At 49.1% G+C, this 70,870-nt stretch overlaps 1 protein-coding gene across 1 annotated transcript; it reads left to right on the top strand.

The window, feature by feature from the left end:
- The first annotated feature begins 18,778 nt into the window (after nucleotides 1-18,778).
- On the top strand, nucleotides 18,779-49,127 carry SSUH2 (ssu-2 homolog). The gene is made up of 12 exons (XM_043589407.1): nucleotides 18,779-18,806; nucleotides 30,020-30,118; nucleotides 30,489-30,570; nucleotides 32,152-32,281; nucleotides 33,535-33,595; nucleotides 34,666-34,790; nucleotides 36,299-36,361; nucleotides 38,057-38,142; nucleotides 39,287-39,379; nucleotides 39,922-40,027; nucleotides 42,083-42,190; nucleotides 46,676-49,127. Exons 1-12 carry the CDS (start codon nucleotides 18,779-18,781, stop codon nucleotides 46,820-46,822), a joined length of 1,128 nt encoding a protein of 375 aa, XP_043445342.1. The 3' UTR covers nucleotides 46,823-49,127.
- The last annotated feature ends 21,743 nt before the right edge of the window (nucleotides 49,128-70,870 follow it).

Below are 70,870 nucleotides of genomic sequence, written 5' to 3'. Positions count from 1 at the left end.
ACCAGGTTGGGGCTCTGACTGGATACTCAGCCGTGATGTTTGTTATTAGGAGGGCAGAATGAGACCAAAAATGTGTGTGTCATATTCATTGGGTACCTGCCAGGTTCTGTTGTGGGCCAGTTCTCCATGGGCCTCTGGGGTTTCTGCATGGTTTGCCAGGAGAGGCCCTGTTTGTGCTTTATTCGGAAGTATCTTTTCCAGGATGTTTGTACAGTAGACATCCTTGAGAGACAGAGCTAGTGTCTTCCTCTGGAACAGATTACTTACTAGCCACTATAAAATATTTGGGTTTCTTAAGCATGGTGGTGCTCTCCTGTAATGCAACCCACGGCATGAATGGGGGTTACCTGGCCCTCTTTATGTGGTCCTGTAGAAATTGGAGCTCTGGGAACTGGGGCAAAAATGCTGATTGTCTGGCTACCACTATTTGTGGAAGTAATAAAGTCCTTTGTCTCTGATCCAGGAATCTTGTGTCTTCTGCCAGCAGCCATGAAAGTGGCATGCTAATTGAGGTGCCTGGGTGGCTCAGTCTGTTAAGAGTCCGACTTCTGCTCAGGTCATGATCTTGCAGTTCATGAGTTTGAACCCCAAATTGGGCTCTCTGCTGACAGCTCAGAGCCTGCAGCCTGCTTTGGATTCTGTGTCTCCCCCTGTCTCTTTTCCTCTCCTGCTTGCTCTCTCTCTCTCTCTCTCTCTCTCTTTTGAAGATTAAAAAAAACTGGTATGCTAACCTGTCAGCTTGCAGGTAGGGTATGCTTCACAGTTCTTGAGAGATTCTAGGTTCATTAGTTGGAGGAGGCAAAGATTTAGGGTTTCAAAGGTGAGTCAGCCACAGCCTCTGTCCTTAAAGAGATGGAGAGTAAAAGACACATGAGAGAATGATACGGGTCCTAGAAGGTGAACACTTTCTGAGTAGAGAAGGGAAAGACTCTTGGGGACACCGCCTGTGAGTGTGGCCTGAAGGAGGCGTGGGATTTTGACGGGTTCAGAAGCTGGGCAAGGGAGTTCCAGGCAGAGGGAACAGAAGGAGCAAAAGCACAGAGGTGTGAAGGCCAAGGGTGGGTTCAGGGGATAGCAATCATTCCAAGTGTGCTTGAGGCAGGGACGCTGGGCTGGATGCTTTGTCGGTCCCTCTGGAGTCACCTCCACCCTCTCTCCCTGGCTGTCTGCTCTGGCTGGGTTGGTCCATGGGAGGTACCAGCAGAAGATCAGCAGGTAGAAGAAATGTGAGGTCAGGGTGTGGCTCCTCTTTGCTCCCTGCCTGTGAGGTTACCTTGGGCCACTCGTGCCCATCGACAAGGTTGCTGTTCCTCTTTGGGGCCTTTACCCAAGTCTCTGCTTCTAGATTTTTACAGACTTTCCCTGTCCTCACCCTTTCAGGTCTAGTGGGTTGTGATAGCTCTGTTACCACTAGCCAGGTGACCACACGGAAACTACCTGCCTCTTTCTGTGTGCTTGTCCCTATTAAAATAAACACTTGTTGCATGATTCTGACTCAAGTGAGCCAGGCTGCCCTGTTGGAACCTGACTAATAAGTGGCTGACAGGGGCTGAGATGTGGGGTTAGCCTCTGGAAGGAGTACCGAAAACCTGTAAGATTGGTCTAATGTCACCTAATGAGCCTGCTCCATTCTTCTTGTGAGACCCAACTCAGGTGTCCCGTCCCTGGCAAGACTCCCAGGATCTCCATGCCTCCCCTTCCAGGGCACTGACTGACTAACTCTGTTTCACTTTCCTGTCTCTATCCCCTCTGACTGTGGGTATCTAACTGACTTCTGTGTCATTCATTCAGTGAATGAATAAATATGTGGGTGGATGATGCCTGGAGAGAGGGATGAATATGATCCTGTGCCATTGAAGGTTTGGGGACCGGGGAGTGATGTGAACAGCCAGAAGCACAGACATAGCCCCTGCCCTCCAACAGCTTCTAGCCCAAAAGGTGAAATACAGCATGGATGTGTGAAGTCTCTAATCTTAAAAGGCCACATCTGCAGAGGTACTCCAGGCACTCATACAGTGGGATAGGAGGTCAGACAGGAGGGAGCTCACTCTGCTCTGGGCAGGGAGATCAGGGAAGGCTGCCTGGAGGAGGTGAGGTGGAGCTGGGCACCAAAAAATGGTGTCTCAGTCTGCTCAGGCTGCTATAACAAAAACATAGACTGGGTGGCTTAAACAACTGATATTTATTTCTCACAGTTCTGGACGGTGGAAAGTCCAAGATCAAGGCACTTGCAGATCTGGTGAGACCCATGGCAGAGAGCAGAGAGAGGAAGTTGTGGTGTCTCTTATAAGGGCATTAATACCATGGCCGAATCAGTTTCCAAAGGCCCTACCTCCTAACACCATGTTGTTGGGGGTTAGGATTTTAACCTGTGAATTTTGGAGAGATACAAACTAGGTAGGAGGGGCCAGACTTCAAGTGGCCTTGAAGGCCACACTAAGGAGTTTGGAATTTACCTTGAAGGTGCCAGAAAGCCAGTGAAAATACCCCAGTGGGGTTTCTTACTTAAAACAAAAGGGAAAACCAATGAAAGAATCATGCTTTCTTTTAGTAAGGCATCAAGAGAAGTGTCTGGAGGAAAGAACATAGATTTCAGAGTCAGGTAGACCTGGGCTTGAATCCCAGCCTCCCTGCTTGCTACCTGTGTGACTGTTTTTTTTTTTTTTAATATATGAAATTTATTGTCAAATTGGTTTCCATATAACACCCAGTGCTCATCCCAAAAAATGCCCTCTTCAATACCTCCTCTCCCCTCCCTCCCACCCCCCATCAACCCTCAGTTTGTTCTCAGTTTTTAACAGTCTCTTATGCTTTGTCTCTCTCCCACTCTAACCTCTTTTTTTTTTTCCTTCCCCTCCCCCATGGGTTTCTGTTTTTTCTCAGGATCCACATAAGAGTGAAAACATATGGTATCTGTCTTTCTCTGTATGGCTTATTTCACTTAGCATCACACTCTCCAGTTCCATCCACGTTGCTACAAAAGGCTATATTTCATTCTTTCTCATTGCCACGTAGTACTCCATTGTGTATATAAACCACAATTTCTTTATCCATTCATCAGTTGATGGACATTTAGGCTCTTTCCACATTTTGGCTATTGTTGAGAGTGCTGCCATAAACATTGGGGTACAAGTGCCCCTATGCATCAGTACTCTTGTATCCCTTGAGTAAATTCCTAGCAGTGTTACTGCTGGGTCATAGGGTAGGTCTATTTTTAATTTTTTGAGGAACCTCCACACTGTTTTCCAGAGTGGCTGCACCAGTTTGCATTCCGACCAACAGTGCAAGAGGGTTCCCATTTCTCCACATCCTCGCCAGCATCTATAGTCTCCTGATTTGTTCATTTTGGCCACTCTGACTGGCGTGAGGTGGTATCTGAGTGTGGTTTTGGTTTGTATTTCCCTGATGAGGAGCAACGTTGAGCATCTTTTCATGTGCCTGTTGGCCATCTGGATGTCTTCTTTAGAGAAGTGTCTATTCATGTTTTCTGCCCATTTCTTCACTGGATTATTTGTTTTTCGGGTGTGGAGTTTAGTGAGCTCTTTATAGATTTTGGATACTAGCCCTTTGTCCGATATGTCATTTGCAAATATCTTTTCCCATTCCGTTGGTTGCCTTTTAGTTTTGTTGACTGTTTCCTTTGCTGTGCAGAAACTTTTTATCTTCATGAGGTCCCAATAGTTCATTTTTGCTACCTGTGTGACTTTGGACAAGTTACTTCACCTCTCTGAGCCTCAATTTCCTTTTCTAGAGAATGGGGCTTGTAATAGGTACCTCCTAGGGCTGCTGTGAATGGATGATCAAATGAAGGCAGCATGACTGTCCTACTGCTTTTTGTATGGTAAGTGCTCTAATATTATCGTCATTATTAATTAGTATTCCTACTGCAGCCTTTTGGGTTTTTTGTTTGAGAGAACTTGGCCTTGAGGGTCATGTGCATTGTCTGTGGTGGTGTTGGCAGCTGTGTTTATGGGTAACAGAAGGAGGAATCATGTAGCCACGGAGCTTTTTTTTTCTTTTTTCTTTTTTCTTTTTTTGGCCTGAAAGAATGAGATAGTGGAATATTAATACCGCTATCTGGGGGCTTGACGCTGGGGCCTGGCGGGGGCTTGTTTTTACAGCCTGAAATAGTCTGGCATTTGCCTTTCCAGCCGGCAGGCTGCCAGGCCCAGGAGTGTGTAACCACCCAGCCTAACAAAGCAAAACTATTTTTACCTTGGGGGGGCCCAAGAATGTAGCCCCACCCCACCCGGCGGCCTGAGTCAGTCGCCAGCAAAGGCTGGTCTCCTGTAGGCAGCAAAGGGAAGCAAACAGCTGGGTCCCTGGGGGACCAGTGTCCCTGGCAGGCAGGCCACGTGTCCCAGAGAGTCCTGGAGTGCCCCGCCCCCCGCCTTCTTCTCTCAGCTGGGAACTAGGAGACCAGAATTCTCACTCAGAGAGTTTCTGAAGTCATCGCACAAGAAGCAATAGGGTTTAGTTTAATCCTCTACTACGATCTGCATAAAAGCAGTACTGCTAACAGTAATGACCCACTATCTGAGATTCTACTGGATGTCGGGCACTGTGCTGCCTACTTTACATGCACCATCTCCTAACGTCGTACCTCTGTGAGGAATGGCCCCATTTTTCAGATGTGGAAACTGAGGCTCAGGGAGGTTAAATGACTTGCTCAGGTTTGCTCAGCTGGGAAGTGGTTTGGCCTCAGACTTATTGGCTGCACTGTGGATGCCCCTGTGACCCGGCTTGTTGCCTGTCCAGGCAGGAGAACAAGAACAGGGAGGAGTCAGGGGGCCTGCCTTCGTCCTGATGTTACCCTTGACCTGGACAGTGAATCTGTGGCTTCTTCATGCCTTGGAGTTCCTATGGGGGTAATCATGCCTGTGCTCCTGGCCATGAAAACAAGGAGGATGGAAAGAGACTTTGGAGAGCCACAACAGCATATTAATGCCAGCCCATGATGCCCACACACTCGAGGTTGAGTTGTCACCACACCAATTCTCCCCTGAGTAAGGGGGAGGTGAAGGGTCAGAATCCTGCAGAGCTGAATCCTCCGCAGGTTACCTTAGAGGAAGCTTATGTTCCCTGCTTCTCTCCCTGCCCCTGTCCCCACCTCTCTCTGTCTAATTCTCCTCTCTCTCTTCCTTCCTTCTGTACTCACCTCTTGGTAGGATGTAGCAGAAAGAGCCTGGTCTTTGGAGTCCACCTTTGTTCCCTCCTCTTCTCCATCCGTCTAACTCTCCCTGTCCTCCAGTGTCCAGCTCCAGCCCCACCTACTCCAGGAAGCCTTCCCTGACTTCCTTTGCTGCGCAGAGCAGTGTGGGGGTACTTTTCATCTGACCTCCTGTCTCACCTCCTCTATCTGTAAATACGGGGTCTCTCGGGCGAATTGGATTGTCAATGTTAGAGACATTTCAAGGGTCCAAGCCAAGCCTTCCCAACTGGATCGAAAACTTCTTGAGGGTAGGGGCTGAATCTTGTGCTTGTCTACATCACTTTCTATCCCTCCCCTGCCCTCAGATCTTCAGTGACATCCTCCTGCACACAGGATCCAGTATCCATCCGCCCACCCATTCAGCAAATACTCAAATGCAATGTTAGGGGTGTGGCGACACAGTGGCCAGGACCCAGAAGTCTGGCTAAGGAGGGAAGCAGTCACAGCTACCACAGGATGGTAAATCCTATGAAGGAGGAGGCAGAAAGGTTTGGGGCACCAGAGAAATCCATAGTCAGGTCATGGCTCTGCCACTTCCCAGCTAGGGGAGCTTGGGTCAAGTCTGTTCCCTCCCTGTGCCTCAGTTTTCCCATCTACAAAGTGGAGAGAGTCATAATTCGCGGTCACAAGGTTGTAGTGAGGACTAGATGAGACGGTGTGTGTCAGGCACCTGGCCCTTTCCCCTTTCTATCACACTTCTACTCGGGCAGGGCGACTTTGCGGAAAGGCTGTTTCTGCACCTCTGGGTACCTGTCGCTGGTTGTGGGGAGCTTGGAGCCTGGGAGTTGAAATGATCAGGTTGTGTACCAGTTTGGTCCTAAATATGCTCTGAATCACCCTTCCAATCAGTCGACCCTTTTCGTTTCTCTCCTGCCTCTGGTCTGTACCGTACGTTTTGGTAAGGGGGCAGTTTCTAGCAGTCTGCCTTCCCTGGTCCAGCCTCCAGCCTTACCCCGCGAGCGGACAAACCACAGCCCAGAGAAGGGGCACAGAGCCAGCCAGGTCACATTTAACATTTGGATCCAAACTCTGGTTCAACTGATTGCTTTTGTTCTCCTGATGGCAAGATTGCATGGGGCCTGACTGCTCGTATCCCCTGACCGCCCCCCCCCCTGCCCTACCCCCCAGATTTCCAAAGGACCCCCACCCCTCCCCTGGCCTGCACACACTATTCCAAGAGGTCTCATTTCCCATGTGTTGTCAGAATACAAATACTAGAACTTGTCCTGGGCCAGACCTTTTGTTCCCTTTCCTGCAGACTTGTTGATGGGAAAATTAGCTGTTTAGTAGGAGACAAAAAAAGAGGGAGGGTGTGTTGCCAGATCTGGGGTTTCTCGGTCCTGAGCCTAAATACGAAGCTTTTTGAGTTGTGTGTTCTGCTTGCACTCTGTCTTTCTCGTAAAATCTTATTTCCTTGACCATTGTTGAAGTGGGACACACATTATGATTAAAAACAAAAACAAAACCTTGTTTTCATAGCAGCAAAGGCTTATATTTAGTTAGAAAAATATCCTTTTGAAATTCAATTTCCCCTGCTCCCCGGTGGTGCAAGGGGAAGGAAAAAAGTGGAGGAATCTGAAACATTTCCCCGGTGTCCTGAACTTGAAAAAGAGCAGAGTGGACTTTCCGAATCGAGGTCTGTGTCTGTTTCCCTCCCCCGGCCCCAATGGGCGCCAGAGATCCGGGTCTTCGGCTTCAGAAACCATCAAGTGTTACCTCGGAAAAACGCTGTGTGGTTTTTCTGTAGGCTGCCTGATTTGCTGTGAACAAAAAAAAATGGGCAGTGTTTTCTCTCCACGCAGTCAGCTTGAAATGTCAGTCAGGAAACCTGCCTGAGGCGTGTTGGGGATTCTAAGGAGTTTGCGTGTATAACTAACTCCAAGGGAATATTTTCAATGTAGAGACAGGTAGTGTGGACTGATGGGGCAGGTGGGGCAAGTCAGGGAGCGTGTCCCTGGCACTACCTCTGCTACCCACTCACTGTGACCTTGAGGTGGACACTCAGTGTGACCTTGAAGAGAGCATTCACTTAGTGTGACCTTGGGAAGCCCATTCATTGTGACCGTCAGAGACCGTTCACTGTTAACTTGGGGAGACCATTCAGTGTAACATTGGAGGGACCGCTCACTGTGACTTTGGGGAGACCATTCATTCATGTCACCCACTGTGAACCTGGGGAAGTCCTGGACTGAAACACTGAGGTGTTCACATTTTCCCCTGAGCCCAGCATCTGTCCGTAAAATGAGGCAGTTACAGCACTTCTGTTTTTCCTAATCTACCCTGTGGAAAAATGCACACATGTGCAGGCATGTGTCAAGGACTTTTTTTTTTTTTTTTTTTTTTTGTAAATCACGATGCTTTTTGTAATTGCAAAAAATAGGAAACAATTTGGGAGTCCATCAAGAGAAGCGTGGTTGTTGGGGTGCCTGGGTGGCCAGTCGGTTAAGCGTCCGACTTCAGCTCAGGTCACGATCTCGCGGTCCGTGAGTTTGAGCCCCGCGTTGGGCTCTGGGATGATGGCTCAGAGCCTGGAGCCTGCTTCCGATTCTGTGTCTCCCTCTCTCTCTGACCCTCCCCCGTTCATGCTCTGTCTCTCTCTGTCTCAAAAATAAATAAACATTAAAAAAAAAAAAAAAAAGAGAAGCGTGGTTGAATACATCACAGCACATTCCTACCATGGAAAGCTGTGACATATTGGAGGTGGATTGGGCTGGGATGCCATGGGCAATTCCCACAAACCTAATGTTGAATGAAAGAAGCCAGACACAAGAGAGGCTTGCCATGTTCTACGTTATAGCTGCCCCCCTGTTGCGCCCTCCCCCCCACCCCCCCACCCTCGCCTCAAATCCAGCCACTAAAGCCTTAACCAGGGCTTGGTATAATGCCATGGTAGTTGGGGGTGGTGCCTTGAGGAGGTGATTAGCATTAGATGAGGTCATAAGGGTGGAGCCCCCATCATGGGATTAGTGCCCTTATAAGACCAGAGAGCACCCTTGCACCTGCTCTCCGCGCCCCCCGCCCCCCCCCCCCCCCCCCCCCGCCCCTCACCATGTGAAGACACAGCGAGTAGCTGGCTGTCTGCAAGCCAAGGAAAGCACTCTCCCAGAGCCCACCATGCTGGCGCCCTGATCTCAGACTTTCAGCCTCCAGAAGGGTGAGCAAATAAACTTCTCTTGTTTAAGCCACCTGCCTATTGTCATGGCAACGCCAGCTGGCTAATGTAAGTACCTAGTATAAGAAGTTCAACAACTTCCAAGTATATCAAGCTTAACAACATACAAAACCAAGCTGTGGCCAAGTTAGGGGAGCGGTTACCCTTGGGGCAGGGGCAGGGCCAGGGGTAGGGGGTGAGTACTGGAGAGAGGCTTTGGGATCTGGTCGTGTTCTGTCCTTGATCTTACTGTTGATCACACGAGTGCCTTTACCTTGTGAAAATGTATCATTCATGCTTGATATTTGTGCATTTTTATGATATGTGTTATATTTCGGTAAAATTTACAAGAGAAAAGAACTCATCCAAAAAAAATAATGATTATCAATAAAAAGAAAGGCTCATGACTCATATTTCAGTCATTCTCTGTGATTGGTATCTACCCCAGTGCCTGGACTCATAAGTGTACAGTAAAAGAAAAATTTGCTACAAAATTTACAAAAATGAACAGAGTAAAAACAGAAAGCTATGTGATACATTTTGTGTTTACTAAAAGGTATGAAGTAATATTTATAATATAATCTCATTTATGGTTTAAAAAATTCTAAGTGTATGTACAGAGATGTGCAGATCTAGATATAAATTTTTACATGGACATTTTAGCTGGGGAGTCACTAATTTTTAACTTTTAATCTTTTGTGGGTTTGATTTTTTTCACAGCATTAAGGTATTTCTTTTGTAGATATAAAAAAGAATAGTGACGAGAAATAAAAGGAAAGGAAGTGAACAGTTTGGAGCAGATGATGTCTGAGATGTCATGGAGCAGATGATGCCCCCTCTTCACGCTTTGGGGTCTATGATTAATGTACACCTTTGCACCCAGAAATACTGATGGTTTCCGTTGTGTGGCAGTGAATCTCCATTTATGTGTGTGTGCATGTGTGTGTGTGCGTGTGTGTGTGTGTGTGTGTGTGTGTGTTTAATCTAGATCCAAGGCATTCAGCCTTGTCCATTCATGTAGCTGTTGTTCTGCGTTTTTGCTGTACATTCTTTCTGTAAGTCAAGTTTGACATCTGGAAGCAAGGTGTAATGGATGTGCCGTAGGATGGCTATTCAGGGAGCAATTCCCAGCCCGCGCCCCTCCCACCTCAGGAGATGCCAGTCACAAGCTCATATCCATCACTATGCTCATATCCATATCCACCCTGTGGAGAGTGGTGTGGAAATATGGGGGAGAGAACAATTGCTTCTGCCCAGGGAAATCAGGGAGGGCCTCCCACAGGAGAGGGCATCTGGAAGTGGTCCTTGGAGGATAAGTAGAAGTTTGACAGCAGATAATTGAGGAGGAGGATGTTCCAAGTGAAGGGTACGGCACACGCAAAGGCTTGGGGTCATGATGGCTTGAATGTTGGGGTCAGGTAGGAGGGTAGTGTGACCAAGAACTCATGACATGGGTTAGTACAAAGTGTGAGGGTTAAGGCTGGGAAAGCTGTTTGGAGCCACACCGAAGATTTGGACTTCATGGTGATGATAATAGGGACCCATAGATGGTCTGAAGCAGAAGATTTATGCACATTGAAATGAGGCAGGAGGGAGCTTTTGATCCTTCTGTTCTTTTCTCTCTCTTACCCTCCCTTCTAGAGAGGGAGCCTCTGACCAGTAGGAATAAAGACAGTCTTGGTAGACATTATAAGTTGGCAGGATTATGTTGGGAGAGGCAGTTGACACAAAGGTTTGCCGCCTTGTGGATGTTTTATGTGGAGGAATGGAGGGCCGGTGAAGCCATGCACATTCTGAGTCCAGAAGCTACGCCTGTGACTCAGGGAGACCTTGAGGCCCTGGGGTGAGTGTGAACAGGTGGAGCAGAGGCAGGAGAGCAGAGAGAAGGGGCCCACGTGGGCTCCGTATGGTGAAGACTCACCGGGAGAAAAGAGTGTGCCCTTGTAGCATCCTGTGGACGCTGAGTGTGCTCATGCTTGGGTGGTCATCGATTCCCCCCACTGTGACCTGGCCGTGGCTGGTCCCCGCAGAGCACGTGCGGGGTTAGAGCTCCTCCCCCTGGGCACTGACGCTGCGCAGCAGGTGAGAGGAGGCGGGGCACAGCGTGGGGGCTGGTGGGGGAGGGACAGAACCCGGCAGTCCCTGCAAAGATTCCAGAGAGATCGGCAGGAGGCATCCACAGTGAGGAGAGGCAGGAATTGAGGATAACTAGAGGGTTCCAGTTTGTGGCTGGCGGCGGTTGTGCGGTGGGCCAAACAGAGGCCAAGGAAGGGAGGGGCTGGCCAGGGAGGAAGGTAATTATTCAGAGTCATGGCAGCACATCTAGCTTAGGGCTGTGTCTCCAACTGACAAAAGACAGGAGGCCCAACATCAGGGCAGAGAGGAGAAATCATTTCCACCATTTTTGCCTTCACTGGGAGGCCCCTTAATGGGGCTATGTCTGTTATCACTTGTGGCTACAGTACCTATCAAGGTCTCTACAGGGAGTTAAAGCTTGTTGATGATGATGATGAGTGAAAAAATGCCCAGTTCCTAGTCCCAACCAGCTCCTAGCTCCCTGTGTGGCCTTCAGAAGTCACTTCACATCTGGGGACCTCAGTGCAAAGCATGAAGCACATCTTTCCTAGAAGAAATCCTAGACTATGACTTGCCGCTTACTGCCATGTGACCGTGGGCAAATCCCTTCCCTTAGCCTGGCCTCAGTTTCCCCATGTGTTCGGTGAGGAGGTAGGGCAAGGGGATTTCAGAGGTGCCAGCACAAGTTCATGACCCATGATGATCACCCTGGCTGCTTCCCTTCCTTGCTGGGTGGTGGAGGGAGGCACAGGCTGGACCCTGAAGCACTGATGACAGAAGCATCCCTCTGTGTCCAAGTGCTGGGGATTAGTGCTGTCCCGAGACCTGGGAAGGCTGGTGGTGCCTCACAAAGCAAACTGAATTTGTGGTTGAAAATTTAAGTGACCAAGAGGACTGGCCTTTTCAAATTCCAAATTGGGTTTGGAGACCAACAGATTGGATTAGTAGGAAGGGACAGAGAAATGGACAGATAGCTCCACATGTGTGGACTAGCTGGCGGGCAGCCTTGCTCAGAATGAGATGAGCATTTCTGACTTTTGCTGAAAACAGACCACTCTGTTCTCCTTGCCTGCCAGGAACCAGGAATGAAAACCTCCCCCAGTTTTTAGCCCAGATAGGACAACAGCCAGGCCACAGAAACTGGTCCTCGGCTGTATCTGAAGCAGTCTGGCTGGTCATCACCTTGGTCCTGCTCAAGAGCCCTGTGAGTTACGTCTTTTAGAGTCATGCCACAGACTGGATCTTGAGCTGTCACCAGCCAGTTTTCCGGCCCCATGGGGACAGAGCTTTCCTTATTTCCAGATTCTGGAAGCCTTAGTTCAGCATTTGAGCCTCAGGGTCAAGTGAATTCTCTCCTGCCGTCCCTTAATGAGGCACTCAGAGACTGGGCTCTTCTGTTGTTGAAAATGTGAAAGTCTAAAAACAGAAACTGATATTTAAAAAAAAATTTTTTTTAGTTTATTTTTGAGAGAAAGAGAGAGAACAGGGGAGGGGCAGAGAGAAAGAGGGAGAGAGAGAATCTCAAGCAGGCTCTGCTGTGTCAGCACAGAGCCCCACATGAGACCTGAACTCATGAACCGTGAGATCATGACCTGAGCAGAAATCAAGAGTCAGATGCTCAACTGACTGAGACACCAGGGTGCCTCTGATATTTAAAAATTATTCATGGCTCTCTCTCTCTCTCTCTCTCTCTCTCTCTCTCCCTTTCTCCCTCCCCAGATGATGGAACAAACTCATCTTTGGAGAAATCTGCTCAGAAGTCCAGAAATAGGATGATAAAGTCCCTTCATGATAATGGAGACTGTGATTTCCCCAGCTGAGTTCTGGGAAGTCAGTCTGCCTGGTTCTAGAGACCTACAGACAGGGCCTCCCTAATGTCCATGAGGGGAGGGGCGAGGAGCCAAGGCCTAAAGGAGGTGAAGGAAGGGGAGAGCATCAGACCAGGGTGGCACAAGTGTGTACCCAGCATATTAGTGCAATGGTGAGCATTCCTTGGCAACTTCCAGAAAGACCTGGGCGGGATGCTTGTTGAAGTGTGACTTTCCTGTTGTCAAGGTGACAGAGGTTCAGATGATTATCACTCAGCCAGAAAAGGGCAGGGTGGAAGGGTGACCTTCTAGAAGGCTGAAGAATTGCAGGAATCGCTCCTCCAATGTTTTCCTAGTCAGCGAGGAAGAACACCAGGTGGCCAGACTTCCAGGGACCAAGCTGTTTTCTGATGGGAAGACCACGTCACGGTGGTCGCCTTCCCCCCAGCTTCTTACAGTGACACATCACAATGCGCACAAGTGTTCGTAGTTTCTACCTTAGGGCCTTAGTGCCAACAGATCTTGCTCGAATCCTGGGTTTGCCGCACATGAGCTGTGTGACCTTAGTTAAGTCACTCACCTTCTCTGAGTCCCTTTTTTTTTTTAATCTATAAAGAGAATATTATCTACCTTATGGGTTGTTGTGAGGGTTTAGGGGGGAGAGCACCCATGAAAGCATACCCCTTCATCGCTGGCATTTGGGAGGCACCAGAAGACCTCAGTGTTACCGTCTCTGCAGTCAGGAGCCTGTGACTTGAACCCAAAGGGATGTGCCAGCTTCCCTGGCTCTCAGGGAGAGGGGGGTGCTTGGGTGCAGCGTTCCAGGAACCTCCCGCTTGGGCAGACTTCTTATTTGTGTCAAGACCATTCTCGTCCACTCCATCCTCAGTTCCGGCCGTGGGCACCGCTGGTCTCCAGCCAGCCAGCCTGCAGATAAGCCAGGAACAATGTTATCGCATCTGCCAGGCCCTTTGGGCAGAATTCCTTTGTTGGGCAGTCTTGGCTCCTGCGGGGGTTCTGAGTGGATCCGGGTTTAGACAAAGTGCTGAGAGGGTCTGGGGCAGGGCCTGGCTCCTAGTAGATGCTCAGTGAGTGTTCACTGGGTGACTAAGTGACGGAGAGCCCTATCAGATGGGGGGCAAGACCTTCATCTGGAAAAGGCAAGACTGGTTTTGGAACCAGTGCTCGCGTGTCACCGCGTGGCAGGGGGGCAAGGCAGGACGGGAGTTAGGAGGCCCCAGGCTGCCTCCTGACTGTGTGGACAGCGCACTTCATCTCTTCAAGCCTTTTGAAAACATAAATAAGATGTTTTCTTATTATGTTAACATAAATCTGCTTCTGGGCATATACCCAAAAGGTCTGAAGGCAGGGTCTTGAAGAGATATTTGCACACCACCCCTGTTTACAGCAGCGTGATTCACAGTAGCCCAGAGGTAGAAGCAACCCGGATGTCTGTCAGTGGGTGAACGGATAAAGAAAACGTGGTCTGTACATACAAAGGAACATTATTCAGCCTTAAAAAGGCAGAAAACTCTACTATGTGCTACTGGGTAGATGAACCTTGGTGAAATGAGTCAGGCACAAGAGGACAAATACTTTATGATTCCGCCCTATATCTGACGTACCGGGGTCCTCAAATTCCTAGAGACAGAAAGTAGAACGGTGGTCACCAGGGGTTGGCGCAGAGGGGAATGAGGAGTTGGTGTTCGAAGGGGACAGAATTTCAGCTGAACATGAAGGAAAAGTTCTCAATATGGATGGTGGTGATGGTTGTAGAGTGTGAATATACTTCATGGCACTGAACCATACACTTAAAAATGGTAAATGGGGTAGATTCCCTGTTACGAGAAGTTTTCCACAATAACCTTTTTGGACCATCACCACCGTTGTGACAATACCTTGTCTTGACTGGAGTTGAGCCTTTGCGCTTGTCTACCTGTAAAAAATGGCCGAATCCTGAATAATTTAAAATTCTGGGTGAACTCCTGATGCCATCAACTCATCAGCAGATGGTTACGCATCTGTATTTGAGTGTCCTAGGGTTACTCAGCCTGGGGCTGCCACCAACTGAGGCAACAGCTGTAACTCTAAAATGCTTTCCCAATTCTCATCGTGGTTATTGCTCTCACCCCCATAGGACTGGTGCCCTTGAAGGAGGAAAATGAAAACCCATGGGTTGATAAGACAATGACCCCTCTACAGTACCTAGCTCACTCTTATGTCTTCATCTTGAGCCCAAGAAAGTGCCCCATCCCCCCCATGAAAAGAAAAATCTAAGACAGATGGTGAGGTAATCACATTAAACATCTCGTGGTTGTATCTTAAAATGACTCTTGTATGAAAGAAGTTGGAATGCTGAATTTACCCTGAGTGGGTTCCTTATATCAGTGTTTTTAAAAATGTAGGCAACCTGAATTGGACTTACTTGGGGCTCTGGTAAAAAGAGACACACAATCCAGGGTTCTACCTCACACATACTTGATGAGGATTTCTGGGGGTGGAGCCTGGGAATTTATATTATTTACAGACCACTTCCTACCGACTAGACTAAGAAACAAGAGCCCAGGGCCAGCCCAAGTGAGTTTATTAGGAAGCCTGGGAGACACAGCAGAGACCCCATTTTGGTGGGAGAAAAAATAGCGGTGGCCAGCAGGGGCCTGAGGTTTAGTAGTAGGGAATTGGCAAGCAGGGGGCTTGGCTAACTGATAATTTCTGATAAATTCTTTAGTCTCAGAAGATGCAGCTTCTGCTCCCTTTTTGTTAGAATCTACAGATGGTAGTTTCTCTCTCTCTCTCTCTCTCTCTCTCTCTCTCTTTTTAAAAACATTTTGAGAGAGAGAAAAAAAATAAAACAGAGTGTGAGTGGGGGAGGGGCAGAGAGAGAGAGGGAGACACAGAATCCGAAGCAGCTCCAGGCTCCAAGCTGTCAGCAGCACAGAACCCGATGCGGGGCTTGAACTCACAAACCGGGAGAGCATGACCTGAACTGAAGTCGGACCCTTAACCAAGTGAGCCACCCAGGCCCCCAGAGATGGTAGTTTCGATAGACGTATTATATGCTGGGAAGGCAAATCTGTATTCAGAGTATCTGTTTCAGAAGAACAAAGCACTACTCCTTCCATGATGGAAGTGGTTAAATGTAATCAACTGGCCACCAGCCAGCTGGCTAATCACCTCAGAGAGTGGTGCCATATTGGGACCAGTGTTGCTCGTTGCTGCTGGCAGACTGAGCATTTAGCTGTAGCCAGGCCAGCCAGCACCGCTGAGTGGAAGCCCACGCACAACCTCCAACCCTGTCACTCTGACCCTCCAGGCAATGACAGCAGTGGCTGGTGCCCACAATTGGGTCATGTCATAAACTTGATTACTGAAGTCCCCCTCTGCTGAAGTTGGTGAGCAGCAACATGGGACGTGGGATATAAGTCTCTTCATATTCCTTATCCATTCAGAGAGATCTATCAGTATACCTCTTCCTCAAACCTCCTGTCACCAATTTTCTGGTGATGTTCCTCCCAGAGTTCCTGACCATCCCGTTAAACCCTTTTCCATAGCCCCTTGGTGTAGGCCCTTCCCTTGTGGCCCTTTCTTCTTGCAGGAAAAATGCACAGCCAGGTGCATTGTTAACAGTTCTTCCCCATCACCTGTCCACAGAATTTCCCGTCACCTGTCCTCCAGGGATGCTCCAAAAAGGGTCATTTGGGCTTTGAACACAGTTACACCAGCTCTGAAGCCATTTCTGTTAACATTGTATTACTGCCCACTTTGTGTAACTGTCATGCTTCTGCTTGAATCTTCAGAGAGGCTCAATCAAACAGAAGGAAGCTTTACACTTTACTCACTAGACAGATACTCCTTTTGGTAAGTTGCAGATGGTCCCCCATTGTGGACCAGCTCTCAGCACGCCTGCTCATCAGTGAGTATCCTGAGAGTCAATTCTGCCACCTCCTCCCCCATGACAGCTGTTTAAACACTCGAAGGTATTTGTTAAACCCTTCTATTTCTTTTGCCATCATATTCAACTGCAGTCATACAAGGTGACTTCTTGACTTCCTTCTAAAGCCTCTACCGCCCTGACATGTTTCCCTGAGCCACAACATACCCTTCAGACCCAGAGACCATCCAGTAAGGTTACATAGACTTTGTTTCCAAGAATAAACAAGGTTCGCAGTCAGAAATGAATGGGTGGAGTCAACTCTTGGACAGCTCTGTTCGTCCAGCGAATGTTTGATGAGTACTTACCATGAGTAGAAGGGACAGTGATGGATCATACCCATGGAACACTGAGGACTGGTTCAGGAAGAAGAGCTCTAAGGAACCCACTTCCTGACATCAATGGCAGTGCTACAGAATGACTATAAGAAGCCTGTCTTCATGCACACAGTTCATGCCTGTCTTCTCCTACCCAAAGCCCCTTTGATACAAGCAGGAGGTGGGAACCAGTATTAGCTTTATGCTGGCCTGGGTCCTAGAATTAGTGAAGCCTGTTCCCGCTAACACCACGATTACTAGGTGGCAATGGGTATATTATTTGCTGTCAGTCACTCTAGCACATGGTTACAGACAGCTTTCCTGCCTTGATGGTTAAGCAAGATTAGAAAGGTCTAGTAGTTGCTTTATTCATCTTCCATGTATTTTAAGAGATGTTTATTAACATGTGCAGCAAGGGACTATCACCCTCTTTGGTCTGCACTCTCATTCTTAAGATACAACTCATGGTTATCTGCATTTCTGCAGGCTCCAGATTTCTGGTGTCTTTAATACTCAACTCTATTTAACATTCTGTTCCTTCTGTTTGCCATTTAACTAATTTCCTATAGTTTCTTTCAAATGCTGCAGAGGGATTTAGGCAAGCATATATTGCTGCTTATAAAGTACTTGAGGTGTAATAGTGGTATATTATTTTAGTTAAGCCATGAGTAGTCTATCTATCTATCTATCTATCTATCGATCTACTTATCTATCCATCCATCCATCCATCCATCCATCTATCCATGTATCCATCATCTATCTATTGTGTTTAGGCTCAAATACACACACACACACACACACACACACACACACAGACACAGACACAGACACAGACATAGATACACATACACAATATGTTTAGAGTAAAATATATGCACACCCAGGCACACACATTCATGGTAATCCTGTTACTATGGAGTCAGTTCTACAAGCACTTAAAAACTGCTTACTGTATAAAGGTATTAAAAGACTATATCCAGTAGGGCACATACAGTGTCCATAAAAAAAAAGACTATATTTTTCAGGATCTGGGTCTTTCTCATGCACATGCAGTAATGAAACTTACATAACTCTCAAATTTAAGAAATTCAGTGCCCCTGCCAACCATAAAAACCTATTTGAGTCATCTGCCTGTGTTTAAGAAGCATTTGCCAAGTTGTTGCTACTGCTTCTTTACTTTTATTACTGCCACTAGCATTCTGTTGGGGGTAGGCAGTGCGTGATGAGGGTGAAAGAGGCACAGAGAGAGACCAAAGGTACTTTGTGGGGTCCCTTTAAGCCATCAGTGTGTACATTGTGGCCATCCAAGACAGGCCGCTGACAAGTTGGTGACAATGCATCCCTTGGTGAATGCAGTAGTCAGTCTTCACTGAGGAGAATCATGGTACAACCCCACAGCCATTGCTGGCCTGGGCAAGCGGGGTATGGGGTGCTTGCTTTGCCCTACGGAGCAAGGCCTCCCTGGCCAGAGGTGTGGGGGGTCATTGCCAAGGATGTGGGGGAGGTGGCTCCAGCTTACAGCTGTCTGCTTCCACCTCCAGGAGACCCAGTCTAGGTGTTCATTGTTTAGACTCATCCAGAAGAGAGGAGTGATCCTCTAAGCATTGGGTTGAAGCAGTTTCAAACTCCAGTGCAAAAGGCTCTGGAAGAGACTTTGAAAAACCCACAGATACTTCACAGGGGGCTAGGCTGGTGTGGTGAGAGCAGTGGCCACGCAGCCTGGGTTGGAAGCTGGCTCTGTCTGCTACGTACTGCATGGCTCCACCTCATGATCCGAGCCTCACTGCTTCCCCAGTGAGAGGAGGAGGTCAGAGCTGGAGACTTCAGAGACCCCACTCGTATCTTCTCTCCCCCTAGGGGAGGTAACCTCTGTGTGCTCTTACATTTCTCTGTATCGCTTCCCCTGTCACCCCATGACACTTAGAAGCCTGCCTCCAACACATGAGTCAGCTATCAGAGTGGTCAAGAGCTCCGACTTGAGAGTCACACAGATGAGGGTTTGAATCCCAGCTCAGAAAAATGGGCACTAGTGGCTAGAGGCACCGTGTAAGAGCCTGGCAAGTAGAAGTTCTTGTGAGTAGGAGCTGCAAGGACCCCTGCAGTTTGGGTCCAGAGCAGCAGCTCGGAGGGACACTGTGCTTCCCCGAGATGTTTCCCTCTGTTGTATTCAAATCGGGTAACAATGGGCCCGGCATTCTGGGAGGGCCCGAGGGTGGTCCCTCAGATCCCAGCGGCCTGAGCCCACTGGGAGGGCAGACACCTCCTTGGCTGGACATCTGCACCATGGACAGGGATCTGAGTGAGGAAGACAGTAAGTACAGCCGGGAGACCTGGGGCGCCAACTTCTGTGGCCAGCGCTGACCAAAACTTTCCCTTTGGCCTCCGTGCTGTGTCGGGTTCTGGGTCTGTGTTGCTGAGGGCATCCTTCCTTCCTTCCTTCCTTTTGCTTGTAAAGCTTATTTGCAGCCTGTTGGCTGTTCTTCCATTATGTGCCTCTCTCTGGACAGTGTGGGAGGATGGTAACAACCAGGAGAACTCTTCTCCCTGATCGCGGTCCAAGTCTCGTGTTCTTCAATCTTCCTTTCTCTGGCTGACAGGCCCCCCACCCGCGCCCCCAGCTACATGTAAACCAGAATACCTCACTTGGGCTCCATTCTGAGATGAAGTTAATTTTAAAGAAATGTCATGGATTGTCTTTACTTGTGATCTTCCTCTAGCAAAGAGCTGCTTATTCATTACTGCTTAAGGAACACAGTCCTCATGACCCCAAGGCTGTCATTCCTGGGACAGAAACACAATGCAATCTAAGGACTATTTAAATAGATGAAGAAGGAAATGGCATTTTAGTAAGAAATGTGGTGTGTTTTAAAAATAAGAGGTTTTTGCTCCTGATCTGGAAGGAGCAGTGTGGTAGAGTATCGGATTGGGGGTTGGGAAGGTGGGGTTCAGGTCCTGACTCTGCTGTGTGATCTCAGGCAAGTCATTTAGCCTCAGTTTCCCCATCTATAAAAGGAGATGGGTCAGGAGTTCTTAATTTGAGGAACATGAAGGTGAGGGCAAAATGTTGTATGAATGTACTTTTCTGGGGGGTGGAAAAGTATTCTCACAATTCATTTGAATCCTGGAGAGGCCTGTGACACTAGTAAGTACGTTTTCACAGTTCCTGAACTTGCTGACTTTGAATGTCCTGCACAGGTCCAACACTGCTGTCTTTAATGTGGGCATCTCAAAGCTTTAAGTTTCAGAGCTGAGGTGGCATATGAAATAAACCCATGTGAAATCTTAGAATTTAAATTTTTGTTGGAATCCCTTTTCACATTGAAGTTGGAAACTGTACAGAGATATTTTAGCATGTATTTGGGTAGGATCTGATCTCTGATATATTGGAAATCATGTATCCATAGTCTTATAAGCTTCTACTAATATTAAAATGCAATTTTTCCTCTTTAAAACACTGCTCATTAGCAGTCTTGCAATTTATAATCAGAGTTTCTCTTAGTAGCAGTGGGCTTGGTCAGATCTGGATTCACATCCAAGCTCTGCCTCCTGATTGCTGGCTGATTTTGCTCAAGTCACTTAACCTCTCTGAGCTACATTTCCCACAATAAAAATGGAGATCATGTCATCTTGAAGAATTGTAGAAGATTAATTGGATGAAAAGTGCCTACAACATTGCTCAGAATAGAGTAGGCATGGAATAAATGTTGACTCTAGAAAAATTATCAGATTATGTGTCCCAGGGCTTTAAAATTAAACTTGCTATTAATGAAAAATATTATCATCTGTAGTGTTTCTGTTCTGGCATCATGACTTTTGGCAAGCCACGTGAGAGTAGGGTAAACTCTTCAGTTCCCTTCAATTCCCTTAAAATTCTAAACACTCTGATTCTGTCGTAGGGTCCAAACCTCCATGCTGGTTTCCAATATAATTGAAACTTTGGGTCTACTGCAAGGTATGGGATTATCCAGAAAAGTTTTTATTTTTTAATTTTGAAATGTTTATTTATTTTTGAGAGAGAGAGAGAGAGAGAGAGAGAGAGCAAGTGCTCAAGTGGGGTAGGGGCAGAGAGAGAGGGAGACACAATCAGAAGCAGGCTCCAGGCTCTGAGCCATCAGCACAGAGCCAGATGCGGGGCTTAAACTCATGAACTGTGAGATCATCACCTGAGCCAAAGTCAGATGCTTAATCAACTGAGCCACCCAGGTGCCCCCAGAAAAGTTTTTAGAAGCAACACTGATGAAATCTGAAACTAGGTCAATATTTGCCCAGGTTTCAGAAAGGGAGACTGCTATGGGACTTATGTAATTTAAATGTCCCTTCTTAGGTAAGAGATGGCTGCCCATTTATCCCAATTGAGTTACCCTCCCCAGCCATGAAAATGTTGTCCCCTCAGTTTTTGAGTCTGTAATGTGGGCAGCTTCAGAGAAAGAATATCTTCTAACAGTGACACACTTTGGGACCAAAGTGGGCATGGATAGAGATGTTCTGGGATGTGGCACCCATGTGGCAGTCACCATGAAGACCTCTTAGCACTGCCACCGTCGGCTGCTGAGACACCTCTGACAGTATTCTTGGCTGGAGGCAGCACCTCCCACCACTGGTTGGGACACTTCCAGTGATGGGCTGGTCTCCCTTCCATAGCCGAGGCCATCATGAATTCTTTCGTACATTGAGTTGACATCTCTTTCCTTGTAACTTTTACTCCTTCGTCTGGATTCTACCCCCCAAGGCTACTTAGAACATGTCTCTTCCCTGTTTAAAATAAGAAGTCTTCAGAGTCTTTTCTTTTCTAGCCTGACCAGGTCCTGTTTTTCCGATGGTCCCAGATGTAATTGTGGTTTCAATCTCTCTTCTCTTAGAGGGAGACATCCCAGACCAGGGATGAAGAAGAAAAATCCCCTCCCTTATTCTAAAAACCATATCTCTTATAATAGAACTTATTTTATTACATACCGAGCTCCCTCCCAGATTTGGTGTGCAAGAGCCTCTTCAAGTAAGATAAGGTCCCCATAATTTGAGGAGGGGACTGCTGTGATTCTGGACAATAGGACCTAGGTGGCACCTCCTTTCTTCTGGGCACTGATAGCTGGGGAGTGCTCGGAGCAGTGATCTGAGGCCATCAGTGGCCCACTTCCCTTGGTACCCAGGCCAGCTCTGCTCCCCAAAGGCTTATTCCTTAGTGTTCCCCCCACCCCAGCTCTGAGTTGGAGACTAGAGACTGGGTTAAGCTCTCAGGATACCTTGGTGGGAAAGATGCTGGACTCCTGGCAGGGGCCCAGGTTCTAGGAGCTTTGGTGACTGACTGTGGGGCCTTAGCGTATGTCACCCATCCCTTAGGATAGAGGCACGGCCACCAGGAGTGCAGGTGCTCCCTGCCAAGTTGGCCCTGTCCTCACAGGGCCCATCTGGTCTTTCTTGTAGGCTGTCCTGTTTCTGGAAGGGGCTTGTGGTTCCTGCAACTCCTAATGGAAAGATAGGGTGTCCCCTTTGGGGAACAAGGAATAAAAACCTTTAATGAAATCATACTGCAGCTGAGAAAGGGTCCCAAGGACCCTCCCAAATCATTGGCAGAGCCTTCTCTTATCCATCTTCCCAAGTGCTCCTGTCAGCAACCAGATTCCCTGAACCCTCTTGTAGGGAAAGAAGACCAGGGCCATAAAAAATAAAGTGACTTGGGGCGCCTGGGTGGCGCAGTCGGTTAAGCGTCCGACTTCAGCCAGGTCACGATCTCGCGGTCCGTGAGTTCGAGCCCCGCGTCAGGCTCTGGGCTGATGGCTCGGAGCCTGGAGCCTGCTTCCGATTCTGTGTCTCCCTCTCTCTCTGCCCCTCCCCCGTTCATGCTCTGTCTCTCTCTGTCCCAAAAATAAATAAATGTTGAGAAAAAAAAAAAATTAAAAATAAAGTGACTTCCCCCCCAGACCACACAGTAGGCTAGCTATTTGTTGCTGTGCTATGGCTGGGGGAATAAGGATGATTCATTGATTTGCCTTCCAAGTGTTTAAAGCCTCGTGGAGGAGGCAGACCCCAGATGGATGTTCTACAAATAACTCTTGGAAAGCCATTTGGCAGAAACAATGGTAGAGAGTGGAACAGAGTACTGAGGGGCATGGGGAGGGGGAACCACACCCGGGCAGGCTTTGCAGGAGGTCAGGTCTGGGCTGAGCCCAGCCAAAGGGGGTGAGGGGTGTGTGTGTCATGGGCAGGAACAGCCAGAACAAGAGCTGGGAGAAATGGCACGCTGCCTGTGCCAGGGGGGAATGCACACATCAGTGTCCCCAGGGGACGAGGCCGCACTTACAAATCCCACCCCCACGTGGCCCTATCTTGGCATGATGACACTTCGACAAAGCAAGAGTTCCACATCCCAGGGAACATTTGCCGGGGTCTCTCCTGACGCACCAGAGGGCCCTGCAGAACACCAAGGAAAACTTCTCCCGGCCTTCTCCCTGTTTCTCTCGATGCTGGCCTCACTCCCATGGTGGGCTCTGTGTTTGATCTCCCAAATGTGTTCTCAGTGGCTCCCACCTCAAAGCTCCCACACCCCTGACTCCTCTCTGGAGCCCCAAGCAGGCTCTTCTTTTCGCTTCCCCTTTCTGCTCTGTTCTTTATCCCCACCCTCTCCCCTTCCGCAGCAACTGTTTTCCTTCCTCTCACCCTGCTCTGGGCTGTGTGGGGAGGCTTTTCCCCTCAGGACTGAGGAGACTAGAATCTTTTCTTCCTGTCCTGTGGGTACTCTAGGGCCATTTAACACAGGACCTTCTCTGCTAAAGGCAGGAGCTTAGACATTAGCTGTGGGCAGTAGTGAGCCACTGCGGTGTTTAAGAGATGGCATGGCCCAGTCAGGCCCTCTAGTCTTGCTACAAAGACTTTTATTTTTTATTTTTTTTATTAAATATTTTTTAAGTTATTTATTTGAGAGAGAGACAAAATTGTGTGCGCGCGTGAGAGAGAGAGAGAGGGAGAGAGAGAGAGAGAGAGAGAGAGAGAGAGACCCAAGCAGGTTCCACGCTGTCAGCACAGAGCCCGATTCAGGGCCCGAATCCATGACCGTGAGATCATGACCTGAGCTGAAACCAAGAGTCGGATGCTTAACCGACTGAGCCACCCGGGCACCCCCACTATGAAGACTTTAAAATTTTTTTGTCAATGTTTATTTATTTTTTTTGGGACAGAGAGAGACAGAGCATGAACGGGGGAGGGGCAGAGAGAGAGGGAAACACAGAATCGGAAGCAGGCTCCAGTCTCTGAGCCATCAGCCCAGAGCCCGATGCGGGGCTCGAACTCACGGACCGCGAGATCGTGACCTGGCTGAAGTCGGACGCTTAAATGACTGCGCCACCCAGACGCCCCAAAGACTTTTAAATAATAGAGCCAAGTATTTGTTCTTCTTGGCAAAGCAGGATTTTTTTTTCTTTCCTTTCTCTTGTGATCACCTGACTCTCCTGTTTTTATTATTTTCAATTGTGATAAAATACACATCACATGAAAGTTGCCATCCTAAGCATCTTTAATTGTGCTGTCCAGCGACATTAAATACAGTCCCATTCTTGTGGGAATATGATCACCACCATGCATCTCTCAAGTCCTTTCATCTCTAACCCCTTTAAACAACAGTCCCCCACATACCTCTCCTCTTTGCTGCCAGCCAACCCCATTCCATTTCATGTCTGTGTGGATTTGACCACCTGAGTCTCTCCTGTCCCATCTCAAGTGTACAGATCACAGTGTAATTTTGTGCATCGACTGTATACAGGAAGGGGGGGGGGGTTCCCTGTCTTAAAGGGTCTCCCGCCCCTGTTGGAGGCGGCAAGGGCCGAAACAAACTAAAGCAAGTTTGCAGTGGGGAGGTGTGTGAGTGGAGACATGGCATGATTTCAGTGCTTTTAAGATGATTAGTACTGGAATCTAAGGCAGAAGATGTGGACTCCTTTTTTCCTCTGGAATAAAGGGAATGGCATTTTACAAAGTGGAAGTTAAAGAGGTTGTCCACTAATTATACCTTGCTCCACAAGAAAAAATCCTTTTGACACAAAAGAAAAATAGCTGGCGGCTGGTGAGCACTACCTTAGAGATGCTTTGCAAACTTTCTCAGCAACCACTTGATGACATTTGCACAGAGCAATAGGGTGTTCAGCTAGGTGGAAAGGACATTGGCTTAGCATTAGGCTCTAAGTTTTTGTTTTTAATTTTTTTAACATTTATTTATTTTTCAGAGATAGAGTGTGAGTGGGGGAGGGGCAGAGAGAAGGAGACACAGAATCAGAAGCAGGCTCCAGGCCCTGAGCTGTCAGCACAGAGCCTGACGCGGGGCTCGAACTCACAAACTGTGAGATCATGACCTGAGCTGAAGTCAGACACTTAACTGATTGAGCCACCCAGGTACCCCAATGGTTATTTATTTTTGAGAGAGAGAAAGAGAATGCGGGGAAGGGTCAGAGAGAGAGGGAGACCCAGGATCCAAAGCAGGCTCCAGGCCCTGAGCTGTCAGCGCAGAGCCTGACGCGGGGCTCGAACTCACAAACTGTGAGATCATGACCTGAGCTGAGGTCGGAGGCTTAATTGACTGAGCCACCCAGGCATCCCAGGATCTCAGTTTTAAGTACTCTTTATTTCTGGCTCTGCTATGAGTGTGTGAGCTCGTTGCCCCATAATCACATCTCTGAGTCTCACCTCGGTTTTCTACGAAGCAGGGAAAACAGTGGTTGTCATGAAATGCAAAAGAGATCATGCCCGCACCATCCCTTTGTGAGCCTTGGGACACAATGCATGTATTAGGGTGGGGTGGCCGTGCTGGAACTCGGCCCTGACCCCATGGAAACAGTGACACGGCTGGGGACCCCCTTCGAAGTGCCCCATGCTGGGCGTCACACAATGACCTGTGACGTCCACGTTCCTGTTGTGCCTGTTGAGATCTGTACAGGAAATGACGCATCTGCCTGTAGGTCAGCCGGAGTCCTTTATTTTTGTACATAACATAATGGTGAGATTAATTTAGCTCTGACGAATTACTACTGCCCTGAGAGGTCAGGGTAGCTCCTGGTTGATGGATGGAGCTGTGAGTTTCCCACCTCTCATTCTTCCCCTCTTCCTGCCTCTTTGTTTGGTTTCCAGCTGGACATAGCAGCCATATGGCATTTTTCTGTCTTCTAGCACTGGAGAGTATGGATGCCCCAGTAGACCCCAGACTTCCGGGTGGGCGGGGGGCCTTCCCCAGGGAGAGGGCTATGAAGGTCTTGCCTTTCTTTCTGTGCTCAACATTTTCACCTCTTGTCCCCTGGCTTAAAGGAGCACAAAGAAAGAGGAAGACTCGCCCTCCTCAGGTCCAAGGCATTGATGAAGCATTTATTAAATGCCAGGCTTGGGGCCATGAGCTGTGTGCACGCTGTCTCATTAGATGGGCACTAATATCGTCTGCCCTGGTTCACAGCCGGGGGTGGGGGGGGGTTGATTTCTGCAAGGATGGGTGGCTGGCACAGAGTCACGTAGTGCATGACTCAGACATATCAGAGCCCAGGTGTCCAACCACCAATTCTGACTCCAGACACTCTTGGCTACAGTCCAACCCTGACCTTCACCCTTAATTCTGATAACTGGGCTCACAGGAGCTGTAATGACATACATGGGCCCTGACGCCAGACAGGTTGAAATTCCAGCCTCCTTCTTTCTGACCCCCTCAAACGTACCCACACAGGTGAGTGTCAAGGGCAGCTCAAGGGCCAAGTCTGACCTGCTGCCTGTTTTTGTAAAGTTTTATTGGAACAAAGCCATGCTTACTCAATTGTGCATTATCTATGGCTGCTTTCGCCCGAGTTGAGTAATTGAAACAGGCCGTATGGCCCACAAAATCTACAGTATTTTCTCCCCAGCTATTTGCAGAAAATATTCGCAGATCCCTGGTGGCGAAAATAGCTTAAAATGCTAATAAACTTAGTAGGAGCAAATACTGAGAACCAAGGTATGAATATAATAGTTCCTGATGAATTATCATGTTGGGGATTTCAGACACTTTGGCATACACCATTGTGCAGGCCTGGGATGGTGTCTCCTTGCGTCACACCCACAACTGTCCAAGATCTCTCACTGGTTTCTGCCCAGAATCATTTGCTTACAAAGTTTCGCTTTCTTGCTCAGAAAGATATTCTCCGTATCTGGAAACACTCTCCTCTCTCAGCTTCCTTTGTAAATTTCCTGCAAGGAGAAACCTTACAGATACATATGCATTTCTTATTGTCAGAGGGCTGAGACATACTCTGAGGGGAGTGGTAGAATGAGATGCTTCATTTGTCTTAATGACACCCCTCCTCCCTCCATTGTTCTCAGCCCACTTCCAAACAGCCTCCCCTGCTCCAATTTACAAGATCTGTTTCTTCTTCTGGACTCTGTTTTTATTAAACTTGAAAAGACAGGACATATTATTTTTATTTTTGTAGAGGGAAAGAGCTATTGGGCTTTCAAGAGCTGGAAAAAAAAAAGGAGGGATCTAGGGGGTAAAACAGATCAGCTGTTGACCTGAGTGTGTTCAGTGACTTCATGCAGAGCGAATTTCTTTCCACAGACCACTTACCAACTTACCCTTTTAAAGTCAACTTCCCGTAATCAAATTGGCCACTGGAAAGACAGAGCTGAGTGGTTCTTGTCCCCCAGCATGAGAGCTTCAGGGAATAGGTTTGAGGGGTGGCCAGGTGTGCTGGAGCTGGAGCAAGGAGCGTTTATCCTGCTCTGATTTCACTGCTGTGTATCCTACGATACTGGATATGAATACCTCTCTGAGCCTCAGACTCCTCATGTGAAATGGAGTTAGAAGTCCTGCCTTCTGTATCTCCAGGTGAGAGAGTGGGTGTAGCAACAGGTATGGGGAGGTGCTTTCTGAGTTGTCTAGCATTTCTTGCAGTCAGTGCTTATATTATGCTTTCTTCTGTGCAGTCTCAGGACTATGTGTGTCTCTGCCATAGCCTGGCAGATCAAGCTGAGGTGTTTGGTTTTTTGTTTTTTGTTTTTTTTTTTAGTTTACTTAAATTTAAATTGGGGCACCTGCGTGGCTCAGGTGGTTAAGTGTCAGACTGTTGATCTCAGCTCAGGTCATATCTCACGGTTTGTAAGACTGAGCCCCGCATCGGGCTCTGTGCTGACAGTGTGGAGCCTGCTTGGGATTCTCTCTGCCTCTCAGCCCCCACCTCAAAATAAATAACTAAATATTAACAAAATAAATTTAAATTTTGAGAATTGAAATGGAATTAACATACAGTGTTATATTAGTTTCAGGTGTATAAGGTGAGGTTTTAAAAGCAGATATATAGTGAGTGATTCTTCCACAGGGGTCACCTCATGGGAAGTATGTGGGAAGGACGTGGGCTTTGGAGAGCAACGAGCCTTGGTTTGAATCCAGCTGCATCACTCACTGGCTGTGTGATCTGAGGCGAGCCACAGCCTTTCTAAGTCCATTTCCTCATTGGGAGAATGGATAATATTCTGTGTCGGTTTGGGTCACTCAAGAAGCAGATACTAAGATGGCAGATGTGCCCGAGGTCCCTGGGAAACATATGTGGAAGGAAAAGAGGAGAGGAGGGAGCAGATGTGGGCAGGGACCGTCTGCAGGCTAACCACAGGTTGGACCCCTGTGAGAGGAGAGAAGGAGGGAAGGAAGGAGCCTCAGACCATGGTGTGGCTCTCGGAAAGTTTTGCCAGGTTTGTGGGGAATCCCAGAGCAAAGATTGCCTGATGTGGGAAAAAAAAGGCAGAAGGAAGCCGTTGTGGGAAAAAAAGGCAGAAGGAAATGGCAGGTAAAATTGAATTTCCTGATAATCTGCAGCCCATTGATGAGTACTTGAGGCAGGCAGAGTATGGCATTTCTCTAGGAACTCCCTACTGTCTTGGTGTTGATGCTTTGCTAGTGGGGAAAACAACCTTGGCTTGGAGGTAGTTAGACCTCCCACACTTCTGTGAGTCTTCTTTGGCATGTGAAAATTCTTTTTGAAATTCCCCTTTGACTTTACCTTTCCCAACTCCCAAGTATGTGATCAGTCTCTCCTCACCATCCCGGGGCAGCTCTTCCTGCCCACGGGTCCTGTCCCCATGCTTTAATAAAATCACCTTTTTGCACCAAAGACATCCCAAGAATTCTTTCTTGGCTGTCGGCTCTGGACCCCACCATGACTCCACTGCCCGTTAGAGGAAGCTGCACAAAAAACAAGTCTACACCCCAGCGCCTTAAAACAACAACGATGTTATTATAGTTCATGATTTTGTGGGTCAGGAATTTGGGCAGAGTCAGCTGGCTGATTTATCTCCTCCTTGTATCATCCATTAGGGTCAGTTTAGGCTGCTGTGACAAAACACCATAGACTTCCTGGCTTAAACAACATGTATTTCTCTAGTTCTGGAAGCTGGGAATTCTAAGACCAAGGCACCCTTAGACCCGGTGTCTGGTGAGAGTCCACTTCTGGCTTGTAAACAGCCACCTTCTCACTGCATGCTCACGGGGGAGAGAAAGAAAGATCCTTGGCCTCTGGGCTCTGTCTTTTCCTGGCAGGGCACTAATCCCACCACATGACCTCATCTAAACCTAATCACTTCCCAAAGGCCCTACCTTGTAATACCATTCAGGGTTTCAACATATGAATTTGGGAGGACATGCAATCCATGACAGGGTCACTCAGTGGTATTCAGCAGGAAGCTGGTCTGGCCTGGCGGGTCTGTGATGGCTTTGCTCGGATTCCTGGTGGCTCGGTAGGATGGTGGAGTGGCTGGCAGGCTGGGCTCCACTGGGCCCCTCTGCGTGTGGGCTTATAGTCTGCCTGTAGTCCATGTGGTCTCCCCAGGAGGGTAGCTGATATATACATGGAAGTTCAGGGCTCATAAGGGAGTGCTCCAAGAGGGATGCTCCAAGAGAGTGCTCCAAGAGGGAATGCTCCAAGAGGGATGCTCCAAGAGAGTGCTCCAGGAGGGAGTGCTCCAAGAGGGAGTGCTCCAAGAGAGAGTGCTTCAAGAGGGAGTGCTCCAAGAGGGAGTGGTCTGAGAGGGAGTGCTCCGGGAGGGAGTGCTCCAAGAGACAAGAAGTAGAAGCTGTGGTCTCTTCATGTTTCCCCCATGTTCCCTTGCTTGAAGCAGCCTCAAGCCTGTGAAGGTTCAAGGGGAGGAGATAACAGATACACCACTTGAAGACAGAAGCATCAAAGAAGTGTGGCCATCTCTAATTCGGTACCTGTCTCCTAGGGTCGTGGAATATGATCATGTTTCTATATGATCATCTGTCATGGGGGACTGGCACAGAGTAGGTACCCAGCAAACAGGAGCTGCCATTCTGAACGTTTTTCTCATCATTATTATTATCGCTGCCCCTATCACACCCCCACCCCATCCCCGCCTGCCCTACAGATGTGTTGTGTGTCCCATGGTGCCAGAGTGAGATTGGCTTGTTAAACTGTCAGCCTTTTTGTAACACGTCCACCCTGGCTTGTCAGCTTCCAGTGAAGTCACCACTGACTCCCCTCCTCCCAGAAGCTCAGGACTGCCTTCCTTCCACAGGTGTGGTGGACCTCAGTTTTGAGGCCGAGAGTCCTTTGGCGCCGCCAGCTGAACTCCTGGAGAGACTGCCCAGCTATGACTGGCTTTTTCAAAGAGGTGGTAAGTCTGGCAGGTCTTGCTTCCTACAGCCTCTTCCTGGGGCTTATGCTGGTTGCGGAGACCTATCTGGAACAGGCCGGCGCTGGGATACCGCCCCTTTCCCCTGGGGGGCCCTGGGAAGCCTTTTATCACCATTGGGAGGGACAAGGAGCACATAGGGACATCAGCCCTGTGTCCACAAACATTCCATGACCATATCCACAGGTATTTAAGAATGGAATCATGCTGGTTTGAGAACCACTCTTGCATTAGATACATTAGCATTTCCCTTTGTCTCGTTCAACCTCCCTTTCAACCAGCCTATTCTTCCTTCACCCTGCAAATACCTGTGCCTTAGAGCTGGGCCCCTGACTCCTCCCTTCTCCTCCAGGACAGCAGATAATGTTCCCACCTTTGGAGGCTCCAGGGAGACCCCTGGAGCAAAGGTGCTGGTCCTCGTTCCTGGAGCACAGGTGAGCTGTGGTGCCATCACACAGGATCATGTGCAGTGACCCTCACATCACCCCCACCCCCACTGTGCCAAGAGCCCTCCTCGCGGATTTTAGGGTCTACAGATCTCAACCCTGACAGTGCATCAGGATCCCAGACCTACTGGATCAGATCCTCCAGGGACAGAGGCCAGGAATGTGTACTTTACCAAGCAAGCTCTTCAGGCTGTTTGGCTACCAAGCTGTGGTCGAGAAGCACAGTGTACGACCAGGGGTTGGGAACTGCAGCTCCCTGGGCCAAATCCAGCTGCTGCTTGCTTTTGTAAATCAAGTCTTATTGGAGCAGAGCCACGCCATTTATTCACATACTGTCCGTGGCTGCTTTTGTTCTACAACAGCACAGGTGAGTGATTGAGGCAGACTGTATGTATGGTCCATGAAGCCTAAACTATTTAGTCTCTAGTCCTTTGCTGAAGGAGTTTGCTGACTCCCTGGACCCAGGACTCTGGACAGAGCTCTGGCTTTCCAGCCAGCTTTGTGCAGAGAGAAGGTGGAACCCCCTGCTTTCTGGGTCTGGCCACTTGGCTGGGTGGCTGTATCCTGCCTTCAAGGAATCTCCTGGGTGCTCCTGGCCGCACTGCTGCCTAGAGTGCCTCCCCTTCCCCTCCCTGGCTGCCCACCTTCCATGCCCAGGGCAGACCCTGCTTCCTCAATGGAGTGCTCTTGGCCATTCTGGGCCCCACACCTCCTGCATGTGCGCAGGCCCCTCTGTGCACCAGACCAGAGGCGCTGGAGACATCGCTGTGCATGAGAGGGGCTTACTGTTTGGAGTCAGGCTGCTGTGGAGAAGTAAATGAAGATATGAGGGAGGAAGAAGGAGGGGACTTCTGCTTCCTGGAGGTCTTGGTGGGGGAGAGCTTTGCTAGGAGGGGGCATGGCAGCTGGGCCTCAGGGAAGAGGTTTCTAGGAGGAGAGGGAGGCATCCAGAGAGAAGGCCAAGGAATGGGCCATTTGTTGTCTTCCTTCCCACCCACTGCCGCGCTGGCCCAGCAGGCTCATGGTGGGTCCCTGTGGGCACCATGGCCTGGTAGTTCTTGGGAGGGGCTTTCTCATGAACACTGCTCATAGCTCCTCTGGCTGAGGGGGCAAGGTCCCCAAGGGCAGGAACATGGGAACGTGGTCTGGCCTAACTTTGCCTCCTCCTAGCTGTGTGACATCGTCTCCAGACCTCAGTTTTCCTTATCTGTAAAATGGCGTGATTCGTCTTTAAGTACATCTTTAAGTGTGTGTGTGTGTGTGTGTGTGTGCTAAGATTCTCTAAGCTCTTCTCCTGAGCCCTGCACTTCAGCCACAGCAGTGTTGCTGTCCTGTCCTCTAGAAAGAACTGTCTTGCTCCCGCTGTGGGCATCTGTTCACACAGTTCCCTCTGCCAGAGGTTCCTTCCCCAGATGGACCCCTGAGTGCCTCACCACTACCGTGGCCCACGGCCTGGCCCTTGCCTTCTCCTGACCTCCATTTCCATCTGCATCAAGAGGGAGCTGGCTGGCCCTGATGAGCCTGCAGGCCCTTTCCAGAGACCCTGCTTCTGTGCTCTGTCCCCAGCAGAGTCCCCTTGGTGACAGAGGAAGTGGCCCGCGAAGCCCTCCTCAGCTTTGTGAGCTCCAAATGCTGCTATGGCAGCACAGCCGCCGGTGACCTCATCATCCAGGAGCTGAAGCAGCAGACGTTGTGCAGGGTAAGGGGGCCTGGGCCTGGCGGTCGCCTGGGAGGGCTTTAGGCTTTGGGGTGGGGGGTGGCTTGCGTGAGGTCGAACGGGAGAAAGGAGTCTTGGGGGGATCAGTGCATGTGAATAGCGTTGACACTGAAGTGCCTTTTGCCACTCCTCTGGTCTGTAGTTGTGCACGATGACACAAGGAGTCATTACCAGTCTTCACTGCAAAGCTCAACTGTGCTTGGCATCATGGGTGGCACATTACACGTATGTCTTATGAAGTCCCACAACTGCCCTGCACAGTAGATCTTACTGTCACCAGTTAAAGGGGAGGAATTGAAAGTTTAGAGAGGTAAAGTTACTTGCCCCAAATTTACAGGTAGAAGTGACAGAGCTAGGACGTAAATCGGGTTCGCCGTCACCAAAGTCCGTGTCTTTAAATACATGAGTAACCCGCTTCCGGGAGAGGTGGGCCAAGAAAGGCCCATCTACTCCCCTTGATCCCGCCAGTCACATCTGTGCCAAGGAATCGTTTATTCATGACCCCTGGGCCCGAGGCTCCAGGGAAATCTTATGTCTGTTACTGAGACCACAGTGGGCACTTATGTCCCCTTCTGCATCAACAGGGCCAGGGAACAGCTTTTAAGTTCACATTTTCTAGTGACACTGGCACAGCCATCCTCTGGTGAGTGCACCATCACACAGACAGCATAGAAGCCTCACAGGGAGTGGTTAGAGCAGGAGCCTAGGGGAAGACGCCCCTGTGTAGCTGTGTGATCTTGGTCAAGGCAACTGACCTCTCTGAGCCTCTGTTTTCTCCAGTGTCAGAGGAGGAGCCAGGTGATGTCCAAGATCCCTTCTTGTTTTGTGATTTTGTGGATGAGATCAAGAGGGAGGACCTTGACATCAGGCAGAAAAATTCCTCCAGAGGGGACATTTGAGGCAGCAGATTCGACTGGCCTCCATCTGTTAAAGGGCAATTGCTGTCCCACAGCTTGCGTTATAGAGCATTTCTGGGTGTAAAGAAATGGGAGCTGAAATCAGCCTGTGAGCCCACTGGGGGAGATTTCCTGGGGCTGACTGACCTCCCTGCAGGCGTCCAGGGCATCTGGAGCAGAAATCATCTTTGCCAGCTGTTCAAAGCAGCCTGTGGTGCTGGGTGTGGGGCCTTTCAATTTCCCGGGGAGCCTCGGCAGGTGGAAAGCTTCGTCTTTTTTCACAATGCTGTCTTCCTAAAGGGCATGACTGTGAACATGCTGGTTTTTTTTTCTCTGTAGTATCGACTAGAGACTTTTAGTGAATCCAGGATAAGCGAATGGACATTTCAACCCTTTACTAGTAAGTGAAATCAGTTTACTTGGGAACAGGGCAGGGGCTGGTGGAAAATATCAGGATATGTCTTATCCACTAACCCTGAGTGAGATGCTCTTCTGCTTGGAGCCCTGGTTTCCCCATCCTCTGTAAAATGAGAGGGTGGGCTTTTATCCAGACTTTCCAGTGTGGAACTTGGGAAATAAATCCTTCCTGTCTGGAAGTGGTTTGCAGAAGGGCCTGAAAATTCTAGGGTTTGCCTTTGGCCACACACTGGTGCCACCACACGGGGCTAGATCACAAAGGCAGCCTGTGTGGTTGGGTTTCCGCTTGCCTTCTAGGCCATCCCCAGTGCCTCCCTGAGTCTTGAGGACCCCATTCACTGTGCCATCCTGCCTGCTGCTGAACCCCACTAGCTGCTGAAGGCTCTCTCTGGGAAGCCCTAAGCGCTTCCTTCTCTGCTGACCACTGGTTCATCCTTTAAGACTCAGCTCCTGTGTCACCTCTTTTACGAAGCCTTTCAGGATTTCTTCACCTGCTGACCCCTTATCCAACAGGAGTCAGTCTTCTGAGTTTGCAGAGGCTTTATGCAACTCTTGTCCCAAGCACTTTCCATATCCTATTACATTGTATCATCATTGTAGCTGTGCCTTATCTCCTTGAACAGAGGAGGGGAAGGAGAAAGGACAAGAAGGTGGGGAATAGTCACCACAGTGATGGCAGTTCTTGCTTTTGATCCCTCTATCATGTGCCACCCCTGTGCTAAGCATTGCTATGCCTTCTGTTTAATTTCACTACCATCCTATATGGTAGGTGCCATGTATTTCCCCCATTTTGGAGATGAGAGAATTGCAGGTCAGAGAGGTAAATTAACTTGTCTGGAGTTGCGCAGCTGGGAAGCAGAAGAGTCAGGAGTCAAACCAGGTCTGTTCGACTTCAACACTTGGGTGCTTAACCACAGACTCTGAGGGGGCCCTTAGCGCAGGATCTTGCCTAATGCCTGGTGTCAGGTGAAGGCTCTATACTGTTTGGTAAATAAATGAAAGCTTGTTCTTGTAGCTATTCACTGGCCTTACAATGATCCCTTTCTGTGTCAGACCAGTCAGTGGATGGGCCACAGAGAGGGACCTCTCCCAGGCTTTGGGACATCAAGGTCCAGGTCCCCCCGATGTTTCAGGAAGACACGAGGAAGTTCCAAGTCCCTCATTCGTCACTAGTCAAGGTAACGTGATTGTTGGAATCTTTGCCCTTCTCTCTGAGTTGGTTTCAGACTTCATAGTGCTGATCTTAGGAAGTCACTGGGTATTTCCTCAAACTTTATTTATTTATTTATTAAAAAAAATTTTTTTAACATTTATTTATTTTTGAGACAGAGAGAGAGCATGAACAAGGGAGGGTCAGAGAAAGAGGGAGACACAGAATCTGAAACAGGTTCTAGGCTCTGAGCTGTCAGCACAGAGCCCGACGCGGGGCTCGAACCCACGGACAATGAGATCATGACCTGAGCCGAAGTCAGATGCTTAACCGACTGAGCCACCCAGGTGCCCCTAAACTTTATTTTTTAAGAAAAGAAAATCCAGAATGCAGACTGGTGGTTCATTCCTTGGCTATTAATCAGGCTAATTCTAAGGAAACCCAGTGCAAGGAATATAGACCCATCCAAAATTCCATGCAAATTAGGGGCACCTGCCTGGGTGGCTCTGTGGGTTGTGCAGCCGACTTCGGCTCGGGTCATCAGCTCATGGTTCGCTGCTGTCATCAGAGAGCCTGCTTTGGATTCTCTGTCCCTCTCTCTCTCTGCCCCTCCCCTGCTCACTCTCTCTCTCTCTCTCAAAAATAAGTAAACATTAAAACATTTTTTTAATTCATGCAGATTAGAGAATAGTCACATAGCGAAAGGATGATTTCATTTACTAACCTGTCACCAGCTTTAAACAGTGAACATTCACATTCCTAGACCCTCAGTGTGTTTTTATTTTTGCCCGACCAGTAAACAGTAAACGGCTGAAATGCTGAATGAAACTGATACAAAATAAAGTTCAAACTGTTTGGATTTTCAGCAGAGTCATTAAAGGGACAGAATTGGACTTCCGTCCTGTCCTATGAAAATGTAATTGAGACCTGCAATGAGGCCAACATTGTAACATATTTTGTAACATATTGCAAAACCACACACGTGATATTTCCTATTCTGTTCTCATCTCTTTACCTGCCTTATTTTCACTTTAGAACTTGATTCAAGCACGTAACCTATGAGTTTTCATAGTGTCACGTGATGACCAGGACTTTGAGAGGTCAGGAGGAGGTTCCATTCTTTTCTCAGGAGTGGAAAAGCTATTTTGATTTGGTGATTAAATTCCAATAGCCAGCTCTTTGTCTTGCACAGAAATGCTGTGCAATTTTTATGGCTTCTGTTCCAAAAGACCTCTCAGCTACCCAGTGGGCCAAGGATGTCGGCCTTTGTGGCGTAGCCTGGGAGCACGGAGTTCAGAGAACAGACTGGGCTGGGGCTCTGAGGAAATGGTAACATGACCTCCTTGGCTTGGCATTCAAGGCCCTTTGATGAGGATTCAATCCTCATCAAGTGAGAATGGCTACCTTCCCGCCCTGGGCCTTACCGGCTGCACCTCTGTTTGGGCTGGTGACATTGTGGAGTGGGTGTGGGGCAGGTGAAATCAGGAGGTGCTGGGGCTTGGGAAACTGGAGCCCAGGAGAGGTTTTCACTTTCAGGAATGCCACAAATGCCATGGGCGCGGGCGTTACAAATGCAGCGGCTGCCATGGGGCCGGCATGGTGAGTCCTGTGTGGCCTCTGGTGAGTAAGTCATGATGTGGGAGGAGGCACCACGCGGGGACAGAGGGCTCTGCCCCGGGTATGGGGCTCCCCCACTAACAGTGTGACCTGAGGCAAGTTGTCCTCCCTTTCTGGGCCTCCATTTGCTCACCTGCAAAATGGGTAAGTTGGATTGGGCGTCTGCTACTGGCCTTTGTTCACTGCAGTGGTTTATGGTTTATGATTTCAATTCTTTTCCTTTTTTCTCATTCATTTACAAACATTTGTTGAGACTGAGTACACGCTCTGTGCTGGGCCCTGTAAGAGGACCCCGTAAGAGGTGGGCCTTCCCACTGGGAACCCTCTGTCTTTGGGTAAGACCGACAAGCGACCAGCACTTGCAGGATGGGGAGATGAGTCTGAAAAAGTGACGTTCATGGGAGCTTCTAGAGGCAAAATATAGATGGGGGCCTTGTGTTCGTGTCCTAGAGAGCATGATACATTACCACAAACTGGGGGTGGGGGGGCTAAGACAACCGATTTTTATTCTCTCACATTTCTGGAGGCTGGAAATCCAAAGTCAAGGTATCCATGGGGTTGGTTCTTTCTGGAGGCCCTGAGCCACATTTCCAGCTTCTGGCAGCTGCCCCTCAGTCCAGTGCACCCTGGCCAGTAGGTGCACCACTCCATTCTCCACGTATGTCCTGGGGCTCCCTCAGAATGTGAGGACACCAGGTGCTAGATTTAGGCCCCACCCTCGTCCAGCATGACCTCATCTGGACTAATTCTATCTTCAAAGACTATTTCCAAATAAAGGCACATTCGGAGGTTCTGGTAGCTATAAATTTTGGGGGGTGGTGGTGGGGGAGATACTGGTCAACCTAGTACAGGTCCGTAAGCACACTGCCAGGCTCTGGTGCCATCAGCCTTCGGGGCTGCTCACCACACTGGGAGTCAGATCATGCCCCTTATGTGTCCTCAGCTCTCCCCATTTGCTCCTGATCTTTTGGACACATATTGACCACTCGCCACGTTAAGCCATGCCTTCCTCCATCCTTCCCTGTGCCCACCTGCCTTCCACCCTCTGGATGCCCACCTTCCACCTGCTGTGTGCCTTCCTCTGCCTACTAACAGGCCACCTGTGGGGCCCGCCTATGCCCTCCCACCCGTCTCTGTCTCCTGTGCCCTTGCTCCTGCCATGCACCCCCTTGCAGCCTTCGTGGAGCCCCTCCCTGTGATCTTTTGTGTTCCTCCCTCCACCCCTGCTCCCCTTCTTCCCTTCCCTCTTCCCTGGAATGTCTCCAGAGGCCTTTGTGAGCCAGCTGTGGGAACGAAGCCTGGGGGCCTCTCCAAGACTGAGCTCCCCATTCCCAACTCCAGGCTCCTCAGCCAGCCCACCCCTCTTCCCAAGTCCCTCTGGCCATGGCTGTTCGGTCAGGGCATAGTCTCAGGAGTCATGGGGATCAGAGAGGAGCAGGAGAGGATGATGTCTCAGGAGACACACAGATGTAAGGCTGTAGCATCTTTGAAGGCAACAGCTGGTGGGGCCCAAAGGTACAGTGTTCCCCTTCCATCTTACAGATGAAGGGGCTGAGGCCCAGGGAGACAAGTGGCTTGTTCAAGATCACCGGGTTGGGATTTGAACCAGGTCTCAGGATGCCCTTTGCCCCCTTCCCTGGGAGGCCAGCAGGGGCTGAGGCCGTGGTGTGTCCGCAGGTGAGGTGTCCCTCCTGCAGTGGAGCCAAGCGCAAAGCCAAGCAGTCCCGGAGATGTCAGATGTGCTCGGGGTCTGGCAGGCGGAGGTATGAGCGGGTCTCCCCGGCACCGAGGTGAAGAGCGCTCCCTTACCAGCTCTCTTGCTTTTCATTGTCTGCCCTTCTGGAGGGCAGTTGGGTACCCTGTCTTGTCGCTCCTGTGCCCCAGAGCTGTGTGTGTAGTAGGTGCTCAGTAAATATTTGTGGAGTGGGTGAGCCTTCCTCCAGGCTTGATACTTCAAGAAGAGACTAGAACTCGTCCAGCAGTCTGTGGGTAGAGATGTAAAGAATGAAGTGCTGCAGAGAGGAAGGGAGGGAGGGTTTTAGGAGGGGAGACTTCTTCCTGCCCACATGGTGGGGAAATGAATACAGGAAACCACTCGAACCAGATATCCTTAACTCTCTGAGGATCGGGGCCTAGGCAAATCCTTACTTATACTCACTGCAGAGCCTGAGTGCAGGAGTCAAGGGAGGTTGCTTGATTGACTGAACAATCAACACAGTTCCATCTCTGTTTGCTCAGGTTTCTTTTATTTACATGTGAAAGAATCCTAATTCAAATGAGCTTAACAAAAAAACCCTGCCCTTGTGAAAGAAAAGTCCAGGATTATATTTCTGGGATGGCTTCAGGTACAGCTGGATCCAGGTGCTTAAGCAATGTCACCAGGACTCTCAGTCCCTCACCTGGTGTGTCTTTGTGTTGACTTCATTCTCAGGCAAGCTGTCTCTTGTGGTAAAAGAGGGGACAGCCAACAGCTTCAAGCGTAGTAGCCTCAGTAGATAGGGATATCTCTCTCCTGATAGTAGATAAGGATATCCTTCTCCTGATAGTTTCAGAAACAGTTACAGGGCAGATCTCATTGCACTCAACTGGGTCATGTGCTCATATCTGTGTCAGCCACTGTGGCCATAGAGATGGACTGAGCTGACTGGCCACGCCCAGGTCCGAAGCTAGTCATAGAAGGGGTGGGGGAAAGCCCACAATCCATGTGGGCTGGGTGGGGAAAGGGTGGTCTCCAAAGGGAAACTGGGGCACTGCCACCAGAAGCAGGAGGTCTAGATGGTGGGGAGTGGAAGCCAGTGGTGTTCACCTTAGTCCACCTCTATGAGGAAGGATTTGGGGGTGGGCGTGCGGGAAGCCGCCAGGACCCCGTGACTTACGTGAGTGGTGCCGACCATGTGCCCCTCTCAGGTGCAGCACGTGCTCAGGGAGGGGAAGCAAGACCTGTGCCACCTGCAAGGGGGAGAAGAGACTGTTGCACTTCATCCAGCTGGTCATCATGTGGTATGCGGCTGTGGCGCCATGGGGGAGGCCAGGGGACATGGCCTGGACTGGTTTCTGCAGAGAAACTCCACTTGGTTGGGGTTTTCACAACGCAGGGTTCTGTGCTGGGAGAAAAGGGCTTTAGGCCACTTGGGAGGGGGGAGGTGCCTGGGGAGAGGCAGGGTGGGTGGCTGGATGCTGGCATGCTCCACAATGGACAGACCCGCGTTCAAATTCTGACATTGCCAGTTTCTGGTGCAGCAGCCACTCAGTGCCTGGGCCTTCCCTTCTGGGACTAGAGTCCCTGTGTCTTAAGTTCCCATGTCAGGGAAGGCTCCCCATGCACTATGGGTTTCCCTTGTTGGGCGCCATGCTAAGGGCTTCACAGGCAAGGACAGAATGAGGTAATAGAACAGAACTGTCAGTACTTCAGTTTCCCACTGTACAGATGAGGATGCTGAGACCCAAAGAGGCCAAAGAACTTTCCCAAGGCCCCACCGGTAGTCATGCAAGCCCTCCAGCCCACGCCTGTCCGATTCCAAACCTATCCTCTGCACTTCCAGGAAAAACAGCCTGTTTGAGTTTGTATCTGAGCACCGGCTGAATTGTCCCAGGGAGCTCCTTGCCAAAGCCAAAGGAGAAAGCCTCTTTAAGGACGAAAACACTGCGGTAAGGAGGGATTTGAAGACTGTCGCACGGCAGCTGGGTTTGCCCTCCCTTCCTGTGTGTGCTGCGTTCACTCGGAAAGACAAAGACGGGCTGGGTGACGATGGTGCTTGCTGCCAAGCAGGAGAGTGACTGCTGGGGCCTGTGGGGCCAGTTCTCTCCTGAATTTCACATGCTCGACCCTGCGTTTCCTCCTCCTCCCCCCACACCCTCACACAAGCCTTGAGAACCTCTGCCCATACTAGGCACTATTCTAGGCCCTGGGGATACCGTGGAACAAAATGCTCACCCTTGTAGATCTCTCATAGTCCGGTGAGGGAGAAGGTAATAGTATTCCACCCCAATGTCAGATGGTTGTAAGGGCCATTGAAAATATGCAGGCAGGGAAAAGAGACATGGAGGGGTGTGGTTTCAGCTGGTGGCTGGGAAGTGACCCTGGGCAAAGACCAGAACGGTGCGGTGGGGGAGTGGACCATGTGGACTCGAGCCAAGGGGTACAGCAGAGGGAGCAGCAGAGGGCAGTGGGACAGGAGGGACTTGAGTCGGGCAGAGCAAGCAGCTAAGACATGAGAGGTGTCAGCAACCAGATCAGGGAGAGTCCGGTAGGACAGGGGTTGGCAAAATCTGGCCCTGGCCTTGCTTTTATAAATAAAGTTTTATTGAAACACAGCCATGCCTGTCTGTTTACTTATTGTCTGTGGCTGCTTTCATGCTGCAAGGGCAGAATTGAGTAGCTGAGACAGAGGCCCTATGGCCTACAAAGCCTAAAATATTTACTGTGTGGCCGTTTGCAAAACAGATTTGCCAACCTCTGCTGTAGGTCTTGGCAGGGAACTTGGCCTTTATGGGATATCTGAGCAGGGTCATCCTGTTTTCTCTGAGAGAGACCAGGTGCTCAGCCTTTTTCTCTTCTCTCTCTCTCTCTCTCTCTCTCTCTTTCATTCATAGTAAGTAGCCTTTTCAGATTGGCTTCTTTCACTTTATAGTATGGATTATTATTTATTTATTTTTTTAACATTTATTTATTATTGAGAGACAGAGAGACACAGAGCATGAGCAGGGAAGGGGCAGAGAGAGGGGGAGACACAGAATCCGAAGCAGGGTCCAGGCTCCGAGCCGTCAGCACGGAGCCCGATGCGGGGCTCAAACCCACGAACTGCGAGTCCATGACCTGAGCTGAAGTCGGATGCCCAACCGACTGAGCCACCCAGGCGCCCCTGTAGTGTAGATTTTTAAAAGTTGAGGCACAAGTGACATACATCATATTCGTTTCAGCTGTATAACACAGTGATTCAGTATTTGTATGTATGGTGAAGTGATCATCACAATGTCTAGTTAACATCTCTCACCACAGTTACAGTTTTTATTTTCTCACGATTAGCACTTTTAAGATCTAGTGCCTTAGCGGCTTTCAAATATACAACACAGTATTATTAACTATTGTCACCATGTTACATCCTCAGGACTTACTTATTTTATACCTAAGTTTGTACCTTTTTACCACCTTCTCCCATCTCACCTTCCCCCGCCCCGGCAACCACCAGTCTGTTCTCTATCTAGGAGTTTGTTTTTTAGATTCCACGTATAAATGAGATCATATGGTATTTGTCTTTCTCTGAATGATTGATCTCATTTAGCATAATGCCCGCGACGTCCATCCATGTTTTCTCCCACGGCAAGGTTTCCTTCTTTTTTATGGTGGCATAGTATTCCTCATCCGCCTTTCTTCGCCCCAATCTGACTTCCTACGGGCTCAGTTCAGGCATGACCCTTCAGGAAGTCCCACCCCAAGCCCGAGTCAGCAGCAAAGGTGTGCTGGATGAGAGTGGGCTGCAGGAGAAGGATTGCTCTCTGTCCCACAGCCCCGCTTTCTTGGTTGGAATTCCCCAGGAAGTCAGGGGCACCTGGAGGTTCAACAATTCCCACCCACTCACTTCTTGGCCTCGGGGGCCCTTCCCTGTCTGGGCTTGCTTTCTGCCCCGTGTGAATCAGAGCTGTAAGGCTCCAGGTGCTGACACCCTGGGTCAGGGCAGCAGGTCGGCTGTGTCTCTCCCGCAGGTGTACCCCATTGTGGATTTCCCGCTGCGGGAGATCTCTCTGGCCTCCCAGAGGGGCATTGCGGAGCACAGCGCTGCCCTGTCCCCCCGGGCCCGAGTCCTGCAGCAGGTGAGTGGGGTAGGGGTCGGGGGCTGTGGGGAGGCCAGGCTTCTGGGGCCAGGCTGGAGCTCCTGCTGGGGGGGGGGGCCCTTCCAGACAAGGGCGGGAAGGCGTCAGTTAGGGGAAGGGTGGAGGACAGGAGCCCCAGTTTAGGAAGGGGGTCAGTACTGGAGACTGACCTGAGACTCGTGTGGCTGGAGGGCAGACAGCAGAGCACTGTGGGGCCTCCACAGAAGGTGGGACCACTGGAAATTGTGCAAGATTAGGATTCTTATCCTGAGAGCAACTGGAAGCTATTGTAGGGTCTCAAGCAGGAGTGTGGCAGTGAGATCTTGATTTTAACCCCGTGGGTTAGAATCTTCAGAGAGGGGCTGGTGGAGGAAGTTCAGGACTCAGGGCTTACGCAAGTCTGGCACCTAGAGTTCTGCCCTTCAGGGCACTTTCTAAATCCAAGGCCTGTCTTCTCCTGCCTCCCTTGGGGAGCGGCTGAGGCCCCCAGGGTTAGGTTGCTTTCGTGCTGTGTTGAGATGGCCACTAGGTGGCGATGTTGCCTCTTGCAGCTTTGAATGGTCCCTGCAGCCAGCTGCTTGATGGGGGTCCCTGGAGGAGATGGGGGTTTGGCCCCGGAATGGCCAGGGCCGAGCTCCCTGAGTCTAATGGGCTTAGATCCAGGTTCTCCTGTGTCCTGACATTCTCCTGGGCCAGCTACTTCCTCCTCCCCGAAGTCTGGTTTCTCACCAGTGAAAAAGAGACGTTAACACTCCTTCAGAGGGTTTGCTTTAAGTGCTTGGAAACTGCCGCTCAAAATGTCCCTTTTCCTTCTGGTCCCTCTGCAATGAGTATCTCCCCTTCCCTTTCTGCACATCCCCCCTGTTTGCAGGGGAGAGAAGGATGCATTTAATTAAAAAGTAATGAATCCCATCTCGGAGCTGGATTGGGGGCACCGCAAACTCAGAGACCTGCCACGGCCAGGTGGTAACATGAGTGAGAGAGCCGTCTTCTCCAAAGGAGCCAGCCATGACTCATCTTTGTGCAGGCACAGGGGCAGAGATTTTTGACCCTATGAAAGCCAGACTTTTATAGGAAACCTTCCAATTTTTCAAGATTGAGAACAAAACTTTAAAAATGCTAGGAATACCATATGGGCTGACGGGCTGGCTTTGGCCTGTGGGGTGATGTCAGCTACCCCTTAGTCTAGCCTGAACCCACGAGTTTTCCACTAAATCAAAGGAAGCTCAGAGAGTGGAAGCAATTTACCTAAAATCACACAGCTTCTTAGTGCAAGAACCCAGGAGTAGAACCCACTTCCTAGCTCCAAGTCAAATGTTATTACTCACTGCACTCAGGGCACACCAGCGGCTCTTTGAAAGCCAGTGCAGGTTTACGGGGCTATCAGCGAAGGGGGATCTGGGGCCAGACACTGCAGGGATGGGACCTGCTTGTCAGCTCTGGCACATACACGTGGCTCTGAGCCACGCTCTCCCCTCCTGAAGGCCTTGGTGTCCTCATCTTTCAAATGAGCTGGGTTGGACCCTGCCTTAGGTTGGACTCTGCAGAAGCAGCTTCGAGATGACAGCTTGTGTGCAGGACATTTGTCTAGGAAGGGCTCCCAGGAGGAACCTGTAAAGGACTAGGGGAGCCAGGGGTCACACAAGGGTGAGGTGTGGCGAGGGCCCAGCCACCACCCTGTCCCAGGGGACCTCTGTGTGCTTGTTACACCTCAGCAGCTCTGTGCCTGGAGATGAGGGAACTGGCCTCTTGCTGTTTAGCACCGTCCAAACATCGGGCACAGCTTCGCAGGCACTTTGTGCATTCTCTGTGAGACATGGGCTCCATAACTCAAGGACAGGGCTCTGAGGAAGGACAATGGGCTGTGAGCAGCAGAGAAGAGGCAGATTTGCAGGAGCATGGGTGGGACAAGAACCTTGTTCATGGAAGACCCAGAACATCGTCTCTGTGGGACTTTGCTCTTGCGGAGCTCATATTCACGGTGTGGGTCACATGGAGAGCCCCCAGGATTGAGGTGGGGGAATTGACTCTAGGAATGGGCCTGTCAGCTTGTGACACTCGTGATTATCCTGAGATTCTTTTATTTCTGAGACTGATAATTTGAATCCTTTCTGGGCCCTTAATTTTGACAGCTGGGGAAACTGAGGCCTGAAAAGGGGAAGTGACCTGCCCGAGATCACACAGGATGTTGGTGGCAGGCCTGGGTCTCCTGCGGCCTTCCCCTAGAGTGTAGTCTTGTCTTGGGCAACACAAGCCCTCTGTGAACCAGTCCCGGAGCAGGGAAATGTAAGCCAGCAGCAGACGGGTGTGTCGTGTTAAAAGGGATTAGCACTGAGAGAAAAGGGCTCTTGTGAATCCCTTCCTCAAATTGTCCTTTGGTCCTGCATCTGGAGACAAAGGTGTCGGAGGATAGTTTGTTCAGGTTTGAGAAGTTAGCGAGTGGAGTCAGCCCGAGGACACACCCCTCATGACACCGTGCCCCGTGCCCCGCTCTTGCTCTCAGACTTGGAATCTGCTCATCCTGGAGGCATGACCAAGGCGTGTCAACAGATCCGTGGCTGATTACAAGGTAGCCACCTGATGGCAGCTGATGTCCTAACCAATCAGTAGCCTCAAACCTGAAGACCTATTGCATCAGAAGCCAAGGGAGGCAGGAGAGGGTGGTATTGCTGTTGCTCTCCATTTGGTTCTGGTAGAAAAGCCTGGAAATGAGAGCGGCCCTGACCATACTGCCCAGGCATTTGGAGCAGTGATATGGGCTCCCACCTCCTCTTGCCTGTTGGTTCTCATTTTGTGTCCTCCATACCAAAACATCAAAGAGGGGTCTTCTACCTTTTATTTCCAAAACTACCACTCAGAGACAACTTTCTGGCTTCTGGGAAGTCTCTGGATCTCATTCGGTTATCTCAACAACCCTGTGGCATAGGAGCTCTCACCCTCATTTCCTAGAGAAAGGAAGTTAAGATGGCACAGAAAACTTCATGGAAGATACGCTCCTTGCCTCAGAGTCCCCTCTTCCTGCCGCAATATCACACTGCCCTTCAGCCGCCCCTCCAGTGGAACAGGGGTCCTTTTTTTCACAGCCCCCCTCCCTGGCCTGTTTCTCCTTCCCTGAAGGCCTCTGGACCTTCACCTACAGTGAGAGAGCTGGAGCTGTTCCCAAGGAATGGAACATCCTGAAGGAGGAAGGTCTAACCCTGGGCCATCCACACCACTTCCCTCTGGGTTTGGGATCCCCCAAGATGTGAGTCTGGGACAAAGAAGCAGCTTGTGCTGGAGAACGTTGGGGTTTTGACACAGAGCCTGGCCCGCAATACATCCCCAAGGAAGCTTAGCTTGAGTGATGAGGAGTGACTTTGCTGTGTCCCCTGTATGGAGCTGTCCCAACACAGCAGCACCTAGCGCTAATGGGGGTGGATGTTTCAGCTGGACGCCCGTGTTCTCTCCTAAGGTGGTCTCCCACGTTCTATGCAGGGCCCTGCAATTCTGGAAGGTTGTAGAGTAACTGCTCAGCAGAGGGGCCAGAGAATGGGACACTTCAGGACCGCTCTGCTGGGGGAAGTGAGTGCCCCAGGCTCTCAGGTACAGGCCACGTGCTGGGAGGAGTGTAGAGCACTACCCACACGGACCTTGACCTGGATGATGTTCCCAACCTGAAATTCCGTGAGCCCATGGGCCTCAGTTTCCCGGTTTGTAAAAGGAGGGGGGGTGTTTGAGAAGGACCACTTTCAAAGGGAGGTCAGAGCAAAACCATGGTGGGAGAGGGAGGGTCCTGTGAAAATAGCCTGAAGCAGACTAGCAGACTTTGGAATTTCTTTGGTGTCAACGTTTAACCTTATATTTTAGTTCAGATTGTGTCGTGGACTCCCTAACATCTCCATGGTTGTTTTTTTAAATTAAACTTATTTATTTACAGAGCATGGGGGAGGGGCAGAGAAAGATGGAGAGAGAATCCTAAGCAGGCTCTGCGATGCCAGCACAGAGCCCGACATGGGGCTCAAACTCACAAACTGGGAGGTCATGACTTGAACGGACATCAAGAGTTGACCGCGGAACCGACTGAGCCACCCAGGCACCCCTCCATGGTTGTTTTAATACAAAAATGTTTAAAATGACTTTCTCTTCCACCTTTCTCTGCCCTTCCTCCCCATCTAAAAATTAATGCTTCTGGAGGATGTCCTGTTTGGCTGGTGGCTTTCCATACACCCTGGGACGTCCCTGGGGATGACTCCCTCCTCCCCCCCCCCCCCCACTTTCTGAAACATAGAATCAGATAGTGGCTAAAGCTGAGAAGTCGGTTTGGACCAGAGCTCAGTGTGTTTGAAGGAGTGTAGTAGGAGGTACATCTAGAAAGGCATATGGGAGCCAAAACGCCAACTCCAGAGCATAAACTTCATCCCACAGAGTAGTAGGGAGCTACTGAAGATCCTTGAGCAGGCAAGTGACTCGAACACTGAAGTTTTTCTCGGCCCGTTGTTTCCCCAGCGCCAGACCATTGAGCTGATCCCCGTCACGGAAGTCCATTACTGGTACCGGGGACAGACGTATGTCTACTACATCTATGGCACTGACCACAGGGTACATGTGGTGGACTACCCGGACCGGTACTGCTTTGGCTGCACCATCATCTGACAGGGCACAGCTGTCTCCACGGCCTGCCAGTCTCGTTTGCCATGGAGCACAGCCGAGGTCCCCGAGCTCACTCATCGCTGGCTCCATTGAACCATCTTGTATAAACCCTGGTGTGTCCTTTTAGACAATTCGGCTTATCATCTGTCAAGCCACAAGTCTTCCCCAGAGCTCGCCTGGTGGAATCCAGCACGCGTTTAACCTACACACATTTCTTCACAACACATCATTGAAATGGCTGGGGCCGTGCCTCTGGTCTTGAAGCCAGCACCCCGATCGAGCGTGCAGTTTGATTTTGCTTCTTCCTTGACTTGCTTGCCTCAGTTCTGTTGTGCCACTGTCAGTGCCTTTGGCCCAGCTGAGCGTTACTGAGATGTTTAAAGGTCTCCTACAGATTGGCTGCCTCTTAATGCATACCAAAGAGTGCTCTCGAAGCATCAAGAACAAAATTTAGGGGTGCCTGGGTGGCTCAGTTGTGGAAGCATCCAATTCTTGATCTCAGCTCACGTCTCGACATCAAGGTCGTGAGTTCAAGCTTTGCGCTGGGCGTGAAGCCTACTTAAAAAAAAAAGAGAAGAGAAGAACATTTACACCCCATTCTGTGGGCTAGGAATTCAGCTACCGTCACAGCAGAGATGGTTTATCTCTGCTCCGTGATGTCTGAAGCCTCACGGGGAAGATTTGAACACTCTGGTGCCTCAAAAGCAGGGGACTGAAATCATCTGAAAGCTGGTTCACCGAGGGTCTGGCTGCTGATGGTGGCCGTTGGCTGGGACGTCCACGAGGGGCCATGAGCTGGACACCTACATGCGACCTCTCCGTGCAGCCTGGGCTTCCTCTCCACGTGGCAGCTCCAGGGGTAGGCACCCCGCACACACACCCCAACTGAAAAACTAGAGATCTGTTTCCAGGCCAGGGGACAAAGCTGCTGTATTGGATGGTGACACGGTGCATATGCGAGGGTCGGCTTTGGAGGGCGATTTGGGGTATATGTGGGTTCTTACATCACCTGCCTACCTTAGAACCTGCTCACGTGGTAGGGTGTCCTGTGAACCCAGTCACGTGCAGCAAGGCTGGGTGGGTACGGAAGATGCTCTGAAGACTGAACGCCCAGGCTGTTTTGGGGGCCAGGCGGGCCGCTGTGCAGCTGGTTGGGGGTAACCAGAGGCCCCTGTCATACTGTTCCATCCACACCCTACTCAGAAGGGAATCGCTACATACCGAGAGGGTCAGTCTGCGCCCTCTTGATCCCCAGGCCCCTGCTGGCCTGCAGCCCTTGTCCACCTCGGTGTGCGAGGATGTGGACGTAACAGGCCTGGTTAGAAGAAGCTTGGGATGTCTGAGACCACCCCCCCAGGGCACTGTTGACAGATGGTATGCAGATGAGCACTTCACCTTCACCTGTTACACCCCACCCCCCGGGACTCGCTCTGTCCTGTTCAGTTACTCCTGTTACCCCTTCCCCACCAAGCCTGGCCGAACTACGTACCGGTGGGGGTCTTGCTAACAGGGAGCCGCAGCCCTGGGAGGGGTGTCCTACTCGCTTGGGACCACCTGGCAGACAAGGGGAAATGCAGAAGCAAAGAGCCGTGAGCTGGGAGACCCTGAGTCACCTGAGCTGGCAAACATTCCCGGCTCAGACTTGGCCCCTGGATCCAGCTGCCCCCCGCCAATGCCACAGGCTCCGCCTATAGGGGAGGCTGAGGCCAGGATGAGGTGCACCCCTGGGTGGTGGTGCATTCTGCCCCTGTGGATGGACTACTACGGGAGAGTACTACAAGCCTCCCTTCCTCCTCTTCCTCCTGTAGCTCTGTCACGCTCAAGTCTGGGAGGCCAACACCTCTAACCCTGCAGTTCCTCCAGCTTACCTCTGTGGGCCTCAGAGGGGATGCTTCTGGGGGCGTTTGTACCAACAGAGGGCACGGGCTTTGTTTGTTGCAGTGATTGGAAGGGACACGGTTGGCATTTGGTAGATGGAGTCCAGGAAGGCAGGATGTCTAGCAATCCGTATGACGAAGCCTGTGTCACATCTTACACAACTTGCAGATACCCCACTGACATTCACAGAGAACCTGGTTACACAAAATCTCAGCAGTGGCTGAGATTGATGCAGTGGTAATTCTTATTTAGCGTTCGGCTCTGTTCTTTGATTTTCCTGCATGTCTTGTTTGAAGTTGCTTCTGGATCTCTTATTACCCTGAAGTCCAAAGGAGTAATTCCCTGACGACCCCATTACTGCTCCTCGTGCAGTCCTGCCTGAGCGTCCACAAATTCACATAACATGCATTAAAATATTACTTTCTTCTCATTCCTCTCCAATAGTTCAGTTTGTGCATTCAATTGCTTTTTTGTTTTCTGTTTTTAAAAACAGGTAAATGGACTATACATGAGTGTCCTTTTAGGATAAAAAAAAAAGTTTCCAGTGACCAGTACATACTGTTGGTGTGTGAACCCAAAGAGAAAATCTAGCTGGAATAAAGTGGGTCCAGAGAGACACTGTTCCAGTTGAGTACCGGTGGGTTACTAGCCACAGGGCCCTTAGTTCCCGTGGTTCTGGCAAAAGTCCCAAATAAATCCTGGGTCTTCTGGCTGTTTGATAACAGTCGTTTGTTTCTCCCTGCAGTGTTAGCTATTTTTATGACCTTCGCTGCAGCCAGGGTATGACTTCATTTTCTATTTCTGCCTCTTTCTATTATCCCCGGGCTGAGTTGGCTGTCCGTGTGTAGCCCTAAACCTAGTTGAAGTCACTGGGGGGGGGGGGTGTAGATTAGAATATTAGGACAGCTTGGACCCCAACACTGGCCACCACAGACTGTGGCTCTGGTCTCCATTCTGTTTTAAAAGGACACAAACTCAAGTGATTTGCTTATTCTTTGTTGCTTTCCCAAAGGAGAGCCCTAGCCCTGTTCTTCTCTATTCACTGATGGTCAGTCTGCCAGGCGGCCAGAACCATGCTGGGCTTTGTGAGGGTTTCGTGGAGATCTGCAGTCTCTGCCCTAAGACTATAGGAGAGACTATCAGACTGTATACTATAGTATATAAGACTATAAGACTATAGTAGGAGAGAATATATGCAGGGGACAATGAAAGAATGAATGTGATCGTCAGGTATCTTTATAAGAGGGGGATACCTAAGACCCAAGTCAGTAGTAGTGATTACAGGTGACAGTGACTCAAATTGACTCATTGATTAGCTCTTATCCCTTAATAAAGTTTACCAGCTTCAGGTATAGCTGGATCCAGGGATTTGGAGGATTTCATTCCAACGTGGTCTCTCCTGCCCTCCTTCCCTCTTTTTCCTATCTGCTTTTCTCTTTTTTGCTTTTGTTCACAGGCAAGCTTTCCATACCTTGGCAGTAAGACAGCTACCAGCAGCTCTGGAATTTCATCATATGAGTTCAGTGACCTCAGGAAAGAGGGGGCTGCAAGCTAATTTTCCAGAGACTCTCATACAGAGATCGCAGGGAAGGTTCTCAGTGGCTTGTTTTGGGTCACATGCCCATTCTTGAACCAATCACTGACCAGTGAATGTAGTGACTGAATTGGCCAGCCTAGGTCACGTGGAACCCTCTCCCCCTAAACTAGGGGCAGCCTGGGACTATCAGAGAGACCCCTGGAAGTTGGGCACCTGTCCACTAGAGGCACACACAGAAAGTGCTGAGTTTATCCATGGATGACGTTCCAGAGTTTTTTTGTGTACTCTGCTCCAAATGACATCTTAAGCCAGAGAGGTGAAATTGGGATTGGGTCCTTTCCCTGTCTAGACCCTGAACTTCCCTTCCCTGTATTTGCTGGGGTTATAGGGCTGCTATCCTCTGCAGTTTGGCTGTTAAAATAAGAATTTGGACTGACCTTGGTCTCAGGGGAGGGATATGGTCCTGGAATGAGAGAGGATACATGTGTGCTTATGTGTGTGTGTGTGTACATATGTGTATATGTGTGTATATGTGCATGGGTGCATTCATGATATGTGTGTACATATGCATGGTGTATGCACATGTGTGTATATTTGCGTGTTTGTGTGCATGGAGTGTGTATGTATAGGGTTGTATGCATGGGATGTCCATGTATAGGGTGTGTGTATCCTGTGTGCATGTGTGTGTGCATGAGGTATAGGTGTATAAGTGTGTGTGTGCATGTTTATGTGTGTGCATGGGGTGTGCATGTATAGGGTGTGTGTGTGTGTGTGTGTGTGTGCGTGTGTATATGGAGTGTGCATGTACATTGTGTATGTATGAGTGTGTGCATGTGTATGTGTGCATGTATATGGTATGTGTGCATGTTTATGTATGTGTGTGCGCATGGAGTTTGCATGTACATTGTATGTGTGTGCATGTGTATGTGTATATGTGTGTGTGCATGTATATGGTGTGTGTGTATATGGGCTGTGCATGTATAGGGAGTACGTGCGTGCGTGTGTGTGTGTGTGTTTACCAGATGGGGAGCATACTGCTTAAAAGGCTGGAGGAACTTCCTACCCTGACCTAGTTTTCCTCCCTTAGTTCCAGGGCCCTGTTATTCCATGTAGCTCCCAATACCCAACCTTCATTGTATGGTTAGCTTGTTGAGCCCACGGCCAACTTCAGTTTCTAGTTCACATGCAGCCCTTGCTATGGAGAACGAAGAGACAACTGTTTTATTCACAGTCAGGACAAACAACCCAGGTGGAGTTATGTTTCTCAGCAGGAGGAGAGACCCTTCCGGCTCAAGCAGCCTGGACTCCGCCGGCTTACCCTCAGAATTCCAGGCTGCATATGCTTGTGTCTAGTGGTCGGGGACTGTGGAGAGGACGTGGCTTTGGGGGTCATATACCCTCTGGTTGAAGCTCTGGCTCTGCCTGTTGTCAGCCGAGTGACACAGCAATTCACTCATCTTGCTGAGTGTGTTTCGCCACTGGTGAGATGGGGATGACAGCACTAGATTTGCAGGGCATGTTGGAAAGGGACGGGATGTGCAGAGCTCAGTCAGTAGGTGCTCCATACTGGGAAAGGCTGTGTCTTCCCCTGAAGGAGAAGAAAGAGGTGACCTGGATATAGGGAGCTAATATTTTCAAGAGCTAATATTTTAGGGCAAAATTAGTCACTGTCATTTTAGTAACAATTAGTTTCTGTCCCATGGTTGGAAAGCCAGGCATGACTTTAAGGGGGTTGGGGCAGAGGGTGGGGCATTCTGTAGGGGAGATAGCACAGTGTGCACAAAGCCACATGATGTGGCCTTGTAGCCACAGCCTGGGCTTCCCATTCTGGCTCAGCCACAATTCACCATGTGGACTCACGCACCTTGTGGGAGATGCAATGAATAGTGTGTGTGGTTTGTATGGCATTTGAGTCCTCAATGGTGTGAGAGGTTAGTAGTATGTATAGGTTAATAGTATACAGAAAGAGGCAACTATTGGGAGGGAGAGATCAGACCCTTAACATTGGGGGTAGAGCAGAAGGAGGGTTCTGTAGACTATGTGTGTCCCCGAAAAATTCATATGTTGATACCCTAACCCCTGAATGTGATGGTATTTGGAGATGGGACCTTTGGGAGGTAATTAGGTGATGAAGGTAGAGCCCACATCAATGAGATTAGTGCCCTTATAGAATAGACAGGGATCTCCTTTGCCGTGTGAGGATTTAGTGAGAAGACAACGTCTATGAACTAAGAATCAGACCCTCACCACACACTGGTGGTCTTCTGGTCCCTTGATCTTGAACTTCCAGCATCTAGAACTGTGAGACACAACTTTCTTTTGCTTCTAAGCCACCTAGTCTATGGTACTCTGTTAGAGCAGCACAGAATAAGGCAGATGGTGTCTAAGTACAGAATCTAACGCTATGTGATACAAGGCAGTGGTTTCCAAAAGCCAGTCGGAGTTTTGGGACCTGACTGCAGCAGCCTTCCCTAGAAAGTTCGTCAAAGATCAAGATTCCCAGTCTCACCCCTAGATATTCAGGATATTGGTGTCTAAGATTATGTAACCTTAATAAATGCCCCAAGATGATTCTTGTGCATAGAACAGGAAATTGGCATTTGGAGTCAAAATGATTGGGCTTTGGAATCAAAATTGTCCGCCTCAAATTTCAGTTCTTAGCTCATTGTGGGCTTACTTTCTCAAAACCTCAGCTTCTTCTATGAAATGGGTACAGTCCCTGCCCTACCTACATCCCAGGGTTGTTTGAAGGCTCACATAAGACTTGGAATGTGAAAGTGCTTGTAAATCAGCACACCGCATATATATGTATCTTTCTTATTACCAGTGGGAAAGATAACGTTGATGGTTTCTAAGGTTTCCTGTTACTTTTGACCCTGCCCACCAGGGGGCAGCAGGTGCACACACACGAAACCTTGGAACAGTTTCTCCCACAAGTGAGTTCCTTGTCTCATGAAATCAGAACTTTAGGAAGGTGGTGCTCAGCAGTTCATGGGCCACGGAGACCCTTGCAAGGTCCGGGCCTCAGGGAGATTGAGGTGTCTCCAGAAAGTTCTTCAGGAATGCATGCAGTATATTTATACTGAATATCATTCAGAGGCTCCAGTTAAAATGTTTTATCCTTCCAGAAGGACATCATGGGAAACAATACTGACTGACATTTAGGAAGCCAGGCTGCAGATGCCAAACCAGAAGTTAATGGTTGAGGTCAACACATTGGCTCTCGAAACCAATTCATTCGTTCACTCACTGACTCATTCGTTCATTCATTCAGTAGATACGACTGACTCCTTCTCTAAGCCTCCGAATCTTGATTTCATCTCAGGTCGTGATCTCATGGGTTTGTGAGTTTGAGTCCCATATGGGGCTCTATGCTGGCAGTGAGGACCCTGCTTGGGGTCCTGTCTCTGTCTCTGCCCCTCCCTCCCTTCCCCCCTCAAAATAAATAAATAAAACTTAAAAAAGAAACCCCCAAACCGAGACCTTCTCTGTGCTGGGCACTGACTAGGGCAGTCACAGGGAGAACAAAGTTGAATCAGGTCAGCCACTGACCTCCTAGCCTTGAGGACTGTTCTTTAAGATAATGGTGAACATTTTTAGAGAATTACTCATGTATCAGTTGCTGTCCTAGGTTCTTCATATGTGCTAACTGATGTGAGCCCTACCGGGTAGGTATTATTATTACCTCCACTTGACAGAGGAGGGCATTAAGGTCCAGAGAAGTTAAATCAAGGTCCCACTTTGAGGGGAGAAGCAAGGATTTAGACATGGGCAGTGTGACTCCAGAGCCCATGATCTACCTGGTTTAATGGAGGAGGCAGGCATGATAATGACTTCGCAATAAGAGCTGTAAGACACTCATGCCTTAGTCACTCCTTGTTCCCAGACACGCTGATGACGCCTTACTGAGCCGGGCAAGGGGGCAGTGCTGGGGAGATGATGTGGAGGTGGGGATTAGAGAATCAATAACCCCAGCTCCTAGGGCAGGACGGCGCTGAGGTGTGCTCTCTATCGCCCTCTGGTGCTCCCCAGTGGGACTGAGCTCTAGGTGGTCTCCGCGGTATCAGCTCCAGTATGCATGCTCCCTGCCTTCCTACTTGTTAGGTCGCATTTCCTCTCACTCCTACTATTGTTTCCTGGAATCACCTTCCAACTAAAGGATTGCAAGGGCTCCCATTGCAATCCTTGGTTCAGGACCTGCTTTGGGGGGAGCCCTCCCTGTGACACCTATCTCCCTGAAGTTTGTATCCCTTAAGGAGTAAAGAGCTGGATCCAGTTTATAGCTAGAGCCTCAGCCCCGAGCATTCCGGGGCTGAATGGAGTGGAGTTGGAGGCTAAAAAGACTTGCAGGGAGGGGGCATTGATTTGACCCAGTGCGGAGCAGCGAAGGCCCCTTGGAAGAGATGACATTTGAACTGCTGAATCTGGATGCTCCCCTTACCTCTCTGCGAAGGGGCATTCTCTCTCACTGATTTCCTCCTTGCCTTTGGAACCCACATGCTTCTCAGAGGTCTCAGAGAGTCATGATTCAGCCCCCCGGGATTCCAGTGCCTGCTGAGCCCTGCGCTGTCAACCTCAAAGCACTTTCTTCCCACGGATTTATCAGCACCGTGAACCAAATGATTGCTTCCGCTTGGCTTTCTTTAGCCATGTGAGGCCACAGGTCACCTTTTGGGGCCTGAGTTTCCATCTGCAAAATGGGGGCGGTAATGCTCCCCCACCAGGCACCTGTGAGTCTCAGTGTGACAAGGCGAGAATGGGCTGTCAGCTCAGGGCCTTCTGGGGGGACTCCCAGCACAGCACTGTAACCTTGTGAATGAAGGTGGCTCATCACTAGCTGTTTACCTCTGCCCCCCTCACCCAGGCAGTCTTTCAGTCTGGTCTTTGCCCTCCATGATGGTGTCCTGGATTCCTGGAAGAAGTCAAAGGGAAAGAGGCTGTGTTTCTTGCCTGTTTCTTTTGGATGCCCCCAACACCCAGTAGAAATCCAAGCATCTCGCGTTAGAGGCACGGGGCCAAATAGGCGGTCCTGACTCCATCCAGGAGACCCAACCCGACATCTGGACTTCATTATGCTAACAGAACCTCACCTCCTCCCACCTTAGTGTGCTGCACAGCTCTGTGGGATTCATCTAACCTGTCTTGGGAAGGCACTGCGATTCCTTCCAATTCCCTGTTCCCCTTTTCACTGATTGAAACAGGTAATAATCACGGTGAACATTTATTAAGCCTTTACCAAGTGCCAGGCACTATTCTACCATTTTACAAGCGTTTAGCCCTAAATCTTCTTAACAACCTTGTGAAGGAAGGACAGTTTTTATCCCCATTTTACAGATAAACACATTGAGGCCCAGAGAGCTTAAATTTTTTTTTAACATTTATTCATTTTTCAGAGATAGAGACAGAGCATGAGCAGGAGAGGCAGACACAGAATCAGAAGCAGTCTCCAGGCTCTGAGCTGTCAGCACAGAGCCTGATGTGGGGCTCGAACTCATGAACTGTGAGATCATGACCTGAGCCGAATTCGGATGCTCAACCGACTGAGCCACCCAGGTGCCCCAAGAGTTTAAATCACTTGTGCAAAGTCACAGAGCAGGAAAGTGCAGAGCCATGCTGTCTGGCTTTCAGTCCTGGGTGCAAATGCAGTGGGCCAGTATAGACGGTGTGCTTATGTGCCCAAGAGGGGGTGACCCCCAGGACTCCAGGGGAAAAGTGTGTGGAGCAGCTGACAGCAGCAGCAGGGCCTGCCCGAGGCCGGTGGGTGGACAGTATGCCTGCCTGTAGGCGGCTGGAACAGCTGCGGCTTTTCGGAGGCCCCAGCCTGGCAGCTGCTGGAAGGAAGTGCATTGTTCTTCTTGGGCAGAAACTTGGGGCCCAACTTTCTCTGTGGCCGCAGCTGACTTGGCCTCTTCTCAAGGTGGCTGGGTCCCAGGTCACCTCTTTAGCCACACCCGAGAGCAGGAACTTTATTTTGCAGTGCAAGTAACAGTCCTGTCCGTGGCTTCCTAGTTGTGATACCGTCCTGGGGAAGGGGGCTAACAGAGCCCTGTGTGATCCTTCTCCCTGCCAGGAATTCACGCGGCTAGAGTTACTCATATGTTCTACTGTATATGATACATGATATATCCCACAACGTGTGTGGGATAAGTTGTAAAATCACCCCTACATTTGGATAAATCCCAGCTATGCTCTTTTTAGCCTGAAGACCTTGGCTCATCAATCTCTGAGCACTCGGTCTGCCCATCTGCAAAATGGGATGTTAATAGTAGTTCCTCCTTCAGGGGTGGTTTGAGCACTAAGGGTATATAATGCCTGGAAAGCCCCTACAGTGGGCCTAGCACATACTAAGCACTCCGTAGTGGTCACTGTCATTAAGCCAGTGCCAGCGACTATTATTATCACTCTTGTTGCGTCTGTCTCAGAGATCACTGCAGGACTTAATGACTTAATGCACGGCACACTGTAAGTGCTCATTAAAGAGCCGTTTACTATTTTGGTGTTTTATTTTACTAAGTTCTTTTATGCTCATTTGGTTCTCACTCTGGATCTGAGGGAAAGCTGGAAATGCATTTCTCATTTGAAAGACGTTCTGACAGAAACATAAAAAAGCAAAATGTCTTGTTCCAGGTTTCCTAAAGAGTAAGGGTCAAAGTCGTGACTGAAATTCAAAGCATTCAGGCTCCAAATCCTATGTCCTTCTTAGGCATTGAAGTCTCTTTGAAATTGACCTTCTGTTATGTAGGAAACAGCCTTTCGTCTTTTATTTTTATTTTTTAAAGTTTATTTATTTATTTTGAGGGAGGGGAAGGGCAGAGAAAGAAGCCGAGAGAGAACCCCAAGCAGGCTCCACACTGTCAGTGCAGAGCCTGACATAGGGCTCAAACTCATGAACTGTGAGATCATGACCTGAGCCAAAATCAAGAGTCAGACACTTAATCGACTGAGCCACCTAGGTGCCCTGGAAACAGCCTTTTAAACCACACCAGCTTCTAACTGCTTATTTATAAAACACTCTTCCACCTACTGTCCCAATCTGATGTACTCATTAATCCTTTGAGACCTATTTACTTTAAGACCCATTTCAAAAATGAGAAAAATGAAGTGCAAAGAGCTTGAGCGTCCTGTCCAAAGTCACGTGGGTTGGACCAGAGCTAGGACCTTCTGGTTTCTTGACCTCCAGTATGGAATTGAAGAGAGTTCCTTTAAGACCAGAAGAGGTTCAGGAGTCCCAGGAGGCACATACTAACACAGAGCATGTTCTTCCTTCCCTGTCCTCTCTTCCCTGCTCAGCCTCCCACTGTCTGTGAGGCCCCTGTTCTGACTCTAGTTTTGTCCCCTCTTGTAACTGATGACTCCTGTTGAGCCGTGTCCTGGAGCCCAAACCCGCCCCACTTCTCACAGTGCAGACCATTTTGGACATCCGGAGCCTTCTCTCCCGGCATCCAATCCCGGACGTCCCTAGGTCCAGCTTCCATGCTCTTATCCCAGACCTGCCAGCTTGCCACACATCCACCATGCAGCTTGGCCAGGACTCTCACTCATCACATACCGCCCTCTCCAGACCAAGGCAGGACACTCGAAGACAGAAGAGGAAGGTGTGCAGAGGATAGATGTTGCTGACTCCAGCAGCAAAGAGTGACCTAGATACAGCGGAAGAAAAACATAGATGGACACATGGGTGCTGGGTCACTTGGTTGTGGGTCCCAGAAGCCTTGCTCACCCTGATGGAAACAGTTTGTTGACATGCAGAACTGGAAAGCCTCAGGTGGTTTCTGGCCTGGGGCCTGGGTGCACCCAAAGGTTGAAACAGTGCCATGGGAACCTGTTTCTCTCCACCTCTTGTCCAGTTGGGTGACATGCTGTCCATCCACCTTAATTCCGGGCTTATGCTGACTCTCTCAGCAACTCTTACAGCTAAGTGCACATGGCTTTCCTGATTGCTCCAGAAAAGGTTCCAGTACTGAGACTCATTGGGCCGAATGGCCTGGTTTGGGCTAGCTTAGTGCCAATGCCTGGGGCCTGGGTGATGAAATGAGCTGATAAGCCAAGCCTTGATCCAAGGATGGAACCAGCTCCATGGAAACCTCCTGGATACAAAAGGGGAGAAGCTTGGTTCCCTTAGGATAATCTGGGTGCCATTCCCAGAATGAGAGGAGAATCCATGGGACCGAATAAACAATGCCCAGGGCAGCATTTGTGCACACTTTAGATTGGCACCTTCCCCAACCAACCTCTTTTCATCCTGAGACAGTGAGCTTGGACCTGTTCAGTGTCATACATGATAGAAACCCGGGTGTACAGTTTCCTTTGAGGATGCAGGGGCTGGGCTGAGACTCTCTGAAGCTAGGCAGCAAAGTCAGGCTCTCCACTCTCCTTCCTCCCTGTGGCACACTGTCCACTGAGGATTGCTCTGCCTCAAAGTGGGGAGCTGGTTCAGGAAGACAGAAAGCCAATTGCTTCTAAGGGACACGTGCTCTCTTCAGGTAGTGCAGAATGCAGCCTCTTAGAATGACAGAGTGAATGAGGGCAAGCTGGGCTGCAGGAGCCAGTGCGGTCTGGCCCTGGGCGGCGACAGGCAGACTGGGCAGGTGGCTTTGGGTCTGTGGTGGTTGGTAGGCATGAGGGAATCTCGACTCTTGCAAGGGAACAGACCAGATTCCATTATGCAAACATGAAAATCCTCCTGGCCTCTGCTGATTTCTCTCATCCCTCCAGCTTGGCTCTGAGAGAGCTTTCTCAAAGAAAGATCCACTCAGTGACTGCCCCTGTACAGATGCAGAAAAGCCTTCTTAGCTTTGCCCTGGAGCATAGAGCTGGAGATGCGGCAAATGATCCGTGAAGGGATGGGATTTGTATTGACAGACATGTGTTTATCCAGATCAATTAGGGAGAATTATTTATTTATTTTTGCAACACTCCCCAAACAAGGCTTTGCGGCTGATAATGACTTGGAGCTGTGCAACACGAATGACAAAAACGTGAAGCGAGATGAGAAAATGATTTGCCAAACTGCCTCTGGGGGAGGGGGCTGTATGGCCGGGAAGAGATGTTGTGATGACCTCTTGGAACAGAGAGCAGGATGCCTTATAAGTGGCTCTGCATAATTAAGGAGGGGGCAGTTGGACATTGGGAGGTTTTAAAAGCTGACCCCTGGGGGCTCCTGGGTGGCTTAGTCGGTTGACTCTTGATTTCCACTTGGGTCATGATCCTGGGATGGTGGGATCAAGCCCTCCATCAGGCTCTGTGCTGAGTGTGGAGCCTGCTTAAGATTCTCCTTCTCCTTCTCATTTTCTCTCTCTCTCTCTCTCTCTCTCGCTCCCTCCCTCCCTCCTTCCACCCCTCTCCCTCGCATTCTCTCTCCAAAACAAAACAAAAACAACAAAACAAAAATGAAAAAACCCTTCCACTGTGTGGAGGAAGGACGACAGACAGGAGGAATAGCAGAGAAGGGCCTGAGGCATGTTGAAGTGTCAGGTGGGGGACATTTCAAGAGAAATTCAGGGTGCTGGGTGGTGTGGGCCTTCCCTGGGAACATACACAGTGTGAGTAGAAATTGTTAAGAGATCCCCAAGGTTTGGTGGCCTGAATCTCTTCTCTTTGCTTCTATAGCCCGGGAGGCCATCTGGCAGAGGTTCTCTTGCCCTCTGGCTTCCTTTTGGTTTGGCCAATGTGGAGCCAATTTATGTCTGGTCAGGGCATCAGAGGGAATGAGGAGAGTGATGTGTGTGTGGCGGGGATGGGGGGGCTGCTTGTTCCTCTGCTTCCACATTGCCTTGAGTTGGCTGTTGCCAGCCCAGGGAACCAACCACACCCTGCCCATACCTTTGTAAAATTTTCTTCTATTAAACACTCCCTAAATTGTCTTAATTTGAGTGTGCTGGCTGTTTCCTGCCAAGACACTGACCAACGCTCTTGGGATGAGTGCATTTCTCCCGGAAGCCTGAGAGGATGGGTTCTGCATCCTGGGTGGGAGGCCCAAGCAGCGGTTCACTCAGGCGAGGAAATCGCTGACTTCCGGTTGTAGCCAACAGGTGCTCTCGTGGGATCTCCTGGCAGCCTGGCTGGCCCTAACAGCTATGGTCTCTGGGAAGTAAAAACTGTGAGTCCCAAAATAATCAGGGTGGCCCTAGGAACTTACCCAGGCTGGGGCCCCTTGCGCCATCCCGGTGTGGTATTCTTTCGACTGAGGCTGGGGACAATGAGGATCTGGAGACTCAGAGAGTGGGGAGTTGGAGAATGGCTGGGGGTGATCACTTCACTGATGTGAAAACTGTAAGGGGCTCAACGTTACATGTCAGGTAGATGGCAGCGTTGAAAGAGCTGAAGGATCGCGAACACAGGGCTTGGTTTAAGATTAGTTACACTGTCAACCAGAGGAGATGTCAGACAAGTAAGTACAGAGGGCAGCTGGCCAGATTGGAGGGTGCAGAGCTCAGGCACTTACAGAACAGTCCGGGCAAGTCAGCTAGGAGATTGAAAAGATGCTCCTTTTCAACCATTTTTCTGGTTATAAAAGCAATTCAGGTTCATTATAGGGCATTTGAAAACCACGGCATAAAATAGAAATACACAGGATCTTACCACTTAGAACTCAGTTGCTATTTTAGTATCTTTTCTTCCAGGCTTTTTTTTTTTTTCCAGTATAGTGGTCATTCTGTTCCTACAACTTTGTATTCTACTCCCTTCTCTTAGCATTATGAGTAAACATTATGGATAAACATGATTTTTAAAACTGTTTTTTATATCATGCAGATTGCCATAGCTTGTTTTTGTAACTATTCCTGTGATAGTGGGCATTTAATTTCTGTTTTCTAATTTTTTTGCTATTATGGTTAAACACACACATATAACAATGTATACACATATCTAATGTATATTGTTCAATATATCATATATATATATATATATATATATATATATATATATATATGTTTCTGTCCTTTCAGGCCATGAACCCACTTTTAAAATTCTGCATGAAGGAAATAATCAGACATGAACATAAAAATGTGAGTACAAAATTTGTGCGTGACATTATACATATACTTTAACAGCTCCTGTTATGTGCAGATAAATTGCGTTCCAGAGAAGCTGTGCTCGTCCTATTTCTTGTTCAGGTCAGGTGTTCATGTGGCTCTGCCTGTCTGGAGTTGGGAAGGGCCTCATTTCAAGGCCCCACCCCGCCCCCAGGTCCCACCTTCACCACCATTCGTCTTAAAGGTGAGCCCACTGGTAGTGAGCATATGCAGTAGGTAGGTGAGAGTTTCTCTGGCTCCAAGGGTAATACGTATCTATTTTCCACTTTCTAGATGTTTCTTCCCTCTGGGACCAATTCCATAGCTCCCTGGAAGGTGATACAATGACCTTGGGCTTGAACCCAAAGAGTACAGGAAATTTTTGGCAGGTTGCTGATGGGGTGGTGCCAACCCACTTAGAGTAAATACACTGTGTGTTGGGCTCACATGGAAAGAAGCGTCTGCAACTTCCTCTCACGGGCTCAGAGCCACCGCAGTCTCCTCCAGGAAACTTCCTGAGCACTGGGACCCCCTGGCAGGAAGCAGGCAAGATGGGTTTGAGAAAGGATTTATGTATGGGGAATGGGAGGAGTAGGCATGTGCTAGGTGTGGAATCAGGAGACATGGGCCTCGAGAGGCCATTGGTACAAAATCAACGGTAGAACAAGAACCAGGTGTTTAGCCTCTCTGGGTCTCGGTTGCTTCACCACGTGGGTTAGTGTTGGAAAGATTTCTAGGGACTTCCCAATGAGCTCACACACACACACACATACATGCCCCAAATATACATTTTACTGCATAGTCCACTTGGTGGATGGTGAAATGACAAATCATCCATCTTTAATGTTTGGTTTCCGCCAGCTAACCCTAATGCTGGAAATTCACTTCGTAGATTGCCAGTAATAGCTATTAAAACCTAGAGCTTCCGTGCCCCTGACAAGACCATCTTCCTGTCTCTACGCTTGTGGCCCCATCATGTCCTGTGGCTGGGTAGAGTTCATTTCATGGTTAACTCAGAAAAATCTGATTAAGAAAGTTGATCCCCAGAGCTTGTGTTTGGTCTTATCCATTGTGTGTGCTATCATCCCGGATAACTTGCTCCCTGGGTTGCTGGATGTGACCATCTTATAGATGTAGAAACTGAGGCTGAGAGAGGGAACATGTCTAGCAAGAATGCCTACACAGTGAGAGGTAGAGCCAGGATTAGAATGTAAATCTCCAGATTCCAGGCTGGTGCTTTACTTATTCAACCTGTGGTTTTGCAAAAGTAGAACCTCTTACAGATGAGTCTTACTTGAGTCCTCTCAACTCATAAACAGATAGAAGTAGTGGGGAGGGGGTTCTGTGTGGCCCAGAGCCTCATCCCCACCCTGGGATTTTGAAGCAATTCCATGGATCTTCACAGTTGCACTTAGAAACCAAGCAACCTGCCCCATCCATTTACTTACTCTCTCATTCATTTATTTGTTCAACAAACTCATGGTGAGTACTTGTTATACCTTAGGCTCTGTGGTTAAGTGAGCTACCTCCTGTCCTTCCAATGAATTCTCTGCCCTTGCCTTTTTTTCTTTATTAAATTGTTCAGAGTTGTTTCTGTTGCTTTTCATCAATGAGCCCTAATAGGTACAAGGAGTTTATACCATCCAGGTGGGGGAGCTCCTTTGGAAGATCTTAGGCAGGGGAGTCTCTGGGACATGTTTGAATGTTATATAGCCCATGCTGGTGAGTGGACAATGGATGGCTTGGTTCTTGTGGGGGTAGGAGGTAGATAGGAGGCAAGAAGACTGGTTAAGTAGTAATGAAGACCAGAGAAGAAATACTGAAGGCGTAAGCTAGGTCATTGCTTGCACCAAAAGCAGGAAAGTGTAATGATTAAGAGCTTGGTCTCTAAGGATCAATCTGGGTTTGAATCCTAACTATGCCACTTACTTGTAAGTGTAAACATGGGCTCGTCACTTAACCTCTCTGAGTCTGTTTTATGGTCCAGATAGGCTAGATAAGAGTATTTCTGCTTGTGGAGAGAGGGAGAATTCACTGAAACAACTCAAAGGAAGCCTGCACAGTGCCTGGCTCATAGAAAGCATTCAGTAAATGCTGTTAACCCTTCATGGTGAGGATGGTAGTGATGAGGAGGATGGTGATGATGGAGGTAGTGATGATGGTGATGATGATAAATGAAGATGGTGAGATGGTGGTGGCGGCAATAATGATGACAGTGAAGATAATGATGGTGATGATAATTATGGTGACATCTACCATAATGGATGGAGATGACAAGTGGAATTTGAAGAAAAAGTCAGGATTTCTAAGCCAGGTGACCGAGAGACCACCTTTTAAGAAAAGAAAAATACCATTCAGAATATATTCATATGGTTATATGCTTTTGTAGAATTTGAAAAGTTGGGTAGTATTGTCAATACTACCCAAAGCTATCTACACATTCAATGCAATCCCAATCAAAATTGCACCAGCATTCTTCTCGAAACTAGAACAAGCAATCCTAAAATTCATATGGAACCACAAAAGGCCCCGAATAGCCAAAGGAATTTTGAAGAAGAAGACCAAAGCAGGAGGCATCACAATCCCAGACTTTAGCCTCTACTACAAAGCTGTCATCATCAAGACAGCATGGTATTGGCACAAAAACAGACACATAGACCAATGGAATAGAATAGAAGCCCCAGAACTAGATCCACAAACGTATGGCCAACTCATCTTTGACAAAGCAGGAAAGAACATCCAATGGAAAAAAGACAGCCTCTTTAACAAATGGTGCTGGGAGAACTGGACAGCAACATGCAGAAGGTTGAAACTAGACCACTTTTTCACACCATTCACAAAAATAAACTCAAAATGGATAAAGGACCTAAATGTGAGACAGGAAACCATCAAAACCTTAGAGGAGAAAGCAGGAAAAGACCTCTCTGACCTTAGCCGTAGCAATCTCTTACTCGACACATCCCCAAAGGCAAGGGAATTTAAAGCAAAAGTGAATTACTGGGACCTTATGAAGATAAAAAGCTTCTGCACAGCAAAGGAAACAACCAACAAAACTAAAAGGCAACCAACGGAATGGGAAAAGATATTTGCAAATGACATATCAGACAAAGGGCTAGTATCTAAAATCTATAAAGAGCTCACCAAACTCCACACCCGAAAAACAAATAACCCGGTGAAGAAATGGGCAGAAAACATGAATAGACACTTCTCTAAAGAAGACATCCAGATGGGCAACAGGCACATGAAAAGATGTTCAGCGTCGCTCCTTATCAGGGAAATACAAATCAAAACCACACTCAGGTATCACCTCACGCCAGTCAGAGTGGCCAAAATGAACAAATCAGGAGACTATAGATGCTGGAGAGGATGTGGAGAAACAGGAACCCTCTTGCACTGTTGGTGGGAATGCAAATTGGTGCAGCCGCTCTGGAAAGCAGTGTGGAGGTTCCTCAGAAAATTAAAAATAGACCTACCCTATGACCCAGCAATAGCACTGCTAGGAATTTACCCAAGGGATACAGGAGTGCTGATGCATAGGGGCACTTGTACCCCAATGTTCATAGCAGCACTCTCAACAATAGCCAAATTATGGAAAGAGCCTAAATGTCCATCAACTGATGAATGGATAAAGAAATTGTGGTTTATATACACAATGGAATATTACGTGGCAATGAGAAAAAATGAAATATGGCCTTTTGTAGCAACGTGGATGGAACTGGAGAGTGTGATGCTAAGTGAAATAAGCCATACAGAGAAAGACAGATACCATATGGTTTCACTCTTATGTGAATCCTGAGAAACTTAACAGGAACCCATGGGGGAGGGGAAGGAAAAAAAAAAGAGGTTAGAGGGGGAGAGAGCCAAAGCATAAGAGACTGTTAAAAACTGAGAACAAACTGAGGGTTGATGGGGGGTGGGAGGGAGGGGAGGGTGGGTGATGGGTATTGAGGAGGGCACCTTTTGGGATGAGCACTGGGTGTTGTATGGAAACCAATTGGTCAATAAATTTCATATATTAAAAAAAAATTTTAAAAATGTAGATGGAAGAATAAACATCAAAAAAAAAAAGAATTTGAAAAGTTGGATATTGGATATCTTAACCCCAGTTGGTTCTGACTGCCTTCTCTGTCCTCTGACTTCCCCCTCTCTTGTGCTGGGTGGTGTTGGGGCAGCCTCAGGAAGCCTATGCAAGCTTCTTTAAATCTGTGTTGTCACGATATGCAGAACACCCAAATTATATTTACGTAACATTTCTTTACATTGTCTTATGGTTGTACATCAAAGCGGCCTCTGTTCCATAAATAGAAAGTGGCTACAAGAATTCAGTATGATGAAAATCTAAGTTAGTTAATCTTGGCTAGAGACTGTTGCCGGCAAGGGCTCCAAACCCGGGGCTTGCTTTCTGTTTCTTAAAAAGGGGGATCAGCTAACCTTAGAAAGGTGTTAAAGACACTGGCACCAAAAATGAGCCTTTCTCCTTGTAGTCACCAGCAAGATTTGAAGAGAGTTGATGGCAGAACATGACAAAGCTCTCAGTGTGTGAGTCAGTATTATTAAGCGCCGGGCTGTGGACCATCCACCCTACATCCTGGACAGTTCTGCCCCAAAGACGGGCTATCATATCTCCATGTCACGTGGTTACACTATCCACGACCCGTAGAAATTGACATTGACAGGTGGTCACAGGTACAAATTTGCTCAGGATTAATCGGCTTGGCCTTTGAGGCTGGCTTCCTCAAGCAGCAAAAGACAGGCATCTTCACACAACGCTTCTATTTAGAGAAGGCATCTGAGCAACTGGGTCTGGGATGGGCCAGGCTCTGCAGAAAGGGAAAGGGATGCTGGTGACATCGCTGGAGCCAGGGCACAACAGTGAAGCTTGGAGATCACCACAAATGAACTGAAAGGACAAGAGGTACACCCTTCCCATGAAGGGTGCTGAAGTCAGCAAATTGGTCTCCCAGAAAAGAGAAGCAAGGATGAGCCATTTTTCTACCATGTTTTTTTAAAAAAATGTTCATTTGTTTATCTATTTGAGTATGAACCGGGAAGGAGCAGAGAGAGAGGGAGAGAGAGGATCCCAAGCAGTCTCCATGCTGTCAGCCAAGAGCCCAATATGGGGCTCGATCTCATGAACCATGAGATCATGACCTCAGCTGAAATCGGTAGTCAGACACCCAACAGACTGAGCCACCCGGGCAGCCCACTCTCATGTTTTTAATGAGTGTGCTTTTCTCAGTCCCTGCCCTGCTCCATCACATTTCACTGAGATGACTTCCAGAAAGCCTAATAAGCACTGACATAATCACTAACACCAAAATTGACCTTTGCCAACTATTTGCATCCTTTTAAAATTGTCTTTTGAGGCTGTAACATTAGCAGTGATGCTCAAAATATTGGCACCATCCCCTTTTAAAATCTTTAATTATAGGGGCACCTGGGTGGCGCAGTCGGTTAAGCGTCCGACTTCAGCCAGGTCACGATCTCAGGGTCCGGGAGTTCGAGCCCCACGTCGGGCTCTGGGCTGATGGCTCAGAGCCTGGAGCCTGTTTCCGATTCTGTGTCTCCCTCTCTCTCTGCCCCTCCCCCGTTCATGCTCTGTCTCTCTCTGTCCCAAAAATAAATAAATGTTGAAAAAAAAAAATCTTTAATTATAGAACATTTCAAACATATACAAGAGTAGAGAGAGTAGTATATATAATGAGCCTCATGCTCAGCATCTAGTTGCAGTGATATTAACTCACAGCCAGTCTTGTTTCATCTATTCCCACCTCCCTGTTTTCCATTACCCCACTAGGGTATTGGGAAGGAAGTCCTAGAATTATGTTATTTCATCCACAAGTACTTAAGGACATGTTAGGTTGGGGGTGCCTGGGTGGCTCAGTTGAACATCTGATTCTTGATTTCGGCTGAGGTCATGATCCCGGGGTCGTGGGATTGAGCCTTGCGTCAGGCTCCATGCTGAGTGTGGAGCCTGCTTAAGATTCTCTCTCTCCCTCTCTCTAAAAAAAAAAAAAAAAAAAAAAGAATGTGTTAGGTTGAACCCTACGCAGTTGGTAATAGACAACATTTATTTGAAGTTGGTTTTTAGAGCGAAGATTCAAACGTGGTCCAACATGTTTTGGCAGCTTCTTCGTGTTGTTGCTCCTCTTCCGCCCACAAGCCTCCGTCCTTGTTCTGCCCCCCCAGGTGTAGAGCCATCCCTAGGGCGGAATTTAGAAGGCAGGCAAATTTGTCTTCGGAGCCCCCAAGCTCTTCTGGAGGTTGTCAGCTCTGTAGGGCTCCCACCCGCCTCCTTTAGGTACTCAGAGATTGTATATTTTCTACCACTTTATGAGTTTTGATTCTCAACAAATTCTGATTCTCCCCAAAAAGAGGTTCTAGAGATGAGAAGAGCCAATGAGTTAGATGGTAGAAGGGCCTCCTTGGTTCTTCTGGGCCCCGTGGGGCGGGCATATCTGTGTAAGGATTGACAGAGTCCGTGCACTGCCCTGTGACCTGGGCCAAGTCCCTGAACCTCTCTGGGCTTCAGTTTCCTCATATGCCACAAGAGAGAATGTTTGTTCGGTTACTGTTCCTTTCTTTCCCTGCCACAGAATCAAGCCTGCCTTGTTCGTCGCTGTAGCAAAATACCTAGTGTGTCGTGAGCCCTCATTCATCTCCTGGGCCAGTGGATGATGTGCTCTCAGGAGCCCTTCCACTCTGAAGCCCTGCTTTTCCATGACACCCAGACTGGCCAGTCCTGCCCATGTCAAGATGTCTCCTGTCCACCTCCCACCCCTGACTTTGCTTGGCTGACTGAGAAGAAAGTAACTGCAGACAGTACTGGAGGAGAAGGGGTCAGGGACACTGGATGCTGCTTTCCCAGTGTCCTTGACTGAATGTCCCCCTCCTGGGTGACAGCCTGGGTCCCAGCGCTCTGCTCTATTTCAGTCACCATTTGGCATGTGTCACCTTACAGAGGCCTGGGCCCTTAGGGACAAAAGGCCACAATCTGCTACAAGAATGGTAATTTGAGGAAAGTTGGCCCCGTGCCCCTGGGGCTTCGGTGTTCTTTGGGACCAGTTGAGTGATGACATCACAGACTTAATTACTTTCTGGGCTATGAAGGGCCCTCGTTTCTAGGCTTCAGCCGGTGAGAGGCCCCAGGGAGCCTAATTTAGGAAAAGGAATCAGTGGGATGGCAGCTGTTGAAAGTGCTTGGCTCATGCCTTCAGCCAGAGAATTTAAGGAGAAGGCCCTTTGAGATGCCTACCTCTAGGCAGGTCTTCCCTCCTGAGGCCTCTCAGTTCTTAGAGATGGAATGGCCCACAGAGGTCATCTGGGCCCGCCAACACCCTTCCTGACACCCCTAAGAGGTGGTCGTTCTGTCTGGGCTTGATTACTTCCAATGATGGGGAGCTCAGGCTCTCTGGGGATAACCTGTTTCATTAGTGGACAACTCTATCAGCTGGACAGTGCCAACCTGACTTCTACATGGCCCAGAATGCCTTGATGCCATTTCCATGGCCCTGGTATCACCTTGTGGAGCTGGATAAAACAGGTTTAAATTCCTCTTTCTTGTGGCAACCCTTCAGATATTTGAAAGCAGCTCTCATGTCCTCCCCGAGTTTCTTCTCCAGGCTAAACATAGCTCTTTCAGCCATTGCTCATATGACATGGCTTCAGTCCACACCACTGTCCTCATCATTTTCCCCTGGATGGGTCCCAGCTTTTCACTGTCCTTTAGCAGAGAGGAGTCGGATGCTCACTTCATTCCCACCCTCACACATCCACCATCACGGCCCGGCTTGGCAGACGCCCACACTCTTTACACGCAACAGAACCCCCTCCGTCTTCCTCACGTGTGCCACTGGGAAGCCACACCACACTCTGGGATTGGGGCAGCTGTGTTTCAAGGTCCAGGCACAGGGCTTCCAACCATCTGTCCCCATTAAAGTTTCACCTTGTCGAACTCCTGCTGTTGTTCCAGGCTGGCTGGGTATTTTCGGGTCCCAATCCTCCCATTCACCCTCCCAGCTCTGTGCTGCCTCTGCTCGCCGGGTCACAGAAACACGACCTGTGGGAATGGGCTGGTGTGTCCCTTTTCAGGCTCCCGTGAAGCCATTATTCGGTGCTCCCTCAGAGCGGTCATTCGACATGTTACAGGCTGTGTGGTCATGGAGCTCCCGTTTCTTCCCGCACCCAGGGATGGTTGGGGAGGCCGGGCTGCAATCCAGATACCCTGTGTCCAAGCACAGCCCCTACTGACTTGTACTGGTGAAGGCACTGAGGTGGGTCAGCGGTGTCTCATGCACAGTTAACTCGGGCTACTCCTAGTGACCTCTGCTATCTGGAGGACCCTGGAGGAACCCTCCGTGTTGCCCTGGAAGCAAGAGGGAAGTGAGCTTGGAGGCGGCAGTCGCCTGTGTGGGGTGCTGGGGTGCAGGCTCCAGGCTTCTGGCTGAGGTCCACAGGAAGGGCTGGGTCCTGGGTGACAGATGCAGGGAAAGGGGAGCCTCCCACCTCATACAGCCCTGCTCACCTGTAGAACCTTTCCAAGGGGCTCGACTCAGTGGGTTCATAAGTAGTGGGACTGTAGGTTTCAACATTTCTCTAGTTTATTTTTCTTACTCCTTCCCTCCCTTTCCTCCTTTCTCACTTTCTCTGCTTTCTTTCCCTTTTCCTCCTTCCTTTCAGCACTGCCTCCCCACCCTCAGCACAGTCTGTGTTCACCAAGGCTGTCAGGTCACAGGCCACAGGGCAAGACACATGTCAATCACCAGCATCCATCAGGGTGGCAGGCGTGCCCAAGGTGCTCACAGGGTACTACCGGAATGAGGGTTTCTGTGCAATCCCAGGGCTTGAGGTTCTACTCGCTGGTCTTCACGAGCCCTTGAACTCCCCCTGGAATCATCACTCTCTGGTGTCCAGATGACAATGTCCAGATTAACTTCCCCACTTGAAGGAGAGTAAAATTTCTCTGTTAGACTCTGGGCTTATTTTTGGTTTGAAAAATGTACCCCTGTAATAGGTCAAGCTCTTAAAGTCAGCTCAAGTCATTTTCGGATTCAGGATGCTTCTGAATTTGGGTACAAAGCCTGGGAGGAAGCAGCTAACCATAGGCCAATATGTATTGGAACCAGGGGCAACTGTGGGCTGGGAGCCTGCGAGAACCAGGAGCTCTTAGCACCTTCTGGAAAGAGTGTAGATGCTCACGTCAGTCTTGGGTTTGTAGGATGGCTCTTCCTCTCACCGTGTGTGTGATGTTGAGCCTCTTAACCTCTCTGAGCCTCAGTCTTCCACATCTGTAAAATGGGGATAGTCCTTTGCAGTGTCAATTGTGAGGATTCATTGAATTAGTGCAACACCTGGTATATGACAGACATCACATTTATACCTTTGCTGTGATGCCTCTAAGAGCACCGTGGGCTCTCGAAAAAAATCTGTGACTCTTCTGAAAGGGAAAAAAAAGGAAAAACGTTTTCTGAAAGGAAAATGGTGGAGAATATGAATAATAGGGATTTCCACGGAGGGCTTGAATTATGGTTTCAAGCTGACTTCTAATGTGTGTCTCTCAGGCATGTAATTTTGTGTAAGTTTGCCTTTCTTCACTGTTAAGTTTCATTAGAAAGTCTTTTGAGA

Source organism: Prionailurus bengalensis, chromosome A2 (genome assembly GCF_016509475.1).
Source record: "Prionailurus bengalensis isolate Pbe53 chromosome A2, Fcat_Pben_1.1_paternal_pri, whole genome shotgun sequence".
Taxonomy (NCBI): domain Eukaryota; kingdom Metazoa; phylum Chordata; class Mammalia; order Carnivora; family Felidae; genus Prionailurus; species Prionailurus bengalensis.
This window is presented reverse-complemented; position numbering and strand designations above follow the sequence as displayed.

What these genes read in the sequence shown, in the direction of transcription:
- SSUH2 (XM_043589407.1), top strand. Translation starts at nt 18,779, where the DNA reads ATGGACAGGGATCTGAGTGAGGAAGACA. An exon ending in GGATCTGAGTGAGGAAGACA is followed by an intron (nt 18,807 to 30,019) that starts GTAAGTACAGCC and finishes TTCCTTCCACAG; the next exon opens with GTGTGGTGGACCTCAGTTTT. An exon ending in ATCCAGCTGGTCATCATGTG is followed by an intron (nt 39,380 to 39,921) that starts GTATGCGGCTGT and finishes CTGCACTTCCAG; the next exon opens with GAAAAACAGCCTGTTTGAGT.